Source organism: Solanum verrucosum, unplaced genomic scaffold (assembly GCF_900185275.1).
Source record: "Solanum verrucosum unplaced genomic scaffold, falcon-dt-bn FXZP01000042.1, whole genome shotgun sequence".
Lineage (NCBI taxonomy): Eukaryota > Viridiplantae > Streptophyta > Magnoliopsida > Solanales > Solanaceae > Solanum > Solanum verrucosum.
Genome location: NW_026020230.1, coordinates 732,475 through 803,806, shown reverse-complemented (window position 1 = coordinate 803,806; position 71,332 = coordinate 732,475). Strand labels below are relative to the sequence as shown.

General features: G+C 31.5%; 7 protein-coding genes and 1 non-coding gene across 13 annotated transcripts; 6 read left to right on the top strand and 2 right to left on the bottom strand.

Moving 5' to 3' along the window:
* Positions 1-13,861: 13,861 nt before the first annotated feature.
* LOC125831945 (3-ketoacyl-CoA synthase 3-like) lies at positions 13,862-15,425 on the top strand. The gene has a single exon (XM_049511067.1). It carries the CDS (start codon positions 14,008-14,010, stop codon positions 15,403-15,405), a length of 1,398 nt encoding a protein of 465 aa, XP_049367024.1. The 5' UTR covers positions 13,862-14,007; the 3' UTR covers positions 15,406-15,425.
* Positions 15,426-24,055: 8,630 nt separating this feature from the next.
* Positions 24,056-25,473, top strand: LOC125831944 (3-ketoacyl-CoA synthase 3-like). The gene has a single exon (XM_049511066.1). It carries the CDS (start codon positions 24,056-24,058, stop codon positions 25,454-25,456), a length of 1,401 nt encoding a protein of 466 aa, XP_049367023.1. The 3' UTR covers positions 25,457-25,473.
* Positions 25,474-34,365: 8,892 nt separating this feature from the next.
* LOC125831949 (nudix hydrolase 9) lies at positions 34,366-40,914 on the top strand. Of its 3 annotated transcripts, XR_007443212.1 has the most exons (10): positions 34,366-34,471; positions 34,555-34,629; positions 35,335-35,391; positions 35,637-35,719; positions 36,648-36,706; positions 37,537-37,685; positions 38,106-38,249; positions 38,331-38,375; positions 39,350-39,504; positions 40,447-40,543. XR_007443212.1 is itself a non-coding variant. In XM_049511071.1 (9 exons), exons 1-9 carry the CDS (start codon positions 34,391-34,393, stop codon positions 40,540-40,542), a joined length of 903 nt encoding a protein of 300 aa, XP_049367028.1. In that variant the 5' UTR covers positions 34,366-34,390; the 3' UTR covers positions 40,543-40,914. The 3 variants fall into 3 exon arrangements, 2 of the variants coding, with proteins under 2 accessions (XP_049367028.1, XP_049367029.1); XM_049511071.1 differs by lacking the exon at positions 38,331-38,375 and having other exon boundaries at positions 39,346-39,504; positions 40,447-40,914; XM_049511072.1 differs by lacking the exons at positions 34,555-34,629; positions 38,331-38,375 and having other exon boundaries at positions 34,371-34,471; positions 39,346-39,504; positions 40,447-40,542.
* A 1,707-nt stretch (positions 40,915-42,621) lies between these two features.
* Positions 42,622-45,294, top strand: LOC125831941 (ankyrin repeat-containing protein At5g02620-like). The gene is made up of 3 exons (XM_049511063.1): positions 42,622-43,156; positions 43,598-44,007; positions 44,428-45,294. Exons 1-3 carry the CDS (start codon positions 42,823-42,825, stop codon positions 45,292-45,294), a joined length of 1,611 nt encoding a protein of 536 aa, XP_049367020.1. The 5' UTR covers positions 42,622-42,822.
* A 734-nt stretch (positions 45,295-46,028) lies between these two features.
* LOC125831936 (E3 UFM1-protein ligase 1 homolog) lies at positions 46,029-53,624 on the top strand. Its single transcript, XM_049511054.1, has 20 exons — positions 46,029-46,244; positions 46,608-46,919; positions 47,003-47,269; positions 47,372-47,419; positions 48,268-48,333; positions 48,416-48,519; positions 49,101-49,194; positions 49,447-49,503; positions 49,643-50,072; positions 50,169-50,323; positions 50,932-50,997; positions 51,083-51,151; positions 51,252-51,341; positions 51,441-51,506; positions 51,899-51,945; positions 52,035-52,098; positions 52,306-52,383; positions 52,503-52,565; positions 52,990-53,082; positions 53,217-53,624. Exons 1-20 carry the CDS (start codon positions 46,071-46,073, stop codon positions 53,322-53,324), a joined length of 2,451 nt encoding a protein of 816 aa, XP_049367011.1. The 5' UTR covers positions 46,029-46,070; the 3' UTR covers positions 53,325-53,624.
* A 486-nt stretch (positions 53,625-54,110) lies between these two features.
* Positions 54,111-62,851, bottom strand: LOC125831938 (probable NOT transcription complex subunit VIP2). 4 transcript variants are annotated; one of them, XM_049511059.1, is made up of 15 exons: positions 62,733-62,851; positions 61,444-61,588; positions 60,278-60,386; positions 60,027-60,205; positions 59,302-59,683; positions 57,842-58,048; positions 57,659-57,754; positions 56,812-56,900; positions 56,525-56,710; positions 55,503-55,630; positions 55,211-55,406; positions 55,081-55,133; positions 54,920-55,000; positions 54,620-54,764; positions 54,111-54,505 (listed from the first exon to the last, which is right to left on the bottom strand). In XM_049511059.1, the coding sequence occupies exons 2-15, from the start codon at positions 61,459-61,461 to the stop codon at positions 54,446-54,448; spliced, it is 1,929 nt and encodes a 642-aa protein (XP_049367016.1). In that variant the 5' UTR covers positions 61,462-61,588; positions 62,733-62,851; the 3' UTR covers positions 54,111-54,445. The 4 variants fall into 4 exon arrangements, with proteins under 4 accessions (XP_049367016.1, XP_049367014.1, XP_049367015.1 ...); XM_049511057.1 differs by having other exon boundaries at positions 55,211-55,630; XM_049511058.1 differs by having other exon boundaries at positions 54,959-55,000; positions 55,211-55,630.
* LOC125832039 (small nucleolar RNA snoR35) lies at positions 60,278-60,358 on the top strand. The gene has a single exon (XR_007443216.1). It is a non-coding gene; the product is annotated as a small nucleolar RNA snoR35 (small nucleolar RNA).
* A 1,554-nt stretch (positions 62,852-64,405) lies between the features above and the next one.
* Positions 64,406-68,807, bottom strand: LOC125831994 (putative leucine-rich repeat receptor-like protein kinase At2g19210). Its single transcript, XM_049511121.1, has 9 exons — positions 68,708-68,807; positions 67,809-68,337; positions 66,514-66,986; positions 66,021-66,153; positions 65,690-65,758; positions 65,495-65,566; positions 65,224-65,295; positions 64,741-64,928; positions 64,406-64,518 (listed from the first exon to the last, which is right to left on the bottom strand). Exons 1-9 carry the CDS (start codon positions 68,769-68,771, stop codon positions 64,406-64,408), a joined length of 1,713 nt encoding a protein of 570 aa, XP_049367078.1. The 5' UTR covers positions 68,772-68,807.
* Between the last annotated feature and the right edge of the window lie 2,525 nt (positions 68,808-71,332).

Sequence of the window (71,332 nt, the reverse complement as noted above, 5' to 3'; positions counted from 1 at the left end):
TCCCGTAATGTAAAGAGCTAATTACATTATTTCTCTATTCTTTTTCAAATTACAAAAATTCCTTAAAATTTATGAATTTCGGATATATCACTAGACTTCTGGATACATAGGTGAGGGATGTATCCGAAAGAGGAGGGATGTATCAGAGAGGGTATAAAACTTCAACTAACATCACGATACATCACTGGACTTCCGGATATATCAGCAAACATCCGGATATATAGGTGAGAGATGTATCCGAGAAGGGATATGAATGTATCTGCGAGAGGAGAGAGATATATCCTAGAGGGGATTTTTGATTTTTTTTTAAATGATAGGAAACTTTGGAGATAATATGAAAATGAAAGAAGCTGGATATTTGTGGCAGTGTATATATGTGTATATTTACTAGAATATCGTGTATTGAATGTATATTCATGAAAATATGTGCGATTGAAATTGTAATTTTATGATTTGGAAAAGTTTTTATTTATGCTAGTTTGAGATATTAATACCATTACCACGTGTTGGTTTAGCCGTCCCACCGACTAAGGGCTATGATTTTATTATGATAGAATTTTAAGTTTATGGATTTTGAATTATTTTAAATGACTATTTTCAATATTAATAACTAGATTCTGAACTTAATATTTATACATAGTTAATGAATTTCTTAATACAAATATATTATTTAAGCAAAATATATTGAGTTCGACTGAATTCATATATGAACTTCTAACTCCGTCCCTGATTTGATTTAACCATCCTACTACATGCTAAGGCCTATGATTTTGTTCAGCCGCCCTATCGCCTAAGGCCTATTGTTGGTGTAGTGGGTGCACACTCTAGAGCCTAAAGTAATAATGTCGATTATGATTGAGTTTTAAATGTAGATGATAGCTTTTACATGAGATCTATATTATCTTTACATGTTAATTATAATTATCTACAATATTGCTATATACAAAATACTTAGTAGGTGCTTATGAGTATTATATTTGGATCGTGACATTAAAGTGTATTTACGTTTTTAATTTTCAAGATTTGAATTAAAAGTCATTAGTTAATCACGAGTGGAGAATCTATCTAGCATATATCTCTTAGTATTATAAGTGGTGAAATTTCAATATCCTGCAAGCCATAAATTTTTAAAAGAAAATATCAAAACTTGACTATTTTAAAAAAATTAAATATTTGTATTATCTAAAGTAAATTCAAAAGAAAAATTGCAAAAACTTGTACTTATCAGTTATCACTATAATTAGTAAAAGTTTCTCGCATAATAAATATGAGTCCGATTCTCACTATTTTTTTTTTGAGTAATTTCCCTGGATAGTCACCCATGTTTGGGAAATTACCTTGAAATATCTCTTATGTTTATTTTAGGACCACAATATCACCTAACTTTACCTCTTTTCCTCAAAATATACCTACACAAAAAAAACATTATCTCTCTCCTAATAGGATGCCATGTCACATTATTCCTTTTTCATTATTAACATTTTTTTTAAAAAAATTTAGACAACCCATAATACCTAGTAAAAAAAAATTACATAGCCCAAAAATTTCTACCCTAGTTCTAGGGAATTAGGCGGCAAATCCAAATATGAGCTCCTCCGATTCTTCAAGAAAATATGTGGCTTCCTCCGATTTTTCAAGCGAGATAATGTTTTTATATGGACACTAATGGGCAATGGCACCTTTTTGTTGAGTCCGGAGTCAAAAGTGTAGCTTTTTTTCTTTAAAAAATAAAAACAGCACATCAAAAAAAAAATTTAACCAAATTGTTCTGACAAAAATTGAAGCCGCTCCGCTAAAAGAAATAAAAATCTCTGCCAATTTTCTCAAAAAAATATTTTTTCTTTAAAATCGCTGCTATAACAACGTTTTTATATTAAAAAACATAAAAGCAAAGTCGCTGCTATTGCAGCGATTTTGTTTAAGAAATTAAAAAAAAAAGTTCTGAAGTTAAATCGCTGCTATAGCAGCAATTTGTTTAAGAAATTATTTTTTTTAAAAAAAATTCTACCCTTGCATAGAATTTAATAAAAATTAAAAAAATAAATAAAACTGAAGCCAGCGATTTTCATAAAAAGCTTTTTATTTAAAAATCTTTACCCTTTCAGCGATTTAAATGAAAATTAAAAAAAAAAAAAACTAAAAATCGCTGCTTCGGCATCGATTTTTTCTTTAAAAAACTTATTTTTTTTTTTAATGGCTGCTGCCGGAAATTTATGTAATTTAAAACTTGTTCTTTATGTGTTTTTTTTTAATTCCTTACCAAAAAATCGCTGCTATAGCAGCGATTTTAAAGAAATAATAAAAAAATTTTTGAGAAAATCGCTGCCAAATGCAGCAATTTTTATTTCTTTTAACGGAACGGCGTCAATTTTTGTTAAAAGAAAATCGATCCATCAGGAGGGATTTTGCCCTTTTGATTAAATTTTTTTTTGATTAGCCCTTTTTGTTTTTTGAAGGAAAAATATGACCCTTTTAGCTTCGGACTCCCGTTTTGTTGATATTTTAATTCATTAGAGTAATAAGGTAACCATATTGTCAAACTACAAAGGATATAATGTTTTTAAAGAATTTTAAAAAATCTTAATAATGAAAAAGGAATTAAAAAAATGTTAATAATAAAAAAGGAATAATGTGACATGGCATCCTATTAGGAGAGAGATAATATTTTTTTTGTGTCAAGTATATTTTGAGGATAAGAGGTAAAGTTGGGTGATATTGTGGTCCTAAAACAAACATAAGTGATATTCCTAGGTAATTTCCCAAACATGGGTGACTATCCAAGGAAATTACTCTCTTTTTTTTATCCTCTATGTGATGGGAAATAAAAAAGAAAATAGTACATGAGATTACAAATTTGTAGCAACACTTTGGTATAAGAATGCACTTTATATGATATCATATATTTTTGAGAGTGGTGAACAAGATGAGAGAGGTGTGGGAGGCAAGCGAGATTTGCTATGTATCTCATATACAAGTGAACTCACTTGGATATAATGTATCTAAAACAAATTACATCTAATGTTGATCCCATGTATCATGAGATACATGTATCTGGAGGTATCTGAGCATATATGGACACACTAAAATATGGTAGGATACATAATATTGCAACTAGAGTGTATCTAAATAATTTACTCTTAAACTAATTAGATTTATGCAAGTTCCCCTTTATTTATTTAAAAAATTATAAAACAAGCATAAATACACTAAAGCAAATAAGGTACTAAAAAGATAATTATATAGCAATAATAATATAATTGTCACTATTTTGTATTATATGAATATTATAGTAAATATTTTATATAAATGTCACTAAAAGTCTTAGCGATTCTGAATATAATGATATTAACTCACTAAAAAAAAGTCTATTATTAATAAAGCTCTATTTTCTATAATGATAGGAGATTTTGAACTCAATAAATAAAATAAATCGTATTAAAATTATAAAATTTAAATTTTGAAACCGTCTTAAACTGTGTGCATTTAATGTATGTTTTTGGGGACTCATGCCATTATATTAACATTATTCGAATGAAATTTAGATGATAGGAGTAATACTTTCTCGTATCTACTACTCTTTCCATTAATTCCCTTTAATTACTTGTCTAATCTGCATTTAGTTCTCCACCTTAAAAAGATATAATTAAGTATTTATTAAAATCAACTATTCTTATGAATAAATACTTCAGAAAATCTAAATTTCCTTCTTTAGTCTTCTATCTCACTCATATGTCTAGACACTGACTACAAAATCTATATATTAAGTCGTATAATTAACCAAATCTTTGACTGATTTGTTCCCCAATTAGCATCATTAAACTTATAGACAGGATATAATTAGTCTTAAGATCTCCATTAATTTAACCCATTTTTTATTAGATAGACAAGAAAACGATGTGATGAAATGGAGGATGATTGGATGTCGACTCTTTTTTTTTTGCTTAGAACGGAGGAATTTTATTTATGATAATTACGTATCATCGACTTTTTAATCTTTTAACATATATAACTAAATTCCGTATCAAAATATTGTAATTACTTGTAAGTATTGAACCCATTAATATTTTTAATATATACTATTTGCAACAATGTTTTGTCAATTTTATATATAAATTTTATTATGTATTGAAAATATTGAGTTCAGATGAAACTGTTATTTATTAATATGCTACATCCGCCTCTATTATTACTAGTTAAAATATGAATATTTCATTTAATTATGTTAAATTTTGTGGATACAAAAAGAGAACAGAAATTTCAATTGATTTGTCTCCGACAAGTCCACAAATGTGTGATTTTGAAACTCCGATGTCACTTATATTACTTAATAATCTTAATATAAATTAGCAAAATAAGATTATAATATTCTATATATCCTATTGGGTAAGATATGCAGTATCAAACATGACCAATGTGTGGAGTAATTGAGATGTTCCAATGAATTTTGCAGCCAACAGACTCAATAATTAGGACATACCAATTGCAACTAGTTTGTTGGCATTAAAGTTACAATTGTCAACTTTCCACTCGAATAAATATAAAATATTGACTACTAGACTTTGAAAATTCGTCTATTGTAAATGTACCTAAGGATCCTTGTTGATCAAGATGATGAATCTATCCAAATATCAAGTTGACGATGTGACAAAGTATTAGGCAGTTCTTGTTATTTGTGATCCGCTCCTACGTAAATTCTGATTTGATTCAATTATATGATCTTATTTGTTTTGTAGTTTGTTTATTACGGAAAGAATGATGTATTTCTATATTTGAAAAAAAATTATCTTGAACTTATTGTTATATATATATATATATATATTAAAAGTCAAAATTATAAAAGGCTTGTGATAAATACAAAGATTCAGGGGCGGAGCTATTGTTCCGGAAGGGGGTTCGGCCGAACCCATTGATTTTTTCGTAGACTCTATATTTGTATAAAAATATGAAATAAAATGTATAAATATATTTCCTGCGAACCCACAAGCACAATGAAACGATTGGTCTAGTGGTATTTGGGGACCAGTAAAATCGTTCGGCCACCATTGGTTGTGGATTCGAAACTCAATATCCACGGTTACATTCAAAAAAGTTTTAACCCAATTTCTTTTTTCTTTTCAAAAGTTAGGGTTCTAACTTTTATTGTTGATCTAATTATTACCGTCCAAAATCTGACCTCCGGTATGTATTCTTGTCTCTCCCTTTTCATTTTTTTCTTATTTGTTTGTTTTTACATGGTATGATTATCTATTCAAAAATTGATTTTTAATCTTTGATTCTAGGGTTATCCCACATATTGATAATTTATCATATTAAAATGATTGTTGTTTGCTTTTCAAAATTCTAACTTTTGGTGGCAGACGGGTAGTATTGGTTCAATGTGATAGTGAAACTAGTACTAGAATATTTGTTTTAGGCGTCAAAATATTAATGGTGAATTTAATAATTTTAACCCAACTTAGAACAATCTTGAAGATTATAGTAAAAATGTTCAAAATTTGATGATTGTTACTTTAGGTTAAGATCGTTATTTTATTTTAAAATTCAGAACCCACTAGTCTGAAATCCTGGCTCCGCCTCTCCAAAGATTAAATCCCTTAACTTGAAACAGAAACTTGATAAAATCTATTTTTTATATTAAAAGAATTGACCTGGCTTAGCCATTCCCTCTTATCTTCAAAAGCTATTTATTGCACCGTTAGAAAGAAACTTCTAATTTGTTTTTTCTTTAGTACGTACATGACTTTATAATAATACAAAGAGAAAATGAAATTTGCACAGATTTAGATACGTATGTCCAAATAGTTGGTCAACTATATTATTAGCCAAAACGTTTACTTTGAATCATTGACTCTGCATAGTTCCTAGCTACATAATTTATCTTTATCTCATGGTGTCCATGATTGTGACATGATAGCTAACTTTTAATCTTATATTAATGTATATGTGCATCTTATTTTGAAATTATAGAAGAGTAAAATGCTTATATTTTTTCCAATCCAAGCTTATACTAATAAATATTGTTCGAGTTCCACAATGTTTATGGAATGGGTCAATCGTGAGCTTCTTATATGATTTTGGATTATTCTTTATTCTTCAGCTAATTTTGAGGTTTGAACAATAGATTCAAGATTCGTTTTTTTATTATGTTATCAGAGATAGATTCATTCAATTTACTGACAATCCAAATATCTAGTTCTGAATATATAATAGGGTGTTAATTAGAGTTCCATATTATTTGTGAGATGAGAATATAAATCTCTTATATAATTGTGGAAACTCATTTTCTTATGAACTGATTTGAGAGTGAGTCAAATTCAAAGACCATTTATTTATCAAGAAATATTATAATAATAAAGAAATTTTAACAACTCAATAATTAGACTACAATAAAGTTGCCACATCCGTTGTGTGTCTTTCTTGACTTTTCATGTTTACTTATTGGTTACGTACCATTGCAGTCTATAATGTTAAAAATGTCTTTTTCATCACAATTAATTCTCCACGACAAAGATGGAAATATTTCCTCATCAACTTATCTTCATTTGGGACACACAAAAATATGTGTTAATGTCACAAAATGGACGAAGAAATGAATTGTTATTTCCTTATATTATACGTATGTTCTTAGATAATTCTTAGTTCAGAGGTATATATATTTATGCGTAGAACTATAAATTCACGAATATTCATGCTTTTCTCTCTAGATTATGTATAGTAATATGCCTATATTTTAATAGGATAGACGATTAGGCACCTTTAAACTTGTTGAGTTTTATTCCGTCGATATCAAAATTTTACCACTTTCTCAGAACTGATTTGAGTTCTTTAGGATCAACTTGCGAGTTTGTGGTATTGTATGATTACCACTTTGAACGAACCTCAAAAGAAAGTAAGATCGAGTCACTAAGCAAATAATTAGATCCGAGAGCAAATGAGATTATAAAAATTCTTTCACTGAGCAACTCTGAAATAGATCATCCATTTAAAATTTTGAATCTGACTCGTTGATGAAACAAATTGGAGGTTAATAATTTTTTTTGCATGAAGTGCGATGTGAATTTATTTCATTATTTACATTTATCTTCTTGTTAAGAAGCTGCATTATGCTAAACTTAGGTAGATCTTTATCCCTAAGTCAAAATTCAATATGAGACAACTTATTAATAAATGCTATTTCATAACTGAAAGTAGAAGAAATGTGACTTAACATTTCATAGTGGCAAGTAGGAAAATGCAGTTAGAAGTTGCAAAGGGTTGATAGTCACATATTTAATTTATTCTTCTTACACTACGATAAAACCAACTTTTAGCGGTAATAAATAGACACATTAGTAAATAGTGCTAAAGTCTTACCGACATTAGTTAAGTGCCATTAGATCCAATGTCGCTAAAGTCTTTAGATAAATATACGAAGAGTGCTAATTGCCGCTAAAAATACATATTTAGTGGCAATTGAGCTATTGTCCGTTAATTAATTACTGCTAAAGATCATTTTTATGCCGTGTTAATATATACATATATATATATATATATATATTGATCCCAATTACTTTTGCATAAAAGGAGATTCGATATTTATTTTCTGATATTTTTTTTAAAATAGTTTATACATACAAGCAATACAACTGGAGAGAGTCAATGCTGATAGAGACAAGTTCCTCATGTGGTTAGAGAAGTACAACCTGTTAAACCTATTTTTCCAATACTTTAATATAAGTAATAAGCATCTCTTTTCTTTTATTTTGTGGGGCGTTCATGCTTTAATTTTTCACTCAATGTACGATATTTATATATTCATATTGAAATTTGATTATGCACGACTCATTTTTTTTAAATGACTCTCCTACCATGATTTATTTTTATTCTCAAACACTCACACACTTGAAACGTCGTTTCAACTATTTCACTACAACTAATATTGGTATAGGTACATATCTCATTATGTCCTATCTGCATTTGTACTTTACTTCGGACTTTTTTTAAAAGAAATTTAACACCTTTCATGGGTCTTAATGAAAAGAAAATTATGACATGAGAAAAAAAAGTACAAAAGAAAAATTAAAGGGAAAATATAGAGGCTCTTTATAGAAAATACTTACATCTACTCGGTATCTATACAAAATAAATGATTAACTTACTTTAATAGTAACAATTTCAAATGAAAAATGACAATACATGTATCCTAATTAAGGATTACAAAATCAACACATAAAGTTAAGACTTGTTTAAATGTTTTAGGTTTAATTTGGGGGATTAATGACCCGCTTATTTTGTTAACTCGATTTATTTTGATATGATTAATTCAACTTATTTCAAAATTAGGTTTATATACCGTTCAAATTGACTCGTGATATTAGGAGTGATGCGTTGTATTTATTTCTCCTTTTGTGTAATAGGTTTCATTTTGGGTGACATTAAGGGCACTGCCATCTTACAACAGAATTTTTTTTTAAAAAAAACTGACTAATGAAAAACTTCGTCAATATATTTTTAAAAATACATTTTCTTAATTTGATATGTTATATATAATTTTAAAGTAAGAATTCTTTTAGATACTCTAATAAGTAAAAAAACAAATAAAGAATTTAAAATTGAGCCATTCACATAAATATCCTTATTTTGAAATAATCTTTAATATTTGCCCCTCAAAATTGTTGGTCTTGAGTTTTTACCTTTCATGACTTTAAGTAACAAAAAAAATGCTCTTGATAACAAGAAAACAATAATTCCTAAGACAAAAAAAAATTTGCAAGACTAAGTTCAAAACACAAGATATGCCTAAGACATAACTTTAATGACACAAATTATGCTCCATGGTATAAGTTTAGTGGCACAAATTACGCCTAAGACAAAAGCTTAGATGACACAAGTTATGCCACATGATATAAGTTCAGTGACAATAATTATGTCTCAAGACAAAGTTCTCTAAAAGTCTTGCATTGCGAATCAGATGCTATATAAATTCTGTCTCAGGTCAAACATTTTGTAAAAAGTTTTGCCACTAAAAATTAAGTCATAGTTAAGAATACTTTAATCCATAGATTTTCATAAAATAAACAGTGTGTTAAAAATTAAAAATCACAATTTTAAAGATCAAAAGTTAAAAATCACCTTGAAATAGGGGACTGTGAAAAAATTTGTTTGAAACTTAGTACGAATTGAATTGACTGGATTATGACCCATCTTTTAATAATTTAAAACTTATAAACTTTAAATTCTGACTCCAACTCTAAGTAATAACCCAAATGAAATCAGTTATTCAATTCTTCAAATATTGGCATCACTTACGAAATATTCTGGATACGCCATCGAAATAATATTTTCCTTCATTTTTGTTATAGGTAGGGCAAGTTGTGATGAATATTTAGAGAGGCCAATAATAGCTGTATGGAAAATGTTGGTTTTGGTGGCATTTAATTTTTTGCTTTTACATAGTTTTAACTTCACAAGTTTCTTCTCATCCGAAAACATCGTTGTCAAACAACTGGCTCACTTACCAATAATGTGGCGACCTTTCTCTTTCACAATAAATATTTGCGTCTTTTGAAATTAATAGTAAGTTTCTTCAGTTTATTTTGTCTCCAAATAAATGGCTTTTAACAGGTAATAAAATAATATTAGATGCAATGTGCTTACTATTACTTTCCAAAATTAACAACAAATTAAACTGATAAAATCATATTTTTTTTTATACTAGCAACTAAATGATACACGTAAACCACAGTTAACTATTGCATATTTTCACCTCATAAAATATTTAGAGCTTAATTAGCCTAGGATTAATATTTAAATATTAATATAGGTTAAGATCAGTCATATTACTAAGATTGAGATTGTTGAGTTCAATTTCAATTTAAATGGAGAAGACATGACTATGTAATAAAGTTGCATTGCCTCACGTAAAGAGGTAATTAAGAAGAGAAACATAAAGATTAATATTTTTACACACAATATTATGTTATATTCTTTTTCGTGAGAGTTAGACTCATCTCAGTTTATTATTTTCCATAGTAGTCTCCCTCTTTATATTGTACGCACTCCAGATATTCAGTCTTAGACATGTTGGAGGGTGTTGGTCCATATCAGCTTCACTCATGAATTAATGTTTTGGAGTTGAATTTGAAGTTCATTTCTTTATCATGGTGCCAAAGCTTTGCTTCTAACTTAAGTTATTCCGTATCCTGGCCCTATTCTATTTTTTTCTTATGACCAATCAATTTTTCTACACTATCTTTCTTTCACTAGAATCTCTCCGTCAATTCATAACTATATGTCCATAATAATAGTGAATTCCTCAAACTATCTTGTTTGGAGATTTTTTTTATTATTATTTCCCACCTGGTGTCAGGTATCCATATTGGAGCCCGACTAAATTCGGATTCGCGCAGAGAAGTTCCACAGGGATAAATCGCTCCCTAACAAAGGCTACTCCGTATCCAAAGAGGTTCGAACCCAAGACTATCATATTGACGTTGAACCTAAAGATTAGTTCTAACACAAGGTTTCGTTTACATGGACTAATTTGGAGAAAAGATATGATTATATAATAAAGTTATTGCCTTATGATAAAAGATAAAACATAAAAACATAAAAAATATAATTTTGCGCTAAATATTATTTTTGTGTACAATTTAGTTTCCTTAGGAATTGAAAAGACAAATTATGGATTGCAATGTTAAGAGTGAGACTATTCATTGATGGAAATATTTGCATTAATAGAAAATAGTTGAAATTTCAAAGTGAGACGGCACTTAATTACTTGGTTGGACTTTATATTAGAAAAAAAATCACGGTTGCTTTCTTATCTTTAAAAAATATATATGCTTAGGGTTGCATAAATTAATTATACCACTTTCACAATCAAACTAAATCAATATTACATACTCCCTTTGTCTCTAATTACTTATCCACTTTTGAATTGGCACATCTATTAAGAAAATAATTAATGATATAGTGAGTTTATCATTTTACCCCTATTAATTATGAAGTGGATGAAAAGTTCTACATTTTAAAAAATAATTAGTCATTTAATTGAGGGTATAATAGGTAAAAAAAAAAATTCTTTCTTGATTTGTCAAAATGGACAAGTAATTAGGGACATCTATAAAAGGAAAAGTGGACAAGTAATTAGCGACAAAGGGGTATTAATTATACTTACCAAAATTTGGAGATTATAGTTCCAACTTTTTGTGATAAGGTTCGACCCCCCCTAATGCACCACCATCACTATTATTATTGGATAGGGCTAACCCATCGGTGACCCCCTAAACTTGGCACAATCTTTCACTTAAACACCTCAACCGAAGTATTTTCATTTTAAACACTTCATGTCGCGTTTCGCTGTGTCATTTTGATACTTTTTGCTGACTAAGCATAGTACGTGTGCTACACGAATTTTGAGCACGTCAGAGACTTTTTTTGTAAATATTCTGAATTTTTTTGTAAATATTTTCTTCTCCTTCTTCTTCCTTGCTTTCTCCCTTCCATCTTCTTCACCTTCTACCATCCTCCATCACCACACAACTTTTTTAAAAAATTCTATAATATTTTACTAGGTTACACTCTTCGATTCTTCCATCTTCTTTGAAAATCGAATTTGCATCTTAATTCATATTCAAAAACAAAATCGATTTCAAGGGAACAAAAAAAGAAATCAACTTTTTTCAAATGGAAAAACTGATTTACATTCTTACCTTCTCCATTGAAAATTAAATTGATTTCATGGAATAAAAAAGAAATAAAGAACAACCTCCAATGAAAAAAAAAAGAAATTTATTTTGCATATCCTTCATTGTAAATCCCAATCGTAGTAGCACAAGAAATCATCTTCTTTTAAATGTCATATAAATACTTTTCTATTTGGTATGATTTCCCTTATTCTCCAAAACGTATTTTATTTTGTAAACTAACCTATGGTCTTGCCTTTTTGATGGAGAAGAACAGATGAAGGGGAAGGAGGCGCAAGAAGAAGAAAAAAAGAGGTGGGGACATGGGGTTTGGGATCTGGAAGAAAGAAAAAAAGAAAGTAAAATTGAGATTTTTAAAAATAAAATAAAATTTCCATGTGTCACATACCAATTCGTTTATTTTTCCACATAAGAGGCGTATGGATGCACGCACTTAAAATGTGGTTTTGAAAATATAAAAAGTGTCAAAATGACACAATGAGATTTGACATGATGTGCTTAAAATGAACAAAGCCTAGTTAAAGTGTCCAAGTGAAAGTTGATGTCAAGTTTAGTGGGCCACCGATGGGTTAGCCCTTATTGATAATATCCAGCATTGGAAACAACCTCAAGTTTATGGTCCAATTCAAAAACTTGTTGTTGAGTCCGTAGAAATTAAAGTTTGGAAGAGCGACCTCACCCTTTTTTTTTAAAAAAAAAAGTATATATATTTCAACTTATAATGAAAACGATACGAAATAATATGTTAATTGCTATGATCATGTCATTAAACGCTTAAATTACAATAATGAAGATAATTTTATTACTTAATTATATTTTAACATGTTTCCTCAACCATGTATGTACTTGATTCTATTTATTTTTTTGTGAGTCTTGAACTTTTATGCCCTATTACCATATTGAATTGTCTGAATGTACAACTCATTACACAACTTATAATCCCTTAAAAAATGCACTTTTAGAATCATCTTTTGAAGGCTAAATAACAAGTTTAGTTTGTTAAACTAAAAGTAAATAAAAATAGATTTTCTCTGACAATTTAAATTCTTAGATGTGATATTCACATACAGATCGATCCTAAATTCAAATAAAGTCGCCGCATATTATCAAAAATATATTCCCATATGAGCTAATAATAATGAACTTAAATAAAAGTATTCTCTCTAACGTATATAATGGCCTACAATTATATTTCTTTTAATTCATCTGCGTTTCTTCGATTAGTTTTTGTTATAGCATCAAAGAGTGAATAAATTAGAATGTTTTGTTGCAGTAGTGGGGACTTATGGGCAGGGTAGCAAATTAAAACTCAAAATAATTATTAGATTTTAATTTCTGTACACAAATAATATTATATATCCATTAAAAAGAGTTAAAAAATTGTGTATGTGAATAAATTCTTATGGTAGCTTTATTTATTTTCCAGCAGCATTCTGATGTCTTCATAATTTTATACTCGACAATTCCATCTACCACTCCTTGTTGTTCATAAATGTTTCTGATTTCAAATCTGCTATATATTTTAAAAGTTACTCTCCGTACACCAACCATAAAGGCTTTCTGTTGAGACCAGTATTTTTCCATTTAGACACTCGAATTATGATTTGTTTCAGTTGAGAATTCGAATATATGACAAAGTGTTTTTACTAGACATTTTCAACTCAAATCTTTTGAAAAGTTCTATGTGTGCATTCACAAGTTACCTAGTTTTCACTATCTAGGTAACTGGCGCCAAACAATTTCTAAAATATGAGATATTCAATTGAAACATGTCATAGTTTGAGTATTCAAATGAAAATTACTGATAAATTTAAAGGATTGTCAATGTATTCTTCCTAAAACAACTACTAATTAATTACTTAAAATGAAAAAATACTTGGAAATAATGATGTATACATAATTGATGCTTTTATAAATTTGTTAGTGATTTTAGGGGATGTTTTTGTTAATTTAGAAAATTGATAGAAATTGATCTTTCCTTTTCACATACCTAATGTTGTATGCATTATGAATGATTAATAAAGATGGTTAATGTCACGAACCGATCAGTTGGTGGGAGTTGAGAGAATGACAAAAATAATATTATTATATTTTTCAATAGCATTTAGTCACATGCATCTCCAACTTGGATACTTCTTTTTATACTTAGACTTGGAATTACATTTCTCATCAACCAAAAAAACAAAAAAAACACAACAACACTAAAGTGTGCAACGTACAAAAAAAAAAATATACAACAAAAAAAAAAATACACACACACAAAAACCATACACTATTTTCCTTTCTCTTTCACTCTCTCTATCCTTTAATCTTCTTTCTCATGGATCTCATTTCAATTTTGTTCTATGGTCTTCCTTTATTTTACCTACTTTATTTGATATGGAAGATTATCGATCGAAAAAGACACCAAAATTGTTACATTTTGGACTATGAATGTCACAAACCAACTGATGATCGAATGCTTAGCACAAAATTTTCAGGAGAAGTAATTAGAAGGAACAAACACCTTGGCCTACATGAGTACAAGTTCCTGTTGAAAGCTATCGTTAGCTCAGGCATTGGTGAACAAACATATGCACCACAAATGGTATTTGATGGTCGTGAAGCATGTCCTACTTACGAAGATGGTATCTTGGAGATGGAAGAATTTTTCCATGATAGTATTGATAAGGTCTTGAAGAGGAACAAAATTTCCCCTAGTGAAATTGATGTTCTTGTGGTCAATATATCCATGTTAGCTTGTATGCCATCGTTGGCTGCACGAATAATCAATTACTATAAGATGAGAGAAGACATCAAGGTGTATAACATCACTGGTATGGGGTGTAGTGCTAGCCTCATATCGATAAATGCCATACAAAGTGTTTTCAAAAATGAGAAGAACAAGGTTGCACTAATGGTGACATCAGAGTCCTTAAGTCCAAATTGGTACACTGGGAACGATAGATCTATGATTCTTGCTAATTGTTTGTTTAGGTCAGGAGGTTGCGCCATTTTATTGACAAACAAATTGTCTTTAAAAAACAAAGCCATGTTCAAATTGAAGCAACTAGTTAGGGTACATCATGGAGCAAAAGATGAATCATATGATAGTTGTGTACAAAGGGAGGATAATCAAGGTAACATAGGTTTTCACCTTGATAAAACACTACCAAAGGCTGCTACACGTGCACTAGTCGATAATTTGAAACAAATAGCACCTTTGATCCTTCCTATAAGAGAGCTACTTCGATATGCTATCGCGATTTTTATGAAAAAAATGAATTGGGGATCAACAAAAGGAGGACCTAAGCCAATGATAAATTTCAAAACAGGTGTAGATCATATTTGTCTACATACTGGAGGAAAAGCAGTAATTGATGGTGTTGGTGCAAATTTGAACTTAAGTGAGTATGATTTAGAGCCAGCAAGAATGACATTACATAGATTTGGTAACACTTCAGCAAGTAGTCTATGGTATGTTTTGGGGTATATGGAAGCTAAAAAAAGGTTAAAAAAAGGTGATAAAGTGCTTATGCTTAGCTTTGGAGCTGGATTTAAGTGTAATAGTTGTTTATGGGAAGTGTTAAGAGATTTGGATAATGGAAATGTGTGGAAAGATTGTATTGATAATTATCCACCAAATACTTTGGTTAATCCTTTCTTGGAGAAATTTGGATGGCTACATGATGAAGATCCAGACACATTCACTGTTCCAGATGATTATGTTATCCCATAAGGTTTTTTTTTTTTTTTTTTTTGACAATAAAAAAGTTTATCTTTTTTCTTGCATAAATAATTTCCAACTTCATTTTCTTATTTTTTTACTTTATAGTTTTACTTTTCTATATTAGGTTTTATGGGCTTGGGATAATTTAAAGATCTCATAGCTTCTTTTTTTATTGATTTTTTTTTTATATATATATATGTAAAAGGAAAAGTTATTGTTGTTTGATCCATAGGTGGATTCTTTTCCCAGTAATTAGGCGTTTGTCTTATATCAAAGAAAATTGTTCCATGTATGTACCAAGACTAATCATACTATTGTTCTTATTATTCTCAAGTGTTTTTCTCGTTAGTTTAAATCGATTCAAAGATATTGTTAACTGATATTCTCCGTTCTGAATCAAATGTGCAGGTAGGTCTTTCTTTTTTAGAGGTCTTCGTAACATTATGAGATTATATTTCCTCATCCAAATATGTTTAAGATTATAAAATTCGAAATGATGTTTTGGTACATTATTCATATATTTAGTTTAAGATCACTAGACAATGACGGACTAAGAATTTTCTGTAAGAGAGATTTAAAATATGAAGAAGTTAAGAGAATTCAACATCTATTATATATACACAAGAGATAATCTTAATCGTGAACCCCTTGTTCTTACTTTGCTCCACCCATATCACGAAACTAGTACAATTTTTCTTTTAATTGTTTTAAATTTCGTGTACAATCAAACAGAATCGATAATAATTTGGGAGTTTAATTCTGACCCTTCCACGAAAGAAAACTGCTACCTATACTTAGTCATTTCAATTACCCCACTTCCTTTAATGTCATGATGTGTGATGAATTTATTTTGTATTCATGACTTAGGTGCATGTCCAACTAAGACAATTTAAGATGCACATGAAGAACGATAGTTCAATATCCAAAACTAGTCCTAGTAGTAAAAGTACTCGTGGATCGTTTGATACGACATACGAGGGATAATGGATAATATATAAAACGTGTGATAATTTTTATTTTGTGTGGTTAAAAATATTAATTAGTCTCAAAATTATTTATTCACTATTTGTATTAAATTGATAAAATAAATTATTCACATAAATAATAAAATGACTAATTTCATTGAAATATCTTAACCCATGAAATAACTTTATCTATCTCGTACCAAACGACTTGTTGAAGTTGTGCCATGGTCCTATATATTCTTTGAATCATTTATTACTATTTGAACTTTGAAGTTTGTAACCTAATTTTGCCGCCCAATTAATTCTTCCTTCCCTTGAAATCAAACAAAACCAAACAAAAAAAAGATATTAGGCCCAAAACAAGCCCAATCCCAAAATCAAAAAACAGAAACAAAAAGAACATCAAAACAAAAGCTTCAAATACTAACTTATCATTTGTATTCTCAACATTCGAATTTTAGATTTTGTTTTTATATAAATTAATAAATATAGAATTCAAATAAAATACTAATTAATCTAATATTATATTAGTAAAATAGTTTATACAATGATTGGTAGGGTGAAACATAAATATGGTCGGTGTGATTGTCGATTGGAAGTGGAATTTCGCATGGTTTAACCCCTAAGAGGTACAGTTAAATTTATAAATGAAATTCAAAGAATAAGAAGTAATATTTCGATCGAAGCAAATAATCTATTAAGTGGACAAGAAATAAGCAAGTGACAAATCGAGTGTATTAAGAAAACAATGGATTAGTTGATTGTACATATTAATTGTGATCATTCTTCTTGTTAATGAAATTATGAGCTTATATTTTCCAATCTTTTGTTCATATCTCTTATTGTTTCTTGCAGAGATGATACAATATTGCGAGTTACATCAATGGGATATACAGTGAATTGCAGTATTGAGGTCAAATTTTGATAGAATGAATGATTGTTATAATGAGATTTGATTATATAGTCATTAAGTCCCCTCCTGATTAGTCTGACTTCTCGGTGACCAAATAAGAGAGATTTTTACCGCTTTATCTTCTCTCCAGCACTCTCGGACTGATCATCTTGCTGCAACAAAGCAAGCTTAGGGCAGTTTCAAGTTTAAGACGATCCTCGAGGTCCAGTAAAAGGTCACTCCTCATCCCGATCTTATTAAAGGAGGAAGTAAACAAATCAAGGTTCCTTTTTCAGTAGATGAGATTAGGATGAAAGGTATTATCTCAACGCCTCTTTTCTCTGGCTTGCTCTTTCAAATCCAATTTTGGCCTGCAGTAATGTAATCGGGATTTCGGAAATCGCTTTCACATCTCATATGACATCTGTACCAACAGACTTCTTTGGACACCAGTAAGGTAAGTAGCTACTCGGACATCAAAGGATTAGAGTTTTCAAAAAACTAGAAGAGGTTCAATTCCTCCTTGATGTGGTTAAGGCAAAAAATAGATATCAGAGAATAAATTTAAAGGTAAGACTGATTTTTTCTTAGGTCAAGAGCGAATCTATGTAAGAGGGGCTTCATTGGTTCATTGAATCCCCTTGTTGAAAAATTACAATATATATAAGGTCATATTTGAATATTATATATATAACCTTTATTGAACCCCCTCATCACAAATGAAAAATGCAACTCAATGGTCCAAGAGTTCAACTTAACGCTGAGGTTGCAGGTTCAATATTTGCTCACATCACTTATGTATAGTCTTTTTAAGTTTTGTCCTTCCTCACTCATTTAAGAAATTGGGCCGATCCTTTTTAATGATTATTTGGGCCTATAGACGACAAAAATTAGAGTTAGCATATTCTTTCTTTGTTTTAGTTAACCCACCTATAAATTCAATATAGGGGAAATTTACTTTACGACTAAAATTACCATATATACTTGTTTTAATACTTATCTAATAAAATATAAATATCGGATTATTATCAATTATATCCAAATATTAATTAACATATATATAGAATTAAATGTATCTCATGTATGTATCACAGTTATTGTGGCTACCCATTTCCCTCTTTATTCTTCCCCTATTTTATCATAATATTTTTTGTCCATCTCCTAATTTTTAGCCCAATATAATGGAATATACCGTTACACTTATAGTTTTATATATATTATTTGTTAGCATACAAAATATACATTTTGAATATTGTTTTCTCTCTTTAATTTTCTTGAGAGTTTCTTCATTATAAAACACTGCAAAGTGAAAGAAAAAGAAAAAAAAGTCACAATACATTTTAAGAAGGGTTCAATGGTGCAGAGCAAAAATTGAAAGGCTCAAGCTCATCAATGGCCTATAGTCAAAAATAAATCAGAGGCCGTAAACTTTTAAAAAAATAAAAAATTAAAGTGTATTCTTTTAGTTTTTTAAGATGCAGTGTATTTAAAATTATTTTTGACATGCAAAGTTATTTCTTCTTTTTAGTGAAAAGATTTATGTTTTCTATAAATAGTACTTCATCCATTTAAATTGTTTGTCCAATTGTGACTTGAGCAGAATTTTAAAAAGTAACTTTGATATATATATATATATATAAATTAACTTAGGCGGATGCCTCATTTTTAAAGGCATTAAAGCCGCTCCTAGCAAAGACGGGAAGATATTAAAATGACATGATAAGGCAGGTAAAATTTAGCGAACGCCTAGCTTTGCTTATCTTGTAATTTTCACATATTTACTTCATATTTTGAATCCCCCAATGTACAAATGCAACTCTATTTCGTTTTCTCTTGTCTTATTTTTTCAAGTTGTTAATTACTTCGATGAAAGATACATGTTCCATCTTAATATATACACATAGTTTCTCCCTAAAAATTGCCAAATCCATAATTTTAGCTACACTAAATTAAATAACTTTAGTACATATTAAGGGTTCTACTCAACTCAAACTAAAAATATGAAATGGAGAGAGTTGTGATTTTAGGGGATGTTTTTGTTAATTTAGAAAGTTGATAGAAGTTAATCTTTCTTTTTCACATACCTAATGTATGTATAAAATATGAATATTTAACAAAGATTGTAATAGTCACGCACCAATTAGTTAGTGCCTGGTGGGACTTGGCAGAAGACAATATCATATGCTACGTACAATGACATTTAGTCTTTGCTTGGCCCCACCAAACCAAACTAATAAAATTCGGATTTTTCAGATTTTTCAAATATCAAACCAAACTGTTGTGTCGAATTTTTAAATTTATAAATCAAATCAAACTAATAAACCTTGGATTTTTTCAGTTTTTTGAATTTTTTTGGTAAAGTTTGCATACAAACATATAATTAACTTGTGCTCCAAGTATTTCTTTAGTCCAACCAAAATACAATTATCTAAGGTGCTTCTTAAAAAAATAACACAAAATATGAGATCAGTACCGATGACACAAAAATATTCAATAAAAAATAATAATGAAATCATCATATTAAATAAATATTGCAAAGTCATAATGAAGATGATCATAATTTAAAAGTACTAAATCATGCTAAAATAAGTTTAATAAGTATTAGTTACATTACAAAAAGGAAAATTAAAATTAGATTATGTATTTTAATTGTCTAAACCAATGTAAAACTAAAGAATAAATATTCAATATTATTGTCATTCTTAGTGTTGAATTGATTTTCTTTTTGCATTAGTATTAATTTGATTTTGATTTAAGTTTTATTATAATTATCAACATCTATGAACTATAATCTTTATTGGACCATTCCGAATTCTAAGTTTTAAACTTTAAATAATATATTAAAAGATAAAAACTATGAAATAGTATAAGAAATATTTTAAAATTATATCAAAGTAAATATTTTATGTATAAAATAAAATTTAAAATTACATATATAATGTCCGGTTGGTTTGGTCTCGGGTTGGTTTTTTTAGTTAAAACCAAACCAACCCAAATATAGTCGGATTTTTTTTCCAATACCAAACCACTAGTCGGGTTTTTTTTTCCGGTTTGACTCGATTTGCAGTTTGGTTCGATTTTCGGTTCGGTTTTGTACACCCCTAGTTCTATATTCAAAACTAGTCCTAGTAGTAAAAGTACTCGTGGATCGTTTGATACGAGGAATAATGGATAATATATAAAATGTATGATTATTTTTATTTTGTGTGGTTAAAAGTATTAATTAGTCTCAAAATTATTTATTCACTATTTGTATTAAATTGATGAAATAAATTATTCATTTAAATAATGAAATGACTAATTTTATTGAATATGTTAACCTTTAAATAACTTTATCCATCTCATCCGGTACCAAACGACTTGTTGAAGTTGTGCCATGATCCTATATATTCTTTGAATCATTTATTACTATTTGAAGTTTGTAACCTAATTTTGCCGCCCAATTAATTCATCCTTCCCTTGAAATGTCAAACAAAACAAAAAAAAAATATTAGGCCCAAAACAAGCCCAATCCCAAAATAAAAAAACAGAAACAAAAGAGCATCAAAACAAAAGTATTAAATACTAACTAATCACTTGTATTCTCAACATGAATTTTAGATGTTTTTTTATATAAATTAATAAATATAGAATTCAAATAAAATACTAATTAATCTAATATTATATTAATAAAATATTATAAAATAGTTATACAGTGGTTGGTACGATGAACGATAAATATGGTCGGTGTGAGTGTCGATTAGAAGTGAAATTTCGCATGGTTATTTAACCCCTAAAAGGTACAGTTAAATTTATAAACAAAATTTAAAGAATAAGAAGTAATATTTCGATCGAGGCAAATAATCTATTAAGTGGACAAGAAATAAACAAGTGACAAATCGAGTGTACTAAGTAAATAAACAATGGATTAGTTGATTGTACATATTAATTGTGATCATTCTTCTTGTTAATGAAAATATGAGCTTATATTTTCCAATCTTTTGTTCAAATCTCTTATTGTTTCTTGCAGAGATGATACAATATTGCGAGCTACATCAATGGGATATATAGTGAATTGCAGTATTGAGCTCAAATTTTGATAGAATGTATGATTGTTATAATGAGATTTGATTATATAGTCAATTAAGTCGCCTCCTCAGGAGCAAATCTATGTAAGAGGAGCTTCATTGGTTCATTGAATCCCCTTGTTGAAAAATTACATTATATATATATAACCTTCAATGAACCCCTCAACACAAATAAAAAATGCAACTCAATGGTCCAAGAGTTCAACTTAACGCTGAGGTTGCAAGTTCAATTTTTGCTCACATCACTTATATATAGTCTAGGGATGTACAAAACCAAACCGCAAACCGAGTCAAATCGAGAAAAAAAACCCAACTAGTGGTTGGTTTGACTTGGTTTGGTATTGGAAAAAAAAAACCGACTATATTTTGGTTGGTTTGGTTTTAACTAAAAAAAACCAACCCGACATTATGTATATAATTTTAAAATTTTATGTTATACATAAAAATATTTACTTTGATATAATTTTTAAATATTTCTTATACTTTTTCATAGTTTTTATCTTTTAATATATTATTATTTCAAGTTTGAAACTTAGAATTCTAAATGGTTCAATAAAGATTATAGTCCACAGATATTGGTAATTATAATAAAGCTTAAATCAAAATTAAATTAATACTAAAGCAAAAAAAATAACCAATTCAACACTAAGAATAACAATAATATTGAATATTTGTTCTATGGTTTTACATTGGTTTATTCAAATACATAATCTAATTTTAATTTTCTTTAATATTTAGTCATGTAACTAATTAATATTTATTAAACTTATTTTAGCATGATTTAGTACTTTTAAATTATGATCATTTTCATTATGATTTGTTAATTTGCAATATTTGTTTTACGCGAATTCATTATTATTATTTTTTGTTGGATATTTTAGTATCATTACTCATATAATATTTTGTGTTATTTTCTTAAGAAACACCTTAGATAGTTGTATTTTGGTAGGACTAAAGAAATATTTGAAGTACAAGTAAATTATATGTTTGTATGCATACTTTTTCGGAAAAAAACCCGAAAATTCGAAAAACCCGAAGTTGAAAAACCCGAGTTTTATTTGTTTGGTTTGGTTTATAGATTTAAAAATCCGACACAAATGATTTGATTTGATATTTGAAAAACTCGAACCAACCCGGCTATGTACACCCCTAATATAATATAGTCTTTTTAAGTTTTGTTTTCTCACTCATTTAAGAAATTGGGCTGATCCTTTTTAATGATTATTTGGGCCTATAGACGACCAAAATTAGTGCTAGCATATTCTTTCTTTGTTTTAGTTAACCCACTTATAAATTCAATATAGGGGAAATTTACTTTAGGACTAAAATTACCATATCTACTTGTTTTAATACTTATCTAATAAAATATAAATATCGGATTATTATCAATTATATCCAAATATTAATTAACATATATATAGAATTAAATGTATATCAAGTATGTATCACAGTTATTGTGGCTACCCATTTCCCTCTTTATTCTTCCCCTATCTTATCATAATATTTTTTTTCCATCTCCTAATTTTTAGCCTAATATAATGGAATATACCGTTACACTTATAGTTTTATATTTATTATTTGTTAGCATTCAAAATATACATTTTGAATATTGCTTTCTCTCTTTAATTTTCTTGAGAGTTTCTTCATTATAAAACACTGCAAAGTGAAAGTAAAAGAAAAAAAAAAGTCACAATACTTTTTAAGAAGGGTCCAATGGTGCAGAGCAAAATTCGAAAGGCTCAAGCTCATCAATGGCATATAGTAAAAAATAAATCAGAGGCAGTAAACTTCTTTTTAAAAAAAAAATTAAAGTGTATTCTTCTAGTTTTTTAAGATGCAGTGTATTTAAAATTATTTTTGACATGCAAAGCTAATTCTTTCTTTTTAGTGAAAAGATTTATGTTTTCTGTAAATAGTACTTCATCCATTTAAATTGTTTGTCCAATTGTGACTTGATATAAAATTTTAAAAAGTAAAGAAGATTTTTTAATCTTATGATCTTTATATATACACGGATGCAACTCTTTTTAGTTTTCTCTTGTCTTATGTTTTCAAGTTCTTAATTACTTCGATGAAAGATACATGTTCCATCTTAGAATCAATGGTTTAAATTTAATCAACTAAAATAAAGTTGTAATCATAGTTAGAGTGACAAATAATCCCACATATTTTCTTCCTAAAAATCGCCAAATCCATAAGTTTAGCTACACTAAATTAAATAACTTTAGTACATATTAAGGGTTCTACTCAACTCAAACTAAAAATATGAAATGGAGAGAGTTGTGATTTTATGGGATGTTTTTGTTAATTTAGAAAGTTAATCTTTCTTTTTCACATACCTAATGTGTGTATAAAATATGAATATTTAACAAAGATTGTAATATTCACGCACCAATTAGTTGGTGCCTGGTGGGACTTGGCAGAAGACAATATCATATGCTACGTACAATGACATTTAGTCTTTGCTTGGCCCCACGAAAATAGGAGTAATCTTTATCATTATCATAACCACCTCTCGATGGAAACATTTAGTCCTTGCTTGACCCTAATAAAATAGGAGTACTGTTTATCATTATCATAACATCTCAGTAGAAAATGGAGCTTACGTCACAAGGTAGTCACATGCATGTGCAACTTGGATCTCCTATTTATACTTAGACTTCGAATTAGATTTCTCATTCAAAAAAAAAAAAAACACTAGAAGTGTGCAATTTGTTCCACCTTTGTTATTTCTCATGGATCTCATTTCCAGTTTGTTCTATGATCTTCCTTTATTATACATACTATATTTAATATGGAAGATTATCGATCGAAAAAGACACCAAAATTGTTACATTTTGGACTATGAATGTCACAAGCCAACCGATGATCGAATGCTTAGTACAAAATTTTCAGGGGAAATAATTATGAGGAACAAAAACCTTGGCCTAAATGAGTATAAGTTCCTCTTGAAAGCTGCCGTTAGCTCAGGCATTGGTGAACAAACATATGCACCAAGAATGGTGTTTCATGGTCGTGAAGCATGTCCTACTTACGAAGATGGTATCTTGGAGATGGAAGAGTTTTTCCATGATAGCATTGACAAGCTCTTCAAGAGAAACAAAATTTCCCCTTGTGAAATTGATGTCCTTGTAGTGAATATATCAATGTTAGCTACTATGCCATCTATGGCTGCACGAATAATCAATTACTATAAGTTGAGGGAAGACATCAAGGTGTATAACCTCACTGGGATGGGGTGTAGTGCTAGCCTCATATCACTAAATATCATCGAAAATATCTTCAAGAATGAGAAGAACAAGGTTGCACTTGTGGTGACATCAGAGTCCTTGAGTCCAAATTGGTACTCAGGGAGTGATAGATCTATGATTCTTTCTAATTGTTTGTTTAGGTCAGGAGGTTGCGCGATTTTATTGACAAACAAATTGTCTTTAAAAAACAAAGCCATGTTCAAATTGAAGCAACTAGTTAGGGTACATCATGGTGCAAAAGATGAAGCCTATGATAGTTGTGCACAAAGGGAGGATAATCAAGGTAACACAGGGTTCCACCTTGATAAAAAACTACCAAAGGCCGCGTCACGTGCACTAGTCGATAATTTGAAACAAATTGCACCCTTGATCCTTCCTATAAGGGAGCTACTTAGATATTCAATCACGATATTTATGAAAAAAATGAATTGGAGCACAACAAAAGGAGGACCTAAGCCAATGATCAATTTCAAAACAGGTGTAGATCATATTTGTCTACATACTGGAGGAAAAGCAGTAATTGATGGTGTTGGTGCAAATTTGAACTTAAGTGAGCATGATTTAGAGCCAGCAAGAATGACATTACATAGATTTGGTAACACTTCAGCAAGTAGCCTTTGGTATGTGTTAGGGTACATGGAGGCTAAAAAAAGGTTAAAGAAAGGTGATACAATGCTTATGATTAGCTTTGGAGCAGGATTTAAGTGTAATAGTTGTTTATGGGAAGTGTTAAGAGATTTGGATAATGGAAATGTGTGGAAAGATTGCATTGATAATTATCCACCTAAAAGTATAGTGAATCCTTTCATGGCACAATTTGGATGGCTACATGATCATGAAGATCCAGACACCTTCACTATTCCAGATGATTATTTTATCTCTTGAGTTTTGTTTTTTGTTAAAAAAAATAAAATTGTCTTTTGTCTTGCTTGAAAAAGAACAATATCATACTATTGTTCTTAGTATTTTACTATTTTTGTTCTTTTTTTCTTATTGGTTAGACACATTGTTGGTTTAAGTCAGCTCAAAGATATTATTAAGTGATGTTCAATTATTAATAAATATTTTTCTTAAAAAATATTTATTAGGAAAATAAGTAGATTTTTATTTATTTTTATGTTTGATACAAAAGTAAAAACTAATTCAATATGATCTAGACAGTATAGGGGCGTGGTACTACTAAAATAAAAGTCAAAGCTTGACCTAAGGAGATTGGTTATCGGCAAAATCGACCTTCGAAGGTCGGTTTTTTGAAAAGAATTTTTTTTTTGGAAAATATCGACTTCATGAGGTGTCTTTTTGTAAAAATTTTTTGTTAAATATTGGTATCTTTAAAAAAAAATATGAAAAATACCGTTTTTTGAAGGCCAATTTTATATAATAGTTATCGCAAAAAACAATCTCAGGAGGTCGGTACCAAATACCTCTTTTGAGTTCTGTTTTGACAGTTTTTTCGTAGTGTGAGGTTGGTGGGGATGACCGCTAGGGGTTGAGGTGATGAAGACTGTTGGAGGACACAGTAAATGTGGAACTTTGTTTGTCCTACTTTTACTAAGGAAAGTTACTTTCCTTATTTTGGAAAAAATGATTTTCCTAAAGAAAGTGTTTTTCAAATATATTAGCAAATCGAACAATATAAAAAAAAATATTTTTCAAGGTACACGCCCTGAGAGATTCCTAAGTTATATTTTAATCTTTGCCTATACTATTCATTTTTTAAAAACTGTTGTCCAAAGTACCTTTAACTATGACTTAATTTTGCTAGGCAAATATTTTTAGAGAATATTTTTCCTAGAGCATAAGTTCAGTTCTATTTAATTCGCAAGGCAAACATTTATCCTTCATATTAAAAAATAAATCGTTTGGCACATGTTATGCCTATAAGACACACGTTCTTACTACTGAACTTATATATATGCTCCTAAGACATAAGGTATGCCAAATAGGCATAAGTTCATTGTATAATTTTTTAAGGTATAATGTTCTAAAACTGATACGTTCAAATTTACAATAAACTTATGCCATAAGATCCAAGATATGTCTAAGGCGGAAAAAAAAGAGGCAAGCCATGGGTTATATATGTCTTATAAGGTATAAGTTCAGTGTATGAACTTTTTTAAGTGTAATATTTTAAAGGGAAAAAGGATAAATATACCCTCGAACTATCGTAAATGGTATGCAAATACCCTTCGTCATATTTTTGGGACATTGGTGTCTCTGCCGTCCAAAAATTAGAGCATATATACCCTTTATACTAATGGACATACACGTGTCATAATCTTATCCACCGATCCGACATTTATCGATGGATAAGATTATGCCACGTGCCGTAATTAGTCTTATGTTAGAGTGAAGGACATATATGCTCTAGTTTTTAGACGACAGAGGCACCAATGTCCCAAAAATATGACGAAGGGTATCTACATACCATTTACAATAGTTCGAAGTATATTTGTCCTTTTTCCTATTTTAAAATTGAACTTATGCTTTATAGGACATAATTTGTGTTCGATGGATCTTTTTGCCTTGTGAATTTTTCTTTGCTTGTGATTTATTTGCTTTGAAATTAGGGATATTCTTGTCTGCATTTTTATTTCTTAACGTGTTGAAGGAAAAATACTTAAGACCGCAAATCCATCCCCCAACTAGAGGTGGACCCATCCCTCTAGGTGAGGTGCACATGCACCTGTTAACTTTAGAAAAAATTTCAAATCAAGCTTGAGTGTTTGTGTTTATGTCATTGTTTTTATTTTATGTTTATCTTAGAACTCATATTTAAGCTAAGGTAATAGTAGTGCACCAAAAGTCTTCAAATTCTAGATTCGCCTCTGCCACAACCCGTTGACCCCTCACACTATATATGTATATTGACCCACTCATTTCTACCCTACTTCCCCTTAAAGCATTTATTTTGTATCATGACTTTGGTGTATGTCCAACTAAGACAATTTAAGATGCACAGGACAAACAAAACTGCAATGTTCAATCTAATCCCGACAGTACCAGAGCAGCAATAAAAGTTGTTGTGCCAATCGCGGTTATAGTTGAGTGATATGTATCTTATCATCGTTTATTAAAGGTTTCGGGTTGAGATCTTACATTTGAAATCATCATAGTTAATTAGAAAGTATTTTATAACTTAATCAGATTCTACTACATGCGAATATAATGAGAAAAAAAAACATGAAAGTTGTGTGCCTTAGTCCTATTCTTAGAAATTTAAGTTGATGTTTGAAGTTTGAAACCTAATTTTATCTCCCAACCAATTCTTCCTTTAAGAGTTTTTGCTTTTGTGGCTATGCTCTCCACTTGGGCAGACCCTTGTAGTTATTAGTAGGTCCTTGTACTTTCTTCTGTTAGATAAATGGATTAAGCTTTTCTGAATATGTAGACAACCTTTTCCAAGTTGTCATGCAGTGGCGGAGCCAACTTTCGGTAAAAAATTATATGATTTATACATGGTTAAAATAATTTCTTTAGGTATATATAGTAGATGTCGAACCCCCTTCGGCTACTTCGTGTATCTATTTTTTTCGATTTTAAACTCCCTTATTGAAAATCCTGGCTCCGCCCCTGTTGACATGGAATGATGAGTTATAATAATATTGCTGAGCAAGTAGCAATGCACAATATCTAGCAAGTTGTTGTATCGGGCTTTTGCTCATTTATTCTTATCAGAAGACAATTCATTTAATTTCATACGACATTCTTATTATAACACAAGCAAGGCATGGATCATCGTAAAAATATGATTGAAGGCTATTAAGTTACTGATTTCGATCTATTTGACATATCGTAAGATGGGAGTTCTGTTATTTTGAAGGATGTACAAATTCATAGCATATTAGCCTCACAAATAATTTAAAACATTAAATTGTTAGAAAAAAACATATTTTTATCGATTTAATTGTATCTTTTCAGGTAGATTCTCTCATGTACTTTTGAAGTACTATCGAAGAAATATGAATTAGTAAAGACGAATTCTACAGCTTAACAACAATATCCGTTATTAATATCATTCAAAGACGATTTAGCCAAGTTAAAAAAGCTAAGGGGTGGGGGGGGTGGGGGGGGTTATGTATTATCCCTAAAAATATATTCTAGATTGATTCAAATTTCATTGTAACAAGCTAAGATTGTGAAGTCTCACTCTCCATTTACTAAGACGTTAGATACTTTAGTTAGTAACTTTGTCAATGAAAGATCCATTACCTTAATCAAGTCAAAAATTTATGAAATTTTTTGTCACTCAATTCCATTTGGCCCTCATTAAGTAAAAGCACATTTAGCTTTTCAAATTTCATACTCCCTCTGTCCCTAATTACTTGTTTATTTTTGAATTGATACACCTATTAAGAAAACAATTAATGATATAGTGAGTTTATCATTTTACCCTTATTAATTATGAAGTGAATGAAAAGTTCTACATTTTTCAAAGTAATTAATCATTTAATTGAGGATATAATAGGTAAAAAAAATTGGCCTTTCTTGATTTGTCAAAATGGACAAGTAATTAAGAACAATTATAAAAGAAAAAGTGGACAAGTAATTAGGAAAGAGGGAGTATTACTTTTCTAGAAATAGGGTTACTGGTTAGATTGTCAATTCAATACACTTTAATTTTGACATACTTATCTCCAACCACTTGAGTCCAAAGATCATTAAAGTTTCAAGTCAAGTTGAAGTTATAAGTTGGACTAGGTTATGACTCGTCCAAATTTATTTTTGATTCAAATTAACTAAAATTGGATTGCATCATGATCCGTCTAATTTGGCCTATTTAATTTCAACCATATTAACATATTTATATTTATCTTTTATAATCATAATTTGAATTTCAATTCAAACTAATAATATTAAAAATATAAGTTTTTGATTTCAAAGTGGAAAATCACCAAATATTACCAACCAAATAAACATGTATTTATGATAACTCACCCAACATGTATTATATGAGGAAAAAATACAGTTTGATTTCTTTTGGTTATTTTGATTTCCGAAAAGCAAATTTTTAATTTATAATTGTGATATAAAAATTCTAAAAGATATAAAGTAGATAGTAATTTATACATTTAATATGAAAAATACATTGCAACAATGCAAATAAAGACTCTTAAAAACAGGTTGGAATTAAAGATTAATTTCGGCTCAATTTTTAAGATTCTATTTAAAATAAGTTAAAGTTTGAATGAATTGAAATTGATCTAATTTAAATTATTGTAAGCTCAACCAATACAATTATAAATAAATTGAATAAATTAGAGAAAAGGCCCAAAATAGTCCTCATCTTTGGATTAAGACTCAAAGTCATCCTTGAGTTTTCACATGGAGCATTAATAGTCCCTTATGTTTGCAATATTGGTGCACTTTTGGTCCTCCTTCAAAATTTGGCCTATTTTTTTAACATTGATTTTATCCATAATTTATGTATGGAATGCTTAATCATCATTTTATATATTTAGTAGAAATAATGACTCTATGTGAGAGATTGTGAGAAGAAAAACACCTTGTTTTGTTTAGTAAAAATCGTATTACAGGTAAAGTCGAGAGGTTCATCACGACGATTTCACGTGCAATAGTATAAAATTTTCTTTTCTTGCAATGTCATATTTTAAAATGTTCTTAGTTTAGCTGCAGTAATATTTCTACTGAACAGAACAATATGTTATTCTTCTCACCTTCTCTCACATAGAGTTATTATTTATATTAAACATATAAAAAGACGATGAGACATTCCTTACATAAAATTATGGACAAAATTAATGTTAAAAAATAGGCAAAAGTTTAGGAAAGGAACAAAAGTGCACCAATATTGTAAACATGAGACTATTAGTGCTTCGTGTGAAAACTCAAGGATGACTTTGAGTCTTAATCCAAAGATGAAAGATTATTTTGGGTCTTCTCTCGAATAAATTACCTATATTTAGTCTCATTTTAACGTCATTAGGAAGAGGATCATTAAAAAATGCATATTAGCATTAACTACTGATGTGACAATCCAATTTCTGAACGCGTTGAAATCGGCATTCAGTGCCATAACTTGATGTAACCTCCTAATAGAATTTTTTTCTACCATATAATGTCATTCAAATTGTTAATTTTTTTTTTAAAAAAAACTTTTTAAATAACTCAAAAAAACTTTGATCTAAAAACATTTTACATGTTTGAACTTGTACATCTAGCATTGACATAAACCAACGGTAGGTCCCATAACTATATATATATATAATTATACATTACTATATTATAGGAGAGTCTAGAAATGACTATCAATGGTCCAATAAGATCACTACTAATGTCCAATATATTTATAAAATATATAAGTGGGCCCCACCACCTTCACTTAAATACTACATATTATATATTATTAATTACTATACTATAAATCACAACTAATATCCAATATATTTATCAAACTATATAAGTGGGCTCCACCACCTTCCACTTAAATACTACATATTATATATTAATTGCTATACTATAAATTACTTAAATACTCCATATTATCTATTACAATAATTAACAATTATTTGACACTTTAAATTCTATCAATGCCATATAAATTAGGATAAAAAACCTAACATATAATATTTAAATATATTTAAAAATAATATAAGTAATACTATACATTACAATAATTAACAACTTAATTATTTAAAACTTATATAAAAAATTTAATTGACTCTCTAAATTCTATTGGTACCACATAAAATGGATTATATAATAAACATATATTGTTTGAAATTGACGAAAAAGAAACAATAAATTACAATAATTAATAAAAAAAATAGTCCACTCCAAAAAATCTATCAATTAACAACATATATTGTTTGAAATTGACGAAAAAGAAACTATAAATTACAATAATTAACAAAATAAATCTCTCGACTCCAACAAATCTATCAATTAATGCCACATAAATTGGGACATGGCAAATAACATATATTATTAAAAAATTAGGTTCAAAATGTACTAAAAAATACAATAATTAACAACTTCATATATTAAAGAGACATATAAAAAAATGTTAATATTTGAAATTCTGCATCTGCCACATAAATTAGAACAAAGAGAGTAATAAATATTATTTTCAAAATTATGTTAAAAAAAAGTACTACAAATCACAATAGCTAACAATTTAAAATATTTTTAAAATCATATACAAATTTCAATAACTTCTCAAATTCCATAATATGACATAAATTTTAAAAAAAGTGTTATAAATCATAATAAATAGTACAATATTTAAACTACTTTAAAAGCATTATAAATTGTAATAAATAATACAACAATTTAAATTACTAAAAATTTAACGACTTAATTTTTTTTTTTAAAATGTATTAAAATTTTGGTTAATTGTCAAAACTTTACATGTGCCACATAAATTGGGACATGGAGAGTCACACATATTTTTTTAAAAAAATTACATTAAAAGTATTCTATCAATTAACAACATATATTGTTTGAAATTGACGGAAAAAAAACTATAAATTACAATAATTAACAAAATAAATCTTTCGACTTCAACAAATCTATCAATTAATGCCACATAAATTGGGACATGGCAAATAACATATATTATTAAAAAATTAGGTTCAAAATGTACTATAAAATACAATAATTAAGAACTTAATATATTAAAGAGACATATAAAAAATGGTTAATATTTGAAATTCTGCATGTGCCACATAAATTAGAACAAACAGAGTAATAAATATTATTTTCAAAATTATGTAAAAAAAAGTACTACAAATCACAATAGCTAAAAATTTAAAATATTTTTAAAATCATATAAAAATTTCAATAACTTCTCAAATTCCATAATATAACACTTAAATACTACATATTATATATTAATTACTATACTATAAATGACTTAAATACTCCATATTATCTATTACAATAATTACAATTATTTGACACTTTAAATTCTATCAATGCCATATAAATTAGGATAAAAAACCTAACATATAATATTTAAATATATTTAAAAATAATATAAGTAATACTATACATTACAATAATTAACAACTTAATTATTTAAAACTTATATAAAAAATTTAATTGACTCTCTAAATTCTATTGGTACCACATAAAATGGATTATATGATAAACATATATTGTTTGAAATTGACGAAAAAGAAACAATAAATTACAATAATTAATAAAAAAAATAGTCGACGAAATTGACGAAAAACAAATTATAAATTACAATAATTAACTAAATAAATCTCTCGACTCCAACAAATATATCAATTAATGCCACATAAATTGGGACATGGCAAATAACATCTATTATTAAAAAATTAGGTTCAAATTGTACTATAAAATACAATAATTAACAACTTAATATATTAAAGAGACATATAAAAAAGGGTTAATATTTGAAATTCTGCATCTGCCACATAAATTAGAACAAACAGAGTAATAAATATTATTTTCAAAATTATGTTAAAAAAAAGTACTACAAATCACAATAGCTAACAATTTAAAATATTTTTAAAATCATATAAAAATTTCAATAACTTCTCAAATTCCATAATATGACATAAATTAAAAAAAATGTGTTATAAATCATAATAAATAGTACAATATTTCAACTACTTTAAAAGTATTATAAATTGTAATAAATAATACAACAATTTAAATTACTTAAAATTTAACGACTTAAAAATATTTTTTTAAATGTATTAAAATTTTGGTTAATTGTCAAAACTTTACATGTGCCACATAAATTGGGACATGGAGAGTCACACATATTTTTTTAAAAAAAATTACATTAAAAGTATTCTATCAATTAACAACATATATTGTTTGAAATTGACGAAAAAAAACTATAAATTACAATAATTAACAAAATAAATCTTTCGACTCCAACAAATCTATCAATTAATGCCACATAAATTGGAACATGGCAAATAACATTTATTATTAAAAAATTAGGTTCAAAATGTACTATAAAATACAATAATTAAGAACTTAATATATTAAAGAGACAGATAAAAAAGGCTTAATATTTGAAATTCTGCGTGTGCCACATAAATTAGAACAAACAGAGTAATAAATATTATTTTCAAAATTATGTTAAAAAAAAGTACTACAAATCACAATAGCTAAAAATTTAAAATATTTTAAAAATCATATAAAAATTTCAATAACTTCTCAAATTTCATAATATGACATAAATTAAAATAAAAAAATAATATATATTGGGTCCCGTGCTAGCACGGGGTCCTATATCTAGTATAGAAAGAAATATGATATGCATGACTTTAAAATTATAAACTAGGAATCCTGATATTTATGTTCTTAAATAGTCAAGGACGATCTCTATTTGATTGTTCAAGGCTCTATCGATATGTCATCATTATAGTGCCACATAAATCAAGATTCCTAATTAACATGTATGTATAATTATACTCGAGCATGAATAGTTTTAAGATGTTGAAAATCACCGAGGGTTATGAACCTTAAAGATCTTGAGACTCCAAAAACTAATAATAAATTTTTTGTTGCACTGAACTCAAATTGGTGAACAATTCAAAGTGCTAGAAACTACACTCAATGAACATTCATTTGATTTTGAAGTGGCTAAACTTTAAAACTTCATAATTTTTTCATTTGATTTTAAGTGGCTAAACTTTTAAAACTTTATAATTTTGTCTATTATTTAAATAAGAATCCAAAAAACAGTTATTTGTGCACTTCGGCCCGTAAAACTCGAACTACACCCGGCTGAGGCCCATTAACTCATCTTCTCCTACAATTTCACTGTACTTTGATCAATCGAGCGTCTGTGTGTTCGATCGGAGAGAACAAATGGAGGAGAAACTCAGCTGCGATGGAGGTCACGAATTCAAGCTGCTCTTCTCATGTCCTTCTGGTTTATCTCCTTCACAGGTTACTTTACCTTACTTATGTCTGTTTTTTTTTTTCGCTGTATGCTCATTTTTTGTGATCTGAATTTGTTCATTTGGTATAAGGTGTCAGTTGTTTTCGATGAAGCATACGATAGGAATCCTCATCCCGATCATACTTTGGAGAAGTCTATGTCTGAGGTTGTGTTACGATTCTCTTACTTTTGCCATATCTTTTCGTGTTTCTGCATTCATCTGACTTGCATTTTCACTATTGTTAACTTTTACCAAGTATCCTATCTTAGATTCATCAGTTAAAAGTTAAAACTACTTATTTTGTTGCAAAACGGAGGAATGAGGGGATTCGAAGGTGCAAGACATCAACATGTCTAATTGTTAGTGTGAAAAGTACAAAAGAAAATTTTCTAGCTTCTTTACCATGTGTAATCTGCATGCTCTACTCAGCTGGTCTGTACTCATCAATTAATGCTGCTTATTTTGTTCCAAAAAGAAGGAACAACAGGACGAAGGAGTGTGAGGTTAATGCTAATTGTCAATATGAAATTGGACATTGATTCCTTGTCTTTTTCGAGTTAAAGTTAGACATAAAGTACTATAAATCACAGTCTTTTAACAAAAGATGTGCAGGAAACATTCGAAAAAGTCCATAGTCAAGAAAAAAATGTTTGATTTCCGAATAGTTGTAGTTTCATGCAACAAGAAACAGAAAGCATATTTCACCAATGACACTAACTTTTGCTGATTGTAGGAATCATACTTGATTGAAAGGCCAAATATCAAAATCTAGTTTTCTCCACAATAGTCTGTACGATCAAAAATTATAATTATCACTTCTACCAATACCAAATTTGTTCTGAATCTTTTGATTGGTGTAAGGTTTGTTAGATATGGGATGCAAGAGTTCAACAAAGTTCATCACTTTACAATGGAACGAAGTTCAGGGTATGCTGCACTATTTTGCCATTGCATTTGTTCTACTTTTAATTCTGAATAACGGAGCGTTGAATATTATCTGTTCAATCTAGAATTTGGACAGTTAGTGTTTGTCACTCACTTTTATGACCACAGTTGCAACTCACTTGTAAGAGAGTTTACCTGCTCATTTCTCGTTTATCAGATTCACCCAATAAGCTGCATATCCTTGATTTATACCTTCTAAGTTTTTCTTCTATAAACTGATTTTACAGTACGGTGGGTACAACTTTAATGTAGAGAATGATCCCAAGCAACAACCTCACTTTTCCCTTCATCTTGGTCTGACAGATTATAGGTTCTTCTCTATCTTTCTTCTTCTTCTTTCCTTACTTCCATTATCATTTCATATAAGTATGTGTTTTTCCATTTGATGTGCATGTGATGGAAAATTATAATGATATACTCTGCCAAAGCAATTTGGACAAGCTAATTTGTAGTCCCAATCTTATCTCCAGAATGTCTGAACCATGAATCATTCAATGTGATTTGTTCTATAGAGTACCCTCTTTCTTGTAGTTGGGACTTGGGAGTCAAAGAGGAAATCTATTAATTACATCAGGCAGCATATTGAACCCTCCCAAGCCCATTTTTTTAGGTTCTCTACATTTTTGGCTAACGTTTGCAGTTAGTATTGCTGACAGCACCGGTATTTAAAAAATAGGTATTGCAGAATGAAGATATTGATAGTGGTGACAACAAATTATTAACACTCTGGAATCCCAAATCAAAACTTTTTTTTCTTACCAGAAGGTATCTGTTCAACTTTCAGCGTAGTTGTGGAAACTTCAAGATTTTCTACTTTACTGATTCTTCTTTATGCTGTTGAGGCACTACTTTTTTGCAAGGGATGCCATCTACTGTGAAATGGAGAATTAGATCTTTGATGTTGTATGCTCCCTGTCTTGAAAATCTAGGTTTACTTTCTGAAGTTTTGCCAATTTGTTTTCATACATATCAATCCTCCATGCTTTTTTATTGATTTGTCATCTTCCCTGATTTCAATTGTATATTTTCTCATCAATAGCTATATGAGACATCTTCCATACCACTGTTTATGTTCTTTATTTGTGTTGTTAAAATTTTGGGGTGAAAAACGAGAACTTGTAAACGTCTGCGATGTGCCGTCTACACTTTACTTGTATCCATGCATCCACCTGTAAAGAGGAAGAGCGAAAATAGAGAATAAAATGATCTTCTAACATTTGAAAAAAAATTCTCATCAGGACATTCGTGGGAACAAATTTAAGTCCTATGTGGGAAAGATTTCTTGTTCCATCTGAAGGTAAGCTTCCATGATATACAATTGGTTGTCTGCCTTCCTTCTTACAGTTGGAAATGATTGTATTGTACCTTGTATATCTCCAACATAACTGCTATATTGACATAATATTGATAATGCGGAAATAGAAAGAGACCTTAAATTCTAGTAACAAGAAATAAAGGATAGAAGATAGACACAAGTAAGGAACTAATCGACAACAATGGTTATATGAAAACCAAAACGTACAATTAAGAATCCAAAAAAAGGCACCAAATCTATAAGATAACCCTCAAGAGGTAATTAATTCCTCAACCAAGCAATCTACCTAAGATAATCCTGAAGAGGCAATGAAATCTTCAAGCAAGCAATCCCAAACATTGTTTAGCAACATAGGTCATAGCCCCACTTTCACAAGAGTTTCACTTTTCCAAGTATTCCTCCAAGTGGAGTCTTGTACTTCCATTTTAGCAGGTTTTTGAGTTTCAGGCCTTCATTCCAAGCTCCTTCCTAGTCTCTGAAGTAGCGACTTGATCAAAAGTTCTTGAATCCCTTAGCGCGGCTTGGTGTGCATGCATCATATATGAACTGCAATATAAGCACTTCCTTTTTCTTATTTCTTTTGGTTTCCTCTTCTATTCTCTCTTAAACATTCCAACATACAATCTGCAGCTAATTTGATGCCTTGAGAATTCTAAAAAGGATGCAATTTTTTATGTGATGCAAAACAGCATGACATTTCAGAGAACCCGCACTTCAAGTATTTGAAAAGGGATGAATATGATTCTAATTGATATTCGAGGTCGAAAACCTATTTTTCATTTGTAGTAAGAGATTTAATTGGTTTTCTGCAGATGATTGTATACAGTGTCAGCACACATCAAGTCCTCTGGGTAATGGTGCAGTTGTGGAGACTTCTGACAGAAGAATACTTGTGCTTCAGAGAAGTAATAAAGTTGGAGAATTCCCTGGATATTTTGTTTTTCCTGGAGGCCATCCAGAGGTATCTCACTTCATGTAGTAAGGACAACTTTGATTGGTAATGAATTTCTGATAAATATAAGCTTTCGCAATTAAAAATGGGAGAGGCAAAAATGGTTGCAACCCAACAAGCTACTCTTAACAATTTCATGTTGAAAATAACATCTGGACAGACTTTTTAACTGTAAAGTGATTATAAGTTGGGTAACTTGTCATCTGTATTTCCTTAACTTCACTTGCTTTTAAGAAATCAGCAAACTATTGTGTTATAGGGTTGTTTAATTTGAACATCACCTAAGAGATTTTGAATGTGTGACTGCTTTCATGCAAATCACTCTTGTTTTGTGCCAAGATTAAGCTGTGGATTCTTTGTTTACCACGACCCAAATATGTCCAGGTAATAAGCAATGCATGGCATGATTATATTTTATGCTTTTAACAGCCCCAAGAAGTCGGAATAATCTCCCATGAAGGCTTCCAAGAGCTGAATCAATGTCACATTATTAACAGCAAAGTTTCTCAGGAAATGTTTGACAGCATTGTCCGTGAAGTTGTTGAAGAAATTGGAGCTCCTGCAGATTCCCTCGTAAGTGGTGATTTTTGTTACTCTAATCGCCATCTTTCTTTGTTTCTTTCTTTCATGTATAACCTTTCCAATTTGTTATAGGAAGTAAAAATACTAATTGGGAGAAAGACTGCTTCCTTTGTTGATAGTGATACTTCCGACCTTTTCTTTTCTCTTATTTTCTCTCTTTTCTATTATTTATTTGCTTCCTTTTCGTCTTTTATTTTGCTTGGGGGGGGGGGGGGGGGGATGGTATGTGACTTTTTCTTGGTCCGCAATTTGTGAGGATGATGATTGAGTTTATTTTCAACTCTTTTTTGAACTTTCCACTTCTCACTGCTCTGTATAAGCATGTAATTCCTAATGCTTAGAAATTTTGGGTGGCAGACTAGTGAAATGGGTCCTAGTTTGTAGTGTCTTATCAGCCTTGTATCAGGCCTCAAGCCTGTATATCATTCTGGGTTGTTATACCAAAATAGCACAATCACGTCGAATCTTGAGAATTATCATGTTTGTGGTGTTGTCAATTTGTCATATACAAATCTTTATATGATCATGTATTTCGAGTAACACATAGTTTTGTGGTCCAACTATGATCATGTATTATGATCGTGTATTTCGAGTAACACATAGTTATGATTTCTCACTTTATTTGTCAGTAAGATCTACCTCAAAACTTTCATCAAATAATTTACCGTCACATTATAAATATGGTCGTTTCATCCGTGACGGAAATTATTTAAGGAACTTTGATATTTGACAAACTTACTAATTAGCTAGGGAGGAATCCGTGTGAGCATTACAGCATGTATTTCTTTTTGTGTGTTTTGGGGGTTAATATGCCATGTTAACGTTATCTTTGACAAATATAGTATAACATAATATGTAGGATACATTGATTGTCAGCTACAAAATAAAGTTGCATTCATAATATGATCAGTTGGAGACTGGTAAATTTTTTATGAATATGGCTCTCTGCAATTCTTGAGGGGGGTTGTTGTTACGTGCACACTCAGATTGTCGTTCCCTTTTGATAAGATTGCATCATATTAGGATTCATATTTTGGAGAAGCCATAACTCTTGTTCTTTATTCTTTATCTTTGATGTTATACTCAGTCCTGCCCCATCTTTATTGGTATATCGCGAAGAGTATTGAATGTTAGACCAACTGCTTTTTTCTTCATCAAATGCAATCTTCGGTCAGAGGAAATTCAACAACTGTATTCTAGTGCACAGGATAGCTTCGAGTCAACTCAGCTTTATGCTGTTTCAATGGTTAGTTTTACAAATTGTTAAAATAGTTCTGATAACTAGTCTTATCTCTTAATTTTTGCTTAACTTATGTATGGAACCACTTTTGCTGAGCTCCGTGGAGCTTAACCTAGCGGAAATCTCCTGTGGAGGGGAAAGGAGCATCTAGGCATGTGAGTGTTCAGGAAAGGCAGGATCTATATAGTTAAAGTTGGAGCCAATTGGAGCTTGTAATTAAAATTTGGAGACTTTCAGATTCCTTCTGAAAACTTTTAGCATCAGTGTCATCTTTGCAATCATATAGAACTCCCGTCGCTCATAGAATATTCACAAAATGTCTGATTCATCCCAATTTTGTTGTGATTTGCTATTTTTAGTTTCTCTAGAATAGAAATACATTATTTGTAACATGGATTTTATTTCTGAGTTAGTGTTATGAATGTCTGAGTTGCATGACATAACTATATAAAAACACTAGCTGTTGAAAGACAGTAAGAGTAATAGAAAGTGATAATTGCAAATCTATCCTTTGGTTCTACCTTACAGCTTCACAAATGCTTGATCCTGGTGTCTTCTTATTCTAAGCATCACTCAAACTCTTAAAGTGGATTAGATCCTTCTAACCAAAATAGTCCTCTACCCTTCTGAGCATGAAATTGCTTAAAATGAACCTTAGAGGAATGTCCTTTCTGTTCTATCTGGGGCCATTTAGCAGCTAAAGCTAGCATTATATTTGTCATGCGAAGATTCAGTTTGAGCATTTTAAGACTTTTGTTCATGTGCTGGACTACGTCTGTCCTTTCATTGCATTCTTGCATTACGGACACATCACCATTTCAAGACTGCTGATGGTGGGTGCATTTTTCTTTTGCAATGATCCTTTGTTGGAAGACTTATTGCTAAAATAGTACAAGAGGCAGTTTTGCTTCTCCATGACTTAATTTCCTACTGTTTCTTTTTTGTCAGAGTGATCTAGAGAACATGGCTTCTAAAATGCCTGGCTGCCACAGGGGAGGCTACGCACTCTACAAATTAATGGTGCAAGACACGAGTGATAACTAATAACATCGTTAGCTGATTTAGCCTCTTAATCTCGTCTGCCTGATTTATTCATGTTTGCCTCACAGTCGTTGATGTTCAATCACATCAAGGCGAGTGATAGCTAATCACGTCTTCTGCTAAAAAAGGAATGCAGCCTCTTAATCTCTTGTATGCCTTATTTATACAACGTTTGTCTCTCAGTCCTTGATGTGCAATCTCATGCTGTGCTGTTTCATTGATCAAAATAAAAGTTCCCATGGATCTAAATGAGCCAACATACACTACACAGATTATGTAATTTTGTCATATTGAATGACAAGCAAACACATTTGTCTTTGCTTCTTTGCTATGTATTGAGCTGTATTAGTTTTATTTTATGAATTGATTCATTCGAATATTGACTGCCCGTTTCTCTTTTACTTGTTCTCAAGGTTTATGTACCGACTTACAACGTCTGGACCAAAGAGTTCCCAGAGCATCGTCTTTCTCTAAATAGTTTTAAATTATATATATATATATATATGTAAAGAGAAAATTGAATAAACGACACATATAAGATATTTTATCAAAATATATTTTAATTTTATGATCTTAAACATATTATGTGTGTTATGTTAGAGTTGAAGAATAATCAAATTAGGGAAGGGACATTTTTTTTAAAAAATAGAGAAAGTAAGTCTCAGTTTTTGAGTCTTGTGTCAATTTAAGTATTAGCCTAAAAGGCTTATTCCAAAATAATCAATTTCGTAAAAGCAGTAGAGTCAAGTTGTCACTAGGTTCTTTGGGATGACTCAATTGGTTTGGAGGGTGGTCATCCACACGGATGACTCAAGATTGATCCTCACTCAATATCTTATGAGTCGAGTTTGTGTCTGTTGCATAGGGCTTGCCTAGTGCAATTTATATTTTCAGTGTGATTTGCAGGCTATTACACGAATTTATCAAGTGCGCACAAAGTGCTCACTTGAAGGGCAAAAGTTGTGGCAGGAATTGCAATGCATCACATTACCAAGTTACAAGTTTCTATGTGAACTTTTTAAAATAATATGAAGAAAAAGAAATCAAAGTTTTATCTATTGACATGTTAGGATGACCAAATACAATATGTATCACCACAATGGATTAACCTTCAATTCTTAAGGTTGTGGGTCGAGTCAAGGAACTCCAATCCTAAGGCTGTGGGTTGAGTTGCCAAGGGAAAAGAATGGTTGGAAAAAAAAAACTTTCAAACCAAACACCATTTAGATAATTTTTTATTTTTGAAAAAACTTGAAAAAATCATGCCCTTTTTCAAATATTTCATAATGTCTGTCTTTCTATATTTGGAGTGATCAGTCTAAAAAATTACAGCACAGATATATGTGTGTGGTTTCTAGACCTTCTGGTAATATGGTTAGTGAAAATATTCACCAACCAAAGGAAGCAATTTTTTCTTCAGTTTCATCTCAAATTATTAAAATACAAATAATAATTATAATAAAAACAAACCATTAATATTCTTAATGTGATTTTCAATATTCAAATCATCACCACCAACTTCAAAAAAAAAAAGTTCCATTCTTTTGGTTCTTTTTTTTTTCTCTTTTTGTTCAAGAACTCAGGGTGGTGGTTCTTAATTTTTTTGTTGAATGCATGTCCCTTTTTAGAAGCTTTTCTTCTATTTATCAACCCAATATACAAAGGTTGTTTAATTTTCATCATAAAAAAGCTTTCTTTTGGTGGGGTTCTTGAAATTATATCAAGAAAATTGCAAAAAGGTAGAAGTGTTTTCATTTCCAGGTAAAAAAAAAAATCCCTTTTTTTCTTTGTCTTAATTTTGCAATCTTTGATGGTGTAATACACTTTAAGCAATGAAAATAAGACAATAGACATAACATACCTGGTACTTGTTGTTGGTGGAAGGTGACATGTATCCGTGATATTAGTCGAGGTGCGTGAAAGCTGATCCTAACACCACGGTAAAAAAAAATCATTTTTTGTTTATTGCTGGCTAGCTAGTGTATTGGAACTCATGAATTAAAGATTGAAAATGAAAGCCTTTTCTTCATGTGGAAAAAAAATATTTTAATGATTTTGTTGTTGTTGTTGTTGTTTCCAGGCTATTGATCATGTGAGTGAAATTCAAGATTTTGGCTTTTGATGAATCCAGGAATGTGTGATTATATAATAAAGTTTGTTTCTTGAAAGTTTACTAGAGTTGAAAAATATGATTTGTTGATGCAAGTGTTTTGAGGGAAGGAAAAAAAGAGGATTTTGGTTTCAAGATTAGCATATTGGGAATTTTTGGGAACTTTTAATAAGATGGAGGCACCAGCAGCTCAGCCAACTACACCCCGGAAAAAGATGACGAAACAATTAACAGGGAAACGCGATGATAGTGCCTTGCATTCGGCCGCTAGAGCTGGAAATCTTGTTGCAATCAAAAATACTATCGAGGATACGGATGAGGAAGAATTGGCAGAGTTATTGATAAAGCAAAATTCAGCTGGAGAGACACCTTTGTATGTTGCAGCTGAATATGGTTACTATGAGGTGGTTAGGGAAATGATCATGTATTATGATCTAGTTGCAGCTGGAATCAAAGCGAGGAACGGATTTGATGCACTGCACATTGCTGCCAAACAAGGGGATTTAGGTAAGCTGTCGATGTTCCATCAGAGGCGTGTATCTAAGATTTAAACTTGATGGATTAAATCTTTAACGTTCTTAGCACTAAATTCATTGTACTTTTGAAGTTTTGGGTTTCAAAAATTGAAATTTTAGTGGTTTTCTGTTCCATATCGAAAATACTGAGTTTAGTTGAACTAAGCTAGCTAGCATCATTTTAGCCTTTTCCATATTCTGATGTCTAAAAAGGGAACTCTGGTGCACTAAGCTTCAACTATGTGCGGGGTTTTATAGAAGGGCAGGACTACCACGGTCTATTGTATACAACCTTAATGCATTTCTGCAAGATCTTGTTTTCACAGCTCGAACCGGTGACATCCTGGTCACATGAAGGCAACTTTACCAGTTCTGATGTCTATTTTATGAAATTTTTTATGAACTAGCTTGTTCATTTTTGGTAATGTTGCAGATGTGGTGAAGGTATTGATGGAAGCACATCCCGAGCTCGCAATGACTGTTGATGTAGTAAATACAACAGCTTTGCATACTGCAGCGAACCAAGGGCACATAGAGATGGTGAATTATCTCTTGGAGGAACAAAGCAGTTTGGCCACTATAGCTAAAAGTAATGGGAAAACAGCACTACATTCTTCAGCAAGAAATGGACATTTGCAGGTTTTGAAGGCTCTTTTGAGTAAGGAGCCAGGGATCGCAACGCGGATGGATAATAAGGGACAGACCGCACTTCACATGGCTGTCAAAGGACAAAATCTCGAGGTTGTAGAGGAGCTCACTAACGCTGATCCTTCATTAGTTAACATGGTCGACAATAAGGGAAACACACCTTTGCATATAGCATCTCGTAAAGGCAGGGCTGAGGTATATTTCATCTAAAACTTCTTTATGTAGCTGATGTTAGATGGGAAAACAGTACTTACAGAAATATTATGAGAAAGAAATAGAAATGTCTGTGCGAAGTTTGTGGAAATGTCATTTATCACACATGTAAAAATGAGACACTGAATCCTAGATTTGCTCTCTGTGCCCGGGACAGAAAACAAAAGCTGCACAATATTTCCAGCCTCAAGTGGTACAGTTTTTACCTGGAAGCTGTACAATGTTGCTGTTCTTTTCACACCTTTCACTTAGAGACGAAAATTTCTACTCTTTTCATGTCTACATCTGTCATTAGCATGTCATTATGTATTCCTTGCACTTGAACAACTTACTTAATATATGATCCAAATTGTTGATAGTATAAATTACATAGGAGAACTGACTTGTTTTGAGCTTATGCAGGTTGTTAAATTGCTTCTCTCACAGAACGAAACAGACGTGAAAGTTATCAATAGGTCACATGAGACAGCTCTAGACACTGCTGAGAAAATGTCACAGGCTGACACCGTAGCTATCCTGCAGGAATATGGGGTTCAGAGTGCTCGAGTCCTAAAGCCACAGGCAACGAATCCAGCTAGAGAGTTAAAGCAAACTGTTAGTGACATTAAGCATGAGGTTCACGATCAGTTAAAACACACAAAACAGACAAGAAAACGCATACAAGGCATAGCCAAGCGGCTGCACAAGATGCACAGAGAAGGCCTTAACAACGCGATCAACTCAACCACAGTTGTAGCTGTACTCATTGCCACAGTTGCCTTTGCAGGGATATTTCAAGTGCCAGGGCAATACTATATGGATCCGGACAACCTCCCAGAGGGCCATATAATTGGAGAAGCAAACATATCAAACCACCCTGGATTCCTCGTGTTCTTTGTCTTTGACTCAATCGCGTTATTCATTTCACTAGCAGTTGTGGTAGTCCAGACAACAGTGGTGGTTATTGAGAGCAAAGCAAAGAAGAAGTTGATGTCAATCATAAACAAGCTAATGTGGATAGCATGTGTGTTTGTATCAGTTGCATACTTGGCTCTATCTTTTGTAGTCGTTGGCACGCGTTATTGGGTGATGGCAGTTATTGTAACAGTTCTTGGAGCAACGATAATGGCTTCAACAATCGGAGTAATGTTATATTGGGTCATTAAGCATCGGATCGAGTCATCGAACAAGAAGAGCATGAGAAAGAACTCAATGGCTAGCAAGTCTATGGATTACTCTGATTCAGCCCTCTCTGATGACAACAATGAATTCAAAATATATGCCTTATAACTTTTTTGTTTCTTCTTCAATTTGACAAATGAACTTTGTTTTTGCTGGAAAATTTTGAGACTAGTACTATGTTAACACTTTTATATGGCTCCAACTTACAACTTACTAAATGGCGATATGATTGTTCAATCTAAGTGAGATTTTGTTTTCTTCAAATTTTTAGTGCCGCTAAGAACTTGTATAGAGAAGGATTTTTGTTCGATGATACCAACTACGTTATTTTCTAGTAGAGGATGATTTTTTTTATAATAATGATGATGATAATTGATGTTGCAAGAGTCAATTGCGGCTCCTATGTAATTTATATACTATTACAAAACACTTTTTCGATATATGAAAACTTTAAAATTAGAGATTGTGTTTACTTATAATTTTTACAAATGATATTTGAGTGTTTGAATATATGTACTTTTTAAAAATAAAAATATGAAATATAATTTAAATAGAGATGTTTTTTATAAAAACAAAAAAAATTAGGATAAAAATTTAAAAAGAATAATACAGTGAAAGTAAAATAAAACAAAAAGTAAAAACAAGGTTTTGGATATTTTTTTCAATTCTAAATACAATTTCAAGTTGTCTTTAGAATTTTCAATCAAATCTTTATTTTCTAATATAATAAATAACTAAAATTTTCATGGTCTGATTTACTTACATCATAGGTATTTTTGTAATACAAAAAGGTAAATTACTTACATCATGGGTAGGGATTTAGGTTAATTCCAATTTTTTTTCTTATATAAATAAATCTTAGTGTTGTACTAAATTGAAGCAAAATGGATGAAGAATTGCTGGAATTGCAGAGACAATTTGAATTTGCACAACAAGTAAAATCTACTGTTCGATTATCAGACCGAAATGTTGTCGAATTGGTCCAGAAACTTCATCAGCTCCAAATCATTGACTTTGATCTCCTTCATACTATCTCCGGCAAAGAATACATCACTCCGGTACCATTCGGTCTATCTGACTTTTTTTAATCATTTTTTAAAAAAAAGATTGGATTTTTGTAGTTGTAAGTTGAAAATCATTCAAGATTATTATAAGGGTGGCGATATTTTGTTATGTTTGTAAATGGGTATTTTGAATTTTGTTTATTGGTGTTGTTTAACTGTAGTTATGTGGGTGTATTATAGAACTTGGAGCAGTTGAGAATTGAAATGGTGGCATAGAGGGGTTATTTTTATCTAACTTTGTGAAAAAAAGATTTGATTTTTATGGTGCTGATGTTTAGTTCTGCTTATATATGTGGGTCTTGTGATCTTTCTTCATTGGGTGCTGTTTAATTGTAGTTATATATGGGTGTATTTTAGGAGCAATTGAGGAATGAAATTGTGGCAGAGATCAACAGACTAGGACGTGTTTCGCTGATTGATTTAGCTGATTCTACGGGGGTAGACTTGTACCATGTTGAGAAACAAGCTCAGTATGTAGTATCCCATGACTCATCCCTCATGTTAATTAATGGGGAAATTATCTCGAATACATATTGGGATACGGCAGCTGAAGAAATCAATGAAAGACTTCAAGAATGTAGCCAAATTGGCATTGCTGAAATAGCAGGACAACTACAAGTTGGATCAGAGCTAGTAGTATCCATTCTTGAACCTCGTCTTGGGACTTTGGTAAATATCTGTCTTTTCGGTGTAGAAATTTAGGGTTGACGTTATGTGATCGAAGTTTTGATATGTTTGTATGGAATGTTTAGGTAAAAGGTAGGCTTGAAGGTGGGCAGTTGTATACACCTGCCTATGTTGCTCGTGTAAGTGCAATGGTCCGTGGTGCAGCTAGGGGTATTTTTGTTCCAATGAACACAACAGCGTTGTGGAACTCCTTGCTGACTTTACTGCAAGAGATGGATGGAGCTGTTGGTGTTGCTGTTGACACTTCATTTTTCCAGTCCTTGTTTAATGGCTTAGTAAAAGAAGGCGAGATTCTCGGATCACTTCGTGCAGGAGTTCATTGGACACCTTCCGTATGTGACCTAATTTATTATGTATTGAATCTCATTCTAGTCTTTGCACTCTTTGTTTGTGTGCAATAACTTTGTTATTCTACCTTTGCTCCATTTCTTCAGGTCTTTGCCATAGCACAAAAGGACTGTGTAGATTCCTTCTTTTCGCAGGTGGGTATCTGTACTGCTCTGCTACTAATGTTGGATCTAAAGTTCTAGTTTCTTGCTTCCTTGAAATTTTTTTCCGGATGTGGTCCAGTAGTACTTGTTGCTGCACCTTGTTTCTTTGAAGCATTTAAATTACTTCCTTTATCAATTTCTTAACAGAAGTTATTTTTAGTGGCTACTTTTTTTTCCGGCTGTATTCATTTATTTTTGTAGTTAGATGAAATCTCCTCGACAAGTTTAAACACCTGAGTGTTTCTATGGCTTTACAGAAAAAAACAATCACCTAGATTCTCTTACCTTTACTGAGACTATATATATTTAGTGTTGAGAGGCATATACATTTCATTAGAAACGTTATATTGAGAAAAAGTGAGCATTTGATGCCAAGTGATTAGAACAAAAGTGTTGCGTCCCTCGCAGAAAGAAAATTTGGTATTATATATAACCTGATAAAGCTTTAGTAGACAAATCGTTCCCAAATAGAAGACAATTCTTTAATCCCCAAAGAAAATGTTCTCTATTTCCTTCCCGGACTTCTTAATGTTTTCTCTATTTCTTTCCCGAACTTCTTAATGCTTTCTTCTAGACAATATAAGATGTTTCTTCTTAATACAAACTTTAATAGAGTTTCACAAAATAACACCCAGAAAATCTTGTAAGAAAAGTGCCATGTATTACTTATGATGGCCTACTTTTTAGGATAGAGAAGTGAAAGGCGGAGGTCCAGATATTGTTGTTGTAACTCTGAAGGAATGCAAATGACTGTTTTACTAAATAAATTCAAGTTTTTCTAGATATTTTTTGTTGATCTTCTTAAGGGATTATATATCACTTTGTTTTTGGTAATGCAGAATTCATTTGTTACTTATCAAGCTCTGCAAAAACTCGGGATTCCGCAACCTTCCCATTTCCTGCAGGTATTTTGTTTTGTCTTTTCCTAGTTGCATATGTTCCTTGGATTTTTTTCTAATTAAGTTCTGGTCATGAATGCCACTTTAGTCCAGATATCCAGATGGTATATCTCTGGACTCAACATTTGCTCACCCTTCTATAATTGAGATACTGGATGCCGCTGTTGAGGATGCCATAGAACGTAATAGCTGGTAAGGGTCCCTATGTGAGAGGAGTTATGTTCATTACTTCATTTAGAAATGTGCGATGAACTTAATCTGCAAAAGTTGTGTCTGTTATTTGTGCAGTTCTAATTCATCTGAACATATAAGTTGGATTTACACTTTTGAATGTTCTTATGTTAAAAACCATAAAATTTCCTCTTACATCTTAGAACGTTGTACCATTCAACAGCTAAGTTGGAACTTGGAAAGGAACAAGTGGTACTGTTTCATGCCCTTCTCATCTTTTAATCTGTTCATTGAACACAAATACTGTCATTGAATTGGGAGTAGTGTGTATGGAGTAAAAGATGACATCTGTTGACACTTTTACGAACAATATTTTCCCAAATATGAAAGCATAGAGATACACAGCCTGTTTGTACAACACATTTAGTGGGTTGAACTTCATCTATGGTTTCTTTTGTATGATCTATTTGAATGAGTTTGTGCTCCTTTCAACTTAACTCAATAAATGGTCTTGGCGGCTTGGCCACGTAAAACCTCACTACAATCCCTGCATTGCAGGATAATGCATAATTTGACATCTTGGGGATCTTAAATTGTTGCAGGATTGATTCGCTTTCAGTTTTACCCGCTTCCTTTGGTAGCCAAGATGCATTTAAGATTCTGTCACTATGTCCATCAGTTCAAGCAGCACAAAAGGTGATGCTTCCTTGTTCCTCTTGTACATGTATCTTAGGTTTTATCCTTTTTGTATTCGTGTGCCAGTGATTCTCATGTAGGTGTACTTTTTTGCAACCTTTTTTTCGGGATAATGCAAACCTTTGTAGCATTTGGATTCTGCCATGAAGCAGCACCATTCCAAATATGTAGTGCATGAGAACTGTGCACTGACACTTTATAGAGAGAATTATTTTCTGACGTGATCTCACAATCTTGGTTTTGCTTTTTCAGTCAAATAGAGCACTTATCTTGGGAGATACATATATTTTTAGCAATGGGTTTGTCAAGGTATTGTAATAATTTGCACTATTGATTTTTTTTTAATTTAAAAATCTAATTTCAATTCAAATGTTATATTGCTAAGCTTCTGTGGAAGTTCTGATACCTTAATCTTGTCCTTTTTTTTGGGTATAAAATTTCTTTATAGGATCTGTTTGATCGGATGGAAAAAGAGATGGAAACATTAAGCATTCCAGGGCTTGTCGGTTCTGGGCCTGTAGATGAGTTTCGTGTTGCTAAAGATGCTAAAGTTGGATATGATAATAGCACCATTGAAGTAAATGAAACAAGCAGTGATGCCGGTATCAGCAAACAGGCCTCGGAGAAAGGATCTAAGAAGAAAAAAGGAAAATCAGGTGGGAATACTAAGATGGCGCAAGCTGAAACAGGGACAGATAACCAGGAATCTGCCCCTAGTAAATCTAAGAAAAGCCAGAGGAAAGGTAAAGTGTCATCTGGCTCACAAACGTCAGAATCAAAGTCAGGTGCTAGAAAGGATGAGGACAGTGTTGGCGCTATTTCCGAAGAATGGGTAATTCAGAAGATCACATCTCTTAATCCTGACTTTGAAGAACAAGGTACTTTGTGATTACTCTTTTCTAAGAGTATTGTAGCTGTCTAGCGGTCTATCCCTAACTGCCCTTACTCTCTATTTTTCATTTGTTCCACCACAGGTCTGGATGACCCGGAGATGATTCTTTTGCCTTTAGCAAAACATCTGAGACCTTTGCTCGTCAATTCATGGAAGGAACGAAAAAAGGCTGCTTTCACTGAAAATACCCAAAAAATAAAAAAACTACTTGATAATTTGCAAAAGAAACTTGATGAGGTAAGTTATGGTTAGTCATGTCTACTCCCACTATCATGAGCATTAGATACATAGTTCGTCTGCTTTGATTCCTTCTGTTAAACTCTCCAAACCCCAGGTGACCTGTGATTCTGTGCAAAATAGGTTCTCTCAGTGCAAATTGCCGACACCGTAAAATAATTGTCTTTTTTATTTCAGAGAATGATGTACTAGGATATCTTGATTCTCGGTGGCGGAGACACCCACTAGAAAGGGGTCTCATCTGACACACTTCACAAAAAAAAATCCTTATATATGTGGGATGTGGATTCATTTTTCTAAAAGTCAAAATTATATATACAATAGGCCGACACTGCTTAAAATAATACAAAGTAAATGTCAATTTGAGAGAGAAAGTAAAGCCTTAACACCAACATAATCCTAGAGCCCAACCCACTTACAAGCCAGCCAACAGTGCTTGCCTAAAATCCTGCATTCTCCATTGTTCATTCTGCCGATGATGCCATACGCGTGCTTCTCTTCTCTTTGTTGGTTTATACATACATACATAAAAAATTCTTTCCTTTTATTTTGGAGCAGTCACGTGGTCTATTTTGATTTGTGATTTGATTCCTGGTTTTCTGTTGCAGTCATTTTTGAACATGCAGCTTTATGAAAAAGCCCTCGATTTGTTTGAAGATGACCCATCAACTTCGGTAAGTTTTTCAGCTCCATTACTTAGTAGTTTCTCCAGTTGTCCATAAGTACAGAATTTTATTATAGTTTGTCTTTGACGTATAGGTTCTTCTACACAAGCATCTATTGCGAACTACAGGAACCTCAATTGTTGATACATTGTTGCTTAACCTGGTAAGACATGCGAACTACTTCTTTTCTTGGTTTTCTAGTATTGGTCTTTGTGAACTCAAAAGCCCCTTCCTACCCCCATCTCCTTTTATTGTTCACTCAGGATATGCTCAATAAACTGAAAAATGGAGTTCCGGTGGAGCCTCAAACTCCCGAATCCATTCTACTTAGCCCTGGAGATAGAAGCGCTCTGGTAAATAATATTTCACTTGTTCTTCTGTTATAAAAACATCGACGCACTTCGAATAATTTCTACTGTTAATATTGATGTTTATGACTTTATGCTATCTAGGCTAAGAGTCTGCCAGGTAGTATGTCAGCCAAGGCCATTGCAACAGTTGAAGCTTTAGAAGGGAAGGTCAGTTACTATTTTCTCTCTGGTGCCAATGTAACAGCTGCCAATTGTGTGAAAGCCCCCAACCAGAATTTCTATGCAAACCTTTCTTCCAAACCATATTTCCATTCAAAGCATCAATGCCAAAACGTTTACTCTTTACTGCAGCATGGATATTTCAAGCTTCTCTGTGAAGGAAGGAAATAATATTACAATTCATGGGACTTGTTACTTTTACTTCTGAAGTCAATGTTATGCTTGCTTCTGCTTCTTACAAATGTTTGCTCGTCTCAAAATCACACTACTTTTGCTTTATACTACAATAATGCTCTCATTTGCTAGGAATACTCATCATCTGTGTTGCATTTTCTTACATTGCTGAGTCTTAAGTAACTTTAAGATCTTTCCATTGGCAGCGGGTGGAATCATTTATGTCGGCACTAAGAGAAGTTGCCGAGGAAAGGTATTGTGTATTCTTCTACCTCTCACAATCCGCTTAGTTTGCCCCTATAATGAACAAGAAGAATGATATTTAGTCTGGAATATTTGCAGTGGATTAGCTTTGAAGAAGCTTGACAAAAAATTGGAAAGAACCCTTTTGCATTCGTATCGCAAGGTACCAATAAGTCTTACATGATGTGAACCTTGAGTGTTGATGAGTTTTCCCACTGAATATGGTTGTGAATAAGATTTTTCACTTGAACACAATTATGCAAAGGCTGGAGTCTCGTCTTTTTCTTTACTGCTTACTTGAGGACTCTTTTAGTTATGCTTTAAATAATTGGTTGATCATATAGAATTATTGTTTTCTTTTTGGTTACAGGATTTGACATCTCAAGTTTCTGCTGAAACGGATCCAGTTTCCCTCTTACCGCAAGTTATATCTCTCCTTTATGTACAGGTCTGCCCTAACCCCCTCCTTCTCCGATCCACTTCTCTCTCTCTCTCTCTCTCTGTAGCATATTGTCTTTATAGATTATCCTTATCACTCTTTTGATCTTTACTCCTTATGATACATAGGTTCATGGAAAAGCTCTTCAGGCTCCTGGTAGGGCCATTTCAGCTGCTGTCTCTCGGTTAAAGGTGCAATCCTTAATCTTTTTACACTACATAAATTTTGTCATCATTAATGAAAACATACGGTGGATTATGGAAAGGTGACAGTTATATACTCTAATTGCAAATTATCTGTATTTGCTTGTGGTAACTGTCCCTCGATGTTATGATGAATAAGAAATTTAGATGTCCCTCACTCCTAAACAAAACTGTCGCATATGGCACTTGTTTCTCACCAACTTTAAAAAGGACAACAACACACTCAATGTAATCCCACAACTGGGGTCGGGGGAGGACTTTACCCCTACCTTGGAGGTAGAGAGGTAGTTTTCAATAGAACCTCGGCTCAAAACTAACTTAAAAAGAAGCTTGGTATTACTGGGACTTATTGCTCTAATGAATTTAGACTGCATTAGTAAAAACTAATGTTACTATCACCACTACTTTTCAGGATAAACTGGATGACTCGGCATTCAAGACTTTGGTTGATTACCAGAGTGGAACAGTGAGCGTCTTGGCTCTAATGGCTTCTGCAACTGGGGATGTGAGTTATTCCCTGTCCTTTAGATATGATGTTTTGTTTGTTGTATAAATAAACAAAAGAAAGCTGAAGAATGTTAGTTCCCTTATACAAGTCCAAGAAAGTTACTCATTTGTTTCATTTTGTGTTGTCTATAGGAGGAAGATTGTACATCTGACAGAATTTTGAGCAAAAGGGAAGTGTTAGAGGAATTGATGCCTGCATTGAAGGGACTAGTGCTAGGTACCACACAGTCACAAGCATAGATTCAACTTCAGATAATACTTGCAACATATGACGATGGAAGAAACATTCACATTACTCTGGTGGCCATAAATCATACAGCTAGCAACTGACTTTCTTATGAATATTTAGCCCTTCTCAAAGACTTTTAGATGCAGTAGGTATCTGTTTTATATAAAGTTTGCTCAATCAGTTTACATAAATTTTTACCTATAGTACTCTTTTATTTTTATCTATCGAGAAAAAATAATCTATTTAGTCTAATGTAGCCGATTGTGGTATTATATTGGTATGATATCGTGCATAAAGCACAAAAATTGTGCACGTTCACAGAGCATTAGATTGAGATAAACCCATCTTGTACTAGATTATTATATACAATATTGCCATTCATTCATATATGAGCACCGAAAAACAGGCCAATATTTATTATGATTTGTAGAAGTTCTTATTCAAAATAACAAATTAGACGCTTTCGAAATTCAATGCTTGAAACATTGATATATAATCTAGGCAAACAATACAAGGAATGAAGCGAGGCATAGACGGTGTTGGTGTAGGAGCAGTGGGTGAGTCGGAAAGCAGGGAGTGAAATATTACTTGAAGAAATAGGTGAAGTCATTGAAAAATACTTAACCATGGCTGCTCATGGGTTAACTAATACCCAAAGCATAACAAATCTACAAGCTCTTAAGCATCACAAATTATTTTCTTGGATGCTTATACTCCATAATTTTTTCTTGGAGAAGCCAAAAAAGGTAGACCATCACAGACTAGTCAGAACAACGACAGTACACTCGCATCTAATTTTCCTTTTTATTTTGATTGTGCTTCTAATTTTCTTGTTCTCTTGGTACCACAATGTTGGTGGTTGAAGAACAAGCCAGCTTCCACAATGTCTTTTCAGCAACTACTATTCTATCAACAGTGCCTTAAAGATGGCATTTCCACCAATGAATTCTCAGAAATACATTTCTTTCCGACTTGCAACGTCTAAAAGATACAAGGAACTAAATGACTAAGACAACTCTAATTTTAACAATTGCTGCCAACAGCCCAATTGAGCGGAAACTACAGGTGATCTACCTGGCTCCTAGATTAAGGAATATATTGAAAATGTACAGTTATGAACTGGCGCTCCATATTAATGTTGAGGTAAAACAGGTCTTTTTTCCAACATTTCGTAGTGGAGGACAAAATTATCCTGCATCGAAGTTGCAGACGAGTCAAAACACTGGAAACTTGATAAAAACTGACGTGGCACACATGAGAAACACAACTAATACTCGAATTCAAAAGTATACTATGATATCCATACCTTACGGATTGTCTCCCATGTGTTTGGATCAAAACAAATGTAAGACCCTCTCTCATATGCATTCGTCTTGACAAGAGGCTCCATGTTGGCAACCCTCATAAACCACAACCGATGTTCTCTGTGGTAAAACCAGCCGCGGTTATACCTGCACACAGAAAATGCAGACTGCTATTAACTAGACTCCAGCTAAGCACTTAGCACATTGCAAATCCTGAAGGTCAACTACGCAGTAAGGGGAGTATCCTATTATGCAATAGCTGACAAATTAGCTCTCAGGAATACAGTAGAAAAAATATGCACCTAAGAACAACCAATGCTGTTAAGAAACAGAAAACATACAGTTCATTTGCAGCATACAGTTGCGCTTCATCTTTTGGCATGCTGTAAACACAATGGATCCTGTTATTATTGCATTCAAATTTCACAATCAAGGAACATTACCAGTTTACCAAAAGACTTGCCTGTAAAATATGTAAAACAAAGTATCCAGCTGAAACTTTGAGAAGTATGCTTGCTGCATCCAGAATTAAAGAATATTTCAATAAATAAAAAAGTCAGATCCAAATAAACAAAAATGCAAAGGCAGCTCACATTTAAAGGTGGGGGTTGCTTCGCATAATAACATTGGGGTGCAGTAAATTCTGGATCCCCTTTGGCAGGCTCATCAGACCATGGGGAACCAAAAGTCTTGTACAAATTCTCAGCAGAGTTCAAATTCAAACCAAGTGTTGTTAGATCAATTCCAAGCGCAAGAGAAGTCAAATCTGGATCGTTCATCTGTATTACACTTAGCAAACCAAGTATACCAAATGGGTCAGGAGCAACTTGGGATTGCATGGACTTTAAGCTGTATGGCTGACTTAAAGAGGACATCTGCTGCAACCTGAATTGGGATGGACCCTGATGCTGTTGGTACTGCTGAGCCTGAATGAGCTGATCATATGATCCAATACCAGAAACATTACTTGACGAATTAAGAGGCCGTAATCCTATACCAGGAGGTCCACCACTCTGAACCCAAAGAAAGATTAAAAGAAAGTTAGCAAACTTGAACGAATGCACCTCTTAACACACACAAGGAATCTAAACTTGTTCTATCTTTGACCAAACCAAAACTCCAGTTTCAAATGTAGTTCTTTTTCTTTCTTTCCCCTGGTAGTCAAGAGGATAAATTCTGCTTTATTGCTATACACAGCAACTGTTTTGAAGAAGAACTATTTTTTTGAAGAACTGCTGATTAGCAAACTTAGTACATCAATCAAACTTCCGACTATCAAAACAGCCAACTCAAGTAGGGAAGCACTTAGGAAGAAGAAGATTTAACAATGGACCAACCACACACACAAAAAGAAAGATAGATGGAAGGCAGAAAATTTGTTGCAAACATCTTCTTTATAACAATCTTTAGTTGGAAACTATGTTGCACAGAATTTACGGGTTTGACCTTACTTCGAACAAAGTAAATGCTTCCAATCAGATAGGGTTGATAAGGCGGAAAAGATCCAGCGTAAAAAAGAAGGGGATTACCACGGGAAATTCCAAACACAATAGGATCACTTCTAGCAAGACTGAACTCTACAGACTTGATGGAGAATAAAAGAACAACTGAACTTACTCCGAACAAACTTACAGGAGAAGCTAAAACATACTCCATACAAATTGTTGCACTGAAGTAACACATTTTAGTCTGTTATTCAGCAAGAGAGGGTTATTTCCCGTTTTACGCGATGTGGCATAAAAGACTGATAAGGAAGTAGGCATCAACAAGTTGGGACTACATCAACTTTTACTTGGAGCAGACAAGATAAATAGTTCTACCTGCCGTCCCCTCACCCCAAAACAAGGATTGGAACAAAACACAATAACAGATCATTAAAAAGAAAAAGAAAATTTAAAGTAATGCACCTGTTGATGATAACTGGACTGCGATGATTGGAAGACATCTGGACCATGTAAATTCAGCAGATCCTGGTTGTTCATATTTGAAAAAGGGACACCACTACTACTAACAGATGGAGCATGTTGCAGCTGCGGCTGTGGACGATGTGATGAATATGTTCCACCCAAATTAAAACCTGTGGATCTTCCCATCTGCACCATTAGATCGAGGGAAGAATCAGCAGGCTGAAGCTCTTACTATAAGCTTATGGCTCTATAAAATAGCCGGCGAAGTTACAGAAATTTATGCTTACTGAAAAGTGTTGCTGTTGCATCATAGAAAGAGCATTATCATGAAGCTGCTCTTTCTGGTGAGGATCCATTGCATAATCAGCATTCCCACCTTAGCAAACATGAAAGCAATAGTATCATTAGACTCCTGGCATGGAAGAGAAACCAGCAAACCCCCTCCCCCCTCCACACCCAGCCATTCTCCACTACCCCCTTTTCTTCCGTGGTTCCCCCACCCACCCAACAAAAAAACTCGTTCATACAATAAAGCAAAGAAGACATTTACAAATTATTTTTTCCTCACAAGTACATATTTCAGAAAATTCAGGCAGAAATAACTAATAACACATCCATAAATGCGGAAACCCCTGTCCCTTGCCTTTCCTTCTCAAAGGAAAAAAGAGCTATATGGCAAAGCCAGGATACTCATAATAGAGGAAATTTGAGCTTGTTAGTTGACAGCAGCTACTGTCTTCAGAATTTGTGAACTAGCAATTCACCTTATATTCAAGTGAAGAAAAAGATGAGTTGGAGAGGCTGATTGTTTATATCCTTGCCAAGGAGATGTATCAATTTCATGTTTTTTGGTACATCCAAAGGGAAGTAAAAAAAAAACTCCCTTCTCCATTCTATCCTATTAAAAACATTAAAAGTCTGACATGGAAGGTTACAAGAATCTCGGATTTCACGTCACCTCCTCAATTACGGAAGGAACAAGGTTTCCATAGTGTCCTCTTTTTACTCCCTACTCCTGCCCTTACTTTTGTGATCCCAGCTCAAAAGTGCAACAACAAACATGTGTAGCATATTACCACTTGATCATCTCACTCAAGACAAATTGTAAGAGCTTTGTGCATTGAGAAAAAGCACCTTTAAATCCTGGTAAAGCAGGAAAATCTTCATTTTGAATGCTGAATTCCTGGTTTTGCTGAACAATAGGACTGGGCCCTTGTTTCCGCAAAGAACCTGAGAATCCTGTATTATCAGTATTCCTTCTAAACTGTATGATAAAAGCACTAGCAAAGAGTGTTTAGAAGAAGGAACTTTAATTACCCATTTGTCCTTGAGGTCCTCCAGCCGAACTAGGTCGACTGCTTAACTGAGGGAAATCATTGATATCAAAAGGAGATCCATCATTTGAATTTACATCATTCAACAATCCCAAAGAATTAAGGCTTCCCATTGCTTGGACATGGTTTTGAGATAGTGGACCACCAGCAGAATAGGAATTTGCTAACATAGAAAGTACCTGCGGAGAGGCTGATTCCAGATACTACCATTAGCACTAGAGGATTCACCAACCTACAAACAGTGGGTGTTACATATACCTTAACCTACCTATCTAAACATGACATCTCTATCTGAAATCAATGACAAAAGCTGCAAATGACATCCCTATGTGAATGCAATGACAAAAGCTGCAAGAATTTCTAACCGGCCAATTTAGGTACTCAAGCTGAACAAAAACCAAAACATAGTTTTTCAATCCAAACGAACTTATTGACAAACAACAAAACCGTCAAACAATTTTTCGACCTCTTTCTGTTGCACTACCCCTACTATTTTCTTCTTCTTTCAAGCCATAATTCAGAAATTTCGAATAGAAGGTCGTATTATTTGTATTGCAGCTTTTCCTTACTTTAACTTCTTTTTTTTACTGGCATAATTCCTTAATTGACGTAGAAGTTCAGTTTTGATCCAATATGTTATGTTTTTGGACAGAATATAAGATTAGCACCAGTCCCACACTCACCTCATGTGTGTGAGACTAGGTAGTAAATTACATATATATATATATCACTTCTAGTCCACAATCTTGAGTAGGTTATTATATATTTTCAAATGTCAAGGAGGTTTCATAACTCAAAGACTTGTCATGTGGAAAAATTCTAAAGAAAATATAGGCTGAAGTTATCAAAAAAACACCTTGTAGTGTTTGGTCAAAGAAAATAAGAAAATATATTAATAAAACCGAAACAGCACACAAAACTTGAACAAATTTTTGAAAATCTTATAATATCTCCATTTTCCTTCCAGTAAAGATGACCTGATATAATGTGGGGAAAAATATGTCTGAAAATGAATGATAAGGAAAACTGGGAAAATCCATAATTCCAGTAACTTCATCCACCAAGGTTTGCGGTTAGCAAAATTAGCACATACCACATTCATTTTTACTACATTGAAAATTAATCATAACCTCAAAGCATGAAATAGGGCAGCTGAAAAAAACAAAAGAATGAAACTAGCTGAGGCTCTGCCAAATGTGAGGAAAATCTCGTCAATAAGTTTTTGATGAAGAAAATCTCTTCAATAATTCTGGATGGTAAAAAAGAGAACAACCAGCAAGAAGCCAAAGGAGTTAACTGATGCCAGAGGGAAACCATCAGTAATTCAAGCTAAAAAAAATTGAATAAATAAAATAAATAAAAATTACTAGTGGACCAACAGGGAAAACAAGGAAGCTAGCAAACTGGAAGAGGGGAATCAGTATCAATTCAAAGCTAATTTACCTTGCTGAAGAACACCATTCATTATCCTATTAGGTCCTTGAACATTTAAATTTCCAGAGCCGGCATTGGCGTTCATATTTAACCGTGAAGCAAGATTAGTCACAGACAATCCTGCACCAGAGCTAATGCTTCTGCCAATGTTGCCCCCACCAACAATATTTCCCACTGAGTTGGTCATCCTTGGGCCTGCATTTCCTAAAATTTGGGATACCCCAAGACCTGGCACAGAACTTCGATTACCAATTCCTGCAGAAGTTGGGAGAAGCCCAGGAATAGAACCTCCTACACCACTAGCATTATTGCTATATCCCGCATTACCAACAACACTCATACCACCTCTACTTGTCATTCCAGAATGAACGTGAGAATTGCCTTGAGATATCTGCAATAAAAATACTAACAGACACATAAGATATCCAATACAAGGAAATAACGCCAAGGCATATAACAGAGAAGAAAACAAAGAACATTTCCAGAATAAAATTTAATAAATCCATTTCCAAAGAGCAAACTAAATCATTTCCAGAATCAAAATCCCACACCACCACCCTCTAAAAGTTATCCCATCAAGGTTTCCCATCTCAAAATAAACTTCACCAAGTGCAGGAGAGAACCTAGAAGAGAAAATGACAATGATTTTGAATCTTTTCCCTCCTTTCCTTTCCCACTTAGGTAATATCAAATACAAAAAGATGGAATAATGATGAGAGAAACATTACACAAACCTGAGAAAGGGCAGCCGGAAGATTGTTTGATGAAAAACGACCACCAGAAAGGTTATTTCCAGATTGCTGGACACCACTGGAAGGGACGGTATTTATTGCTGTGCTTCTTGAACCAAGTGCCCCGTGCATGTTAGGAATGTTGAAACTCCCATGAATGTTATGCAGCCCCTGAATACTTCCTGTGAGGAAGAAGTTTATTGATAGATTGGCATAAGTATGAGAAAGTAATAAGAATCCAGCAAATAACTCACCAGAGTGATGATAAAGAGGGGAAGCTGCACCAGATTGAGGAGGGAAAGAAGAAGGAAATGAGCGACCAGTGTTGTCAGAAGGATTTGAAGCTGATCCCTTTAGAGAAGACTATAACCAAATAGGAAATATGCTATGAGAGAACTGATAAAAAATTATTCAGCTTAGAACAGCCCTTTTTCATGCATGAAGAAATCATCTAAAAACTATGTCATCCAAGACATCTAATACACCAGAGAGAAAGGTAATCAATCAAATAATAGCAGAAGTGGTCCATAAAGCTGCTCAACTTCCCTTATTCAACCATAAACTCAAATATTCAACCCATAACTGTCCTTCAGCATAATCAAGCAATCATGACATTAGATCTTAAAATTGCTCATCCAGCAAAAGGAGCTGGTTTCTGTGGAGTGATAAATGCATGCATGCGATGAAAAGCCAGCCATCTACAAATGGCTAAGAATCTACATTCACCAAAGTTGCAATAGGAAGTCCATAACTGAAATACATAGTACTGAGATGCCAAAGATGCACCAAACTTACGTTATCTTCAACAGTACAAAGTAATTAAGATAACACCCAATTTAGGATGTCCATTCATTTTCCCAGTGAATCAGCCTGATCTAGAAATTAGTCTTTCATAACTATTGAAAGAAAATTTGACTTCCGCATTCAGAAGCCCTATATTGATATCCATGCCTCAACACTGCTGACAGTTTCAGATAGCAGCGATAAAGGTGTAGATAATGCGAAAGACTTATAAATGACATCTGTCACATGCTGCCACAAACATTGGACAAGCATGCTTGATTTCAATTAAATTGGGACAATAGCAAGATGCTTTACAGTTCATCTACTAGACAGGTCAACGCCGTAACTACATAATATGGAAGATCAGTCAAAGTAACAGCCATGAATACGAGAGTAATTATTAAATCCAGGAGAGGTGGAAATTAGATTCTATCAGCATTGACCAACTTCTTGTACAATATTAGCACCTAGTCCTTCTTCCAAGAATAGGAAAGTGAACAGAAAAGGGGCCAACTAAATACAAGAACAGAACTGAAATGTACAACAACAACATACCCAGTGTAGTCCCACAAAGTGGGGTCCAGGGGAGAACAGAAATAGCAGTATACATATAGATTTTATCAAGAAAGATAAATACATTGGGTAATCCTGACATTGCAGAAATGTCAAGATGTCATGCAGAATTTTTTTCCTGGTTGTACAGCAGCTTCCCTTATCCTTTTCTTCGGAAAGGTTATGGGAGAAATTATTGGAAGCCTTTCCAATGAGTAAATACCTATTATCTGAAAAGGAATGTGATTGGAACAGCCAGTCAAAAAGTATTATTTATCTCTAGAATCGAATTGAGCGAAAAAAGAAAGACGAAAGCATCAGAAAGTAATCAAAGAAAAACTTAAGCCTGGACACATGCCAAGAGAGAGCCACGAAGCATAAAAACACAAACTTCTGAACATGCATAGCATATGACGCAGTGAAAGCCAGTTTTCATAATCAAGTTCACCACTTCAAAACACCAGATAAAATTTGAAAAGGTAAATAAGCAAATAACCATTAAAAATTTCAGGCTTATGTTACTACCATGCAACTTGGAGATCCCAATTTCAAATTCTATTTACAACACTAAATGTAAGAATGTGCGCTCCCACCTCAGTCAACAGGTTTACTCTACAATTGTGCAAGTATGGCAACAAGCTACTCAGTGAAACAATGGAAAAGCACACAAAATGGCGCAGTCACCAAAAAAGTAAGCAACAATTAAACGAAAAAAAGGTATTTCAAAATTTCCCAGCATGCAACTGGTCACTCCATACGCAAATTAACAACTTACATGTGTAAGTCATAAGAACTAAACTATGAAAAACGTGTACTCCCACCAAATTACTTCCAGATTGTTCCAGGAAATATAATAACAACAACTAAAATCCTTTTTGCTTAACTTGAAATTCACAGCTTCCAATAAGTAATATTAATTTTTTTTCCTTTTATTTCTTTTCATAACCGACTTCTAATATTCGAATTTGGATGAGAGTATTCCAAAAATTCCAATCGAATAAACACAATGTAAATACATCCACAACAATCCAGCTAAATAAAATACAAAATATCACAATTCTAAACTCAAACAAACAGATAAAAGTAAAGCTTATTCACATAACATACTTCAATCGACCAAAAAACAAAAACTAACAATTCGATAGCGCTAACTAATCTACACTTGCCGCCGCATAGAGCTAAAACAAAAACTAACAATTCGATAAGTAAATTGAAAAGAAAACTAGGACAAAAGCGAAAAGCCCTAGATGATAAGTAACAGTAAGTACGAACCCTAACGTTTTTGCTGGATATACAAAATCTACAGTTACATATATGCATAGTTAAGTATGAATAGATCGATGCCCAGATAGAGAGAGAAGGAGAATAGATTACCGGAGAAGAAGAGGTGCGAGCTACTGATCTTCGTCAGGTGATTTTGATGAAAGAGAGAGAGAAAAGGGGGAAATGGAAAAGAAAAGGGCCAAATATATAAACATTTTCGAAACCCAAAACCCAAAAGCCCAACAATAGCAATACCATTTTCATCTTAAAAATATTTATTCCATGCTATTTATATAAAGTTTTATTACTACTCCTATTAATATTATAAGGAGAGTGAAATTATTTTGATTCACTATAATTTTTTAAAACATTTTGAGATAAGGCATAAGTTAAATTATGAGCGAAATTTCAGCATACATCTTAACTTAATTCAGCTCTATTATCTATCGTGTAACTTTTGTGTTGACATGGTATCACTTTTAAAAAATATATATTATTTTTTTATATAAAATACACGTAAGTTTCTTAAAATAATTAAAAGCGAAGAGATAAAAAAATAATATAAGTGAAAAATATATATATTATTCAAAGTGAGGAGGGAAAAAATATATTACAAAAGAAAGAAATTAAAACAATTACATATATATATATATAAGTTGTAATGTCAATAATTATGTGTATTAACTAATTATAAATAAATCAATTAAGAAATGGCATGTGTCTAATTTTTTTGTTGTTTACTTGCCTTCAGAAAAGTATGCACACAATTTCTATATCATCATTCACGTCGACATTTATAGAGTGTTTATTATATTTTAAAATAGTTAAAAGGGATAATAAAACCCTAAGTAATTTAGATATACTCATGCCTTATCTCAAATATTTTTCTGATAACTCTTATAATAATTTTAAATCAATAAAGGGACCCAAAAAAAAGGTCTTTGAAGGCCAATGGACTATTGTTCGTTACACAAAAAGATAAACATAAAGGAGAATATAAAGGTAAAACTATAAAATAAGATATATGCATAAAATCCTTTATTTTGTTTTATAGACACTATTCATTTTCATTTTTCACCATGTCAATCATTTTTTTTAAAAATTATATTATAAATATATTAAAAGAATAACAGTCCAAGAAATTGACCCCTCAAGTATGTCTTTCTTAATAAAAAGTCAATTAGTTCATTCAAATTCTAATCGTATTATACAAGCATCAAACCAAATAAATGGGATAGGAATAGTTGCTCCCCTTAAATGAAAAATTCAAATTGATATTCAAATAAGATGATATAATTTTAATTGTTAGCGCCAACTACCTTAATAATTATCATCAATGTAGATAGAGTACTATTAAGTGAACCTAGAGCTAATAATACACAAGAGAGAACCCATCATATTAAATGAAATGATGATCGAGCAAGTTCTTGAATTCATTCAAATAAAAAAGAAATTATTTCAACATATAATAAATTATATAAAGGTCATATCGAAAAATTATTTTACTAATAGTTTGAATATACAGATCGAAAATACTAATAATAAAATAAATTTTGTTACAAACTTACAACAAATTTATGTTGGAAGAATCCTGATGAATGGTATGGTAAACAAAGCCACTATGATCCAAAAACAACAAGAACATTAATTAATTACAACAAATTACAAAATCTTAAACATTATATTACATGCATAATTTTCTTGCTAGCCAACTCAATAATAAATTTGATATTTCTAATTAACCTTGCATTATTTTTCCTTTTGAAATTAAGAATCATGTTAAGCTAAACATTTGTTGAGTTCTGATGATCATGGGCAGCAACCTCTGGATTCTTTTCAAAATTTTCAGACATTTGGACTCTATCTACAAAAGGGGTTCTGCCTCCACTAATTTGCCCTGAAAATTGCAACTTTGTATTAGTGCATATTTAATTGGATTTAAATAGTGTTAAAAATAAATAGTAAACAATTTAGAGTAAAAAAATTATGAAAATAACCTTTTAGAGTTTTTCGAATTCCAAAAAATTATAACAATTCTATATCCAAACCGTTAACCTCACCTGGATTAACAAGAGATGTAGTAGCCCTTTTGTTTTTGTAGTGTAAAATATAAAAATACCCGCAATAGCCCACACAAGCAAGAAGGTTAGGATTGTAGTTCCCAGTATTATTGGCAGATTATTTTTCTTCTTCTTATTATTATTCTTGGTTGATCCAGTTGATGGTTGATCATTTCCTGGTGATGATGAATCATTATTTTGGCAAGATTCATCAGATGAACTGCACAAATCTGAATTGCCTGAAGTACTGAAATATATATTAAAAAAAAAAAAAAAAAAATTAGCAAATGAAAATATGATTTGTTTAATATTAGTTCAGTAGATTTTGGATTGATATATAGCTTAAATTGACTCATAACAAATTTGTTAAGGTATTTTAAAAAATGTTAGTATTTTTTTTAAAAAAAAATGATATGTTATATATGGAAATAATAAAGATTAAAAATAATTTTATTAGGTATGTAAAATAATTTTTAACTTTTCAATGGCTAAACAGTTCAAGAAATATAACAGAAGATATGTTTAATGTTGCTTTTGCTTACTCTATGGTTAGGCCATTTTTGTTTGACAATGAAGCAGGGACTGGTCCACTGAACTTGTTATTTGCTAAATTCCTGAAAAGAAATTAAACCAAAATTATTTATCATAACAAGCTAAATAAATCGATCAGAACTTGTTAGTTACAATTTTTTTGAGAAAACAACTTTATTTTCTAAAATAAACCGATTTTTTCTTCAAAATACTTTTAGCTTCCGAAAAGATTGACCAAACAAACTAATTAAATCGATCAGAATATAATGTTTTTATACTAACAGTTCTTTAAGATTGGGTAATGTGCCAAAAAAATCAGGAATTGGTCCATCCAAATTGTTGTTACTCAAATCACTGCAATCCAAGAAGCACAAAAAAAAAAAAAAAGAGTTAGAAATTAATTAAAATAAAAATATCCCTATTTGGGAATAAATGTATTTAAATTAAATTCGAAAAAAAAAGAACAAGAAATATTACATTGTCTCGAGAGCATCCATGGAACTAAAATCTGGAAGTGATCCTGATAGATTGAATTTACTCAAGTACCTGTAAATTAATTTTATTTCAACAAAAAAAAAATACAATTACATAAAACGGAGCGCACTCTGAAGCAACAATAAAATTATCTTCGTGTGACATATATGTCACGTGTTTGAACCGTAAAAACAATTACTAGTGCTTACATTAGAATAAACTGTTTACATTACACCCCTTGAATGCGGTCTTTTTCCAAACCCTGCTCAGACTATTTTGTACACTAGACGGCTCTAAAAGCGTAGTAGATTAAAATGAATTAAAGTTTACTTACAGTGCTGTAATGCGAGGTGGATCACTGCTGCTACAATTGATCCAATCATATGTAAAAGGTGATGGAAGACAAGGATCACCAATCCAACCTTGTAATACTTCAAATTCCTTTTGCAATGATATTAAAGTCTCCACTATATATTTAAAAAATGAAAACATAGTACTTTAATAAGTATAATATCCCATATTTCAATAATATTAGAAATATCAATAAATAAAGTATTTAACTTATATATACTGATAATATAAATAAATGCATATTGTTTTCAAGTTATCAATAGTTATTACGGTCTATGGACAATTATATATGATAATCTTTTAGGTAAGTGTATATATTCTTTTATACTATTAAATGTATAAAAGTCAAACTCATAAATCGAGATTAATTTCTATACGTTGAAAGTGTGTTAAAGAATTTACACAATCAAATAACTATAAGTAACATAAGATAAGTTATCTGCCACAACAGATTAAATATAAGAAGGTGTACATACCATCTTCGGTGTTTGTTCCATCAGTCAATGCATTACCAATAGTGAATATTTCCAACGCATTGATAAGAGGAGGAAGTGTTGAATTTGTGGTTCTCACAACAGAAAAAATAGTGGATGGTGAAACAGTGAGATTGCTAACATACATTTGAATAAAATCCTCATAAGGTGGCAAAATTGGGTCAGAGATAGACTCATTGTCTTGAAAAATTCTAAATGATCTTGTTTGGTTGACATCAAGTTGAGTTACTTCAGAGAAGTACATGTTCATGTAGATAACATTATCAATAGGAAGAAAATTCATGTTCCATGATATGATATTTACTGAATTGTTTGTGGAAATTGCATTTTGTAGTACTTGCTGTGGGGGTTGATCTCCATGCCTAGTGTCAATAGTTGTGGCATCACTAGTGAGTGTTTCTATTAAATTTCCAGAACCAGGAGTCCATATTCTGTCATAGGGATCATCTGTGTTCCTGTCCATTTTGATCAAAAGAAATTTGTTACGACAACAACAACATATTCAGTGTAATCCACAAGTAAGATCTGGAGAGGATAGAGCATAGACAAATTTTACCTTTATGGGGTCTCAAAAGAAATTTGTTTAATGAAGTAAAAACAACAACCACAATGTTACGTTGTATAGCTTCGAAAGTTAAGTAGCAACTAAGTCCATATATATATCGAATATATGAATCTTCACTATTCATGCCCCTTTATTTATGTCCGTTTTACTCCAATATTTTACTTTTCTTAAAAAAAGTGAATATTTTCAGTACTAGAAATTCAAAATATATCAAGTTATTGTATCTAATCCGGAAAACAGAATGATGATATGATCATAAAACAAAGAACCAAAAATATAGATATATTTTGTCTCTATTAGCATTTGGTGTGGATCTACATGATCAGAAGGGAGTCCAACTGATGAATGAAAAGAATCTCACATCGGCCTCCCTTTTGAGCTAGCTTTTGAAGTTGAGTTAGGACGATCTAGTGTCCAGTTGGGTTAAGTTAGGTTCAAGATCTATTTAACAAGGTATCAAAATCAGGACCCCCGATTTGATCCCCCGAGATAGATCCACACCGTAATGAATACAATCCTACATCAGTGATGCAAGGGGGACTTTCTTATATGGACTTGAACGATCTTTCCTCCTTGAGTTAGACAAATAAAGCAAGTCGAAATTTCTGACTTCACCACTGACTAACGCTAAATAGAAGTACTCTAAGTCTCTAACTAACACAAAGAGAAGCAACAAGATAACATTGATGTATAGTTAAGCAGAATATTTTACCTGATAGTTTTGTTGGAACCAAAAGCAACTCTTCTTCTCAAGAACAAAGCATGATTATCATCAACATGACTATACATAGTTGAATCCAAGCCACGAATTTCAAGTGCTGAGATAAAAGGGAATTGATTTTCCTCTGTCTGAGCAAGACATACAGTAAGGTAATCGCCTTTAACGACATAAATTGTCTCATAATATACAAGTTGATCACTCATAGTTGTAACACTGGCCCAATGATTTCCATCAAATTGAAGTGCAAATGATGGTGGATTTGACTTCCCATCGTAATTTCCATAGTAAAAACTAGCTCGAATTAGAACTTTTCCACCCTTTTCGATTTCATCGATTAGGAAACAATTCTTGATTCTGGTTGTGAACACTCTTAGAGTGTCCATTACGTGTGATATTGAGTTGTTGGATTGTACAACATAAGATTCTCCATTGGCTACGTAATCAGCATCTCCTAACCAATCTATTGAAGTCTCATGATCAGTGTATGCTTCTGATGATCCACAATCTAGGCTCACAAACACTACAAATAAAAAGTAACAAAATAAATAAATAAATCAAGATCAAATAAACAAAGATAATATAGGAACAAGAGTATTCCTCTATCGTTAACCAGAGATGTCAAGTTTAAATTATGAGAATTGAAAACCTTTCAATTCAGTATAGCTACATTTACCCCCCTTAGTAGACCTAGCTAGTGTGAATTCGGATTAGCTAGGTTTTCCACTGATTTACGATAGAAATAACTTTGTTTCTAGTAATGGGCCTATATATATGATCAAACACGAATTTGGATTAGTATACAAGTAGATTTTTGACATGAATTCAAATTAATCGAGACAAAAAGATTTTTAACACGAAATGATTAAATATAGAAAATGAAGAAAGCTTACCACCAGCAGAAACAGAGAAAACAGAAAGAAGTAAAACAAGTAGGAGAAAATGACTACTAGCCATGCTGCTGAGCTATAGAATAATGAACTCAAGAATAGAATTGAAAGACAATTGAGGCTTAAGGATTACTTTATAAAGGAAATATTGTGTTATTAGATAGAGTAATTATTAGGTAGGAGCTGGATTATTCTTGAGCAGCAGCTTAGTGGCAAAAGTTGACCCTCTGTTTTTGGGTCCTTTTTAAAGTTTGTGAATTCTGAATTTTAGTAAACTCATAATTCTCATATAGTTATTAAATTCGTAATTAAATATTTATACATATTTAATGAATTTTCTAATACAAATATAAAATTTTGAGTTCATTCAAACCCGTAACTATAAAAAATTATTTCAATCCTAATTTTAAGTTTTTTACTCCTAAGTAGTAATAACTACTACAAGGATAAGAGTTTTAGAGCTTCCACATATATATGAATTCTCATTAGATTAATTTTTTTGAATGTGTGTTTCAAATTTGAGAAGCTGGTTTACCCATTTTTCAAGCGATCGTTTTTTTAAAAAAATTAAGACAAATTCAATTTCAAATATTCTTTTCAACTTAACTCCAATTTTCTTCTCTTTTAAATATCATTTTTATGTTCAAACACCTATTAAATCTTGTAATTCAAGTTCTCCAAATTAGTTTAAAACATAAATATTTGGCTCTTTTTTTTTATAATTCATACTTAATGCATGAATTATTTGGCTAAAGCGAATATTTAATTACATCCAACATTTAATATTAAATCATGAGAAGTAAGTCAACTTAATGCGCGTTAAATTAGGGGGAAGTCAACTAATATGCCAGATAATATACAAGACTTGAAGAGTTAATTGAACTCGTCAAACTATGATGCATGCACAATAATGGACGGAACTCAACCAGTGAAGGTATCAATTATCAATTTACAATTTACGTATGAGTTACGTGAACTCAATATATAATTTTTATTCAATTTATATATAATTTTTTGTTCATTTTTAGTTGTCTAATATTGACTATTTCACACACTTGATATACTGAACATGTAAAAGTGGACGAAAGAAGTATGAACTTAAAATTGTTATAATTTCATAATTTTCAAAGCTTTGAATTCGCGTCCAATCTTAATTTTCTACGTACAAGCCAATTGGGCAGAAATTTATAAAACGACGATGACTTTTGTGATGTACGCAAGTCATTCTATAATTATTATTGGGATGTTGCGTACAACGTGTAATGATATTGAGGACAAAACTGCTTGACACTTCCATCTTCATAGCTATGACACAACTTGTTAGAAATATACAATATCTTACAACAAGTGTATGTACTAGGATACTATTCGTAAGATTTTAAAATAAAAAATTAATAATGGTTTCACCTAATATTGACTCTAATACCATGTGAAGACAATTTAAATATTTAGTCCAAAACCTATAAGTATATGAGTATAAGGATATATTTTATTTTAAAATCTTACGAATATTATCCTAGTACATACACTTGTTGTAAGATATTGTATATTGTGAAAATTTCATATATGATATATATTAAACTAATATTTTCAAGTTATAACAGTAGAATTAAACTTTCAAGTTGTAACAATAAAAAATTTCAGGTAGTAACAGTTTCTTCAAAAAAAAAAGCTTTTTTTAAATAATTGTAAAAATTTGTTTTGAAAAAAATAAAAAGATAAAATAAATAAATAATTAATTTCTAAAAAAAAGGTAAAAAAAATGGAAATAAGTGTGTTAATTAAATTTGAATTGATTGAAGATAATTACTAATTAGCATAAATTAAGGAAATTCAAACTAATTAAGAATATTTAGTTTCTTTATTTCACTCTAATTTGTTAAAATTAATTAAAAATTCTGATTTCATCCATTTTCTTCCACATTTCTCTCTCTTCGATTTTTTCCAGAAATCTTGTCACTCTCATCTAATTCATATTCGTTTTTATTCAATAATCTTTATTTTCTGGATGGCTTCTTCTTAATATTAATAAAACATGGTGGTAGATGGGATCCTTCAGGTTAGTGTTCTTTGCGACTTTTTATTTGTATTGTAATACAAACCAAACATTCAAAAAAATTATGAACAGTGATTCTGGAAAAAAAATATTCAGATTTTGTTTGTGAATAATAGTTTTAATTATGGCGTTTTTGGTATGAATATTCACTTTTGAAATTGGTATAGATTTTTGTTTGAACATTCTTTTTTTTTTTTGTATGTTTCTGGTTAAAAAATTACATAAAATTTATTTGAATTTGGTATATTGGTTATACCATGTTGGTACGATTTTAGAATTATATTTGAATGAATTTCGTATACTATTTGTCTAATAAATGACAATTAATAGTTAAAAGTGATATTATTTTGGTATTATAGTGGCATGATTCTGCTGTGAAAAAGTGACGACTTATGTCATGAAATAGGTATGAAAAATGTGCATAATAATTATATGAAATTTGTATACTGATTTCAGATTTTTGTTGTGTATAATAATTTGAATTATGGCGTTTTTTTTTAAATGTATAATGTTATATTTTGGTATGAACATTGAATTTGTTCATTATTTGTCTGAAGCATTTTTTTTGGGTA

What these genes read in the sequence shown, in the direction of transcription:
- LOC125831945 (XM_049511067.1), top strand. Translation starts at nt 14,008, where the DNA reads ATGGATCTCATTTCAATTTTGTTCTATGGTCTTCCTTTATTTTACCTA.
- LOC125831944 (XM_049511066.1), top strand. Translation starts at nt 24,056, where the DNA reads ATGGATCTCATTTCCAGTTTGTTCTATGATCTTCCTTTATTATACATA.
- LOC125831949 (XM_049511071.1), top strand. Translation starts at nt 34,391, where the DNA reads ATGGAGGAGAAACTCAGCTGCGATGGAGGTCACGAATTCAAGCTGCTC. An exon ending in CTTGGTCTGACAGATTATAG is followed by an intron (nt 35,720 to 36,647) that starts GTTCTTCTCTAT and finishes AATTCTCATCAG; the next exon opens with GACATTCGTGGGAACAAATT. An exon ending in GAGCTCCTGCAGATTCCCTC is followed by an intron (nt 38,250 to 39,345) that starts GTAAGTGGTGAT and finishes TGTTATACTCAG; the next exon opens with TCCTGCCCCATCTTTATTGG.
- LOC125831941 (XM_049511063.1), top strand. Translation starts at nt 42,823, where the DNA reads ATGGAGGCACCAGCAGCTCAGCCAACTACACCCCGGAAAAAGATGACG. An exon ending in TGCCAAACAAGGGGATTTAG is followed by an intron (nt 43,157 to 43,597) that starts GTAAGCTGTCGA and finishes GTAATGTTGCAG; the next exon opens with ATGTGGTGAAGGTATTGATG. An exon ending in CTCGTAAAGGCAGGGCTGAG is followed by an intron (nt 44,008 to 44,427) that starts GTATATTTCATC and finishes GAGCTTATGCAG; the next exon opens with GTTGTTAAATTGCTTCTCTC.
- LOC125831936 (XM_049511054.1), top strand. Translation starts at nt 46,071, where the DNA reads ATGGATGAAGAATTGCTGGAATTGCAGAGACAATTTGAATTTGCACAA. An exon ending in ATACATTGTTGCTTAACCTG is followed by an intron (nt 51,152 to 51,251) that starts GTAAGACATGCG and finishes TTGTTCACTCAG; the next exon opens with GATATGCTCAATAAACTGAA. An exon ending in TTTTGCATTCGTATCGCAAG is followed by an intron (nt 52,099 to 52,305) that starts GTACCAATAAGT and finishes TTTTGGTTACAG; the next exon opens with GATTTGACATCTCAAGTTTC.
- LOC125831938 (XM_049511057.1), bottom strand. An exon ending in CCCTCTTTATCATCACTCTG is followed by an intron (nt 60,206 to 60,277) that starts GTGAGTTATTTG and finishes TCTTCCTCACAG; the next exon opens with GAAGTATTCAGGGGCTGCAT. An exon ending in CATGGGAGACAATCCGTAAG is followed by an intron (nt 54,506 to 54,619) that starts GTATGGATATCA and finishes ACTTCGATGCAG; the next exon opens with GATAATTTTGTCCTCCACTA.
- LOC125831994 (XM_049511121.1), bottom strand. Translation starts at nt 68,771, where the DNA reads ATGGCTAGTAGTCATTTTCTCCTACTTGTTTTACTTCTTTCTGTTTTC. An exon ending in TTTCTCTGTTTCTGCTGGTG is followed by an intron (nt 68,338 to 68,707) that starts GTAAGCTTTCTT and finishes TTTTATTTGTAG; the next exon opens with TGTTTGTGAGCCTAGATTGT. An exon ending in GGTTCCAACAAAACTATCAG is followed by an intron (nt 66,987 to 67,808) that starts GTAAAATATTCT and finishes CAAAATGGACAG; the next exon opens with GAACACAGATGATCCCTATG.